The sequence below is a fragment of the Sprattus sprattus genome (assembly GCF_963457725.1).
Source record: "Sprattus sprattus genome assembly, chromosome: 18".
NCBI classification, from domain to species: domain Eukaryota; kingdom Metazoa; phylum Chordata; class Actinopteri; order Clupeiformes; family Clupeidae; genus Sprattus; species Sprattus sprattus.
This window is the reverse complement of record NC_137916.1, coordinates 18,136,395-18,203,894: the sequence shown is the minus strand read 5'-3', so window position 1 is coordinate 18,203,894 and position 67,500 is coordinate 18,136,395. Positions and strand designations below refer to the sequence as shown.

The window sequence follows — 67,500 nt, the reverse complement described above, 5'->3', positions numbered from 1 at the left end:
CCTAACACTGTTCAGTTGATAAAGCCAGTTTACTCTATTCAAAGGCAATTCAAAAGTAACAATACAAAAACAATATGGCATTAGCTCGCAGTAGCCAATGGCTGGGAAAAACCTGTCCGTAGGGTAAAAAAGTAAAATGTGGAAAAATCCAGTGGACTCCAAGCTTTGTCTCTTTCGATGTTGGATCCAAGTCAGATGTAAGATGAGCTAGCTAGTTACACAAAAATCCTAAGATAACATTACCTTACCATAGCTTAAAAGACAATCTATGCTTAGCAGCACATCAGCAGTTTTGCGAGAAGGGAAAAGGATTCCGTTTGTACCATTTGAGTCAGATGTTGTTCTACCTTCACATTTAATCGGCACAAAGAATGTGAGGATGCAAGGATCCTGTCGACCTCATTAATGTTTGCTGAAATCTATCATTTATCGTTTTTATTTAAATGCACGGAATAACCTAGCATAAATGTTGCACTTTCAGGAACCGACAGAATATTGTGATAGTAATCTAACACTGTAATTTGTCAGACCTTTTGTCAATCATCTTTACATGAATGGGCGAGAACCCTGGGGCAAAAAGTCAGTTTACACTTACTGAGCTCTATCTGTGTGCTTCATGATAACGACTTGCAATTTAAGTCTTTTTAAATTTGCCCAGTGAGGACCACTGTTTGAACAACTTCCTTTGTCAGTTTGGCAAGTAATCATTCATTAAATGTACCAGATACAGGCAATCTGAATCCATGCGTGTCTTTTTATGCTTTCCTGAATTTGAAGCAATGCTTCATCTGCTTAAATGTTCTAAAATGTATATGTACTGTATTTACACAAACATGCAGTCACATCCCTTGATAAAGGCCAAAAATGGATCAAGATCAACACATGCCAAGTGTCATGCTGGCATTTAGGCCTTCAGCTAAAATCGTCGCATTCCCCTTTTCTGGTCTCTATTGACTACAGTATTTAGATGCATTCCTCTGTTCTGGTCTCTATTGACTACAGTATATAGATGCAGAGCACTATCTACTCCATTATCTAAATAACCTTTCAACTCAGTACCCACACCAATTACAACTCCTGCCGAAGCTGACAAAAAGATTGGCTGCAGCGTACCTGTCAGTTTTCTGCCATTTTTTCCATAAAATGATTTTGTGGAGTATGAATAACATACGTATATAACATAACATAACTGTTGTGTGTTCGCACAGTATTCTTGATTATTTAAAATGATCCCACAAACATGGAACTGTAAAAGATAATTACATTCGTGATGATGCCAGTAAAGGAGGATTCTAGGACTAGTTGTTAAAAGATCCCTAAATAAATCAGCACGATGATTGACAGATGTCCTCTTGGGTGGGGTAGAGTAAGGCAGTGATCATGTGGTGTTCATGTTGTTGTTTCACAATGACTAATAAAAATGAGAAAACATTTGCAGTTACAATATTTGAATGAAGTTGGAATTGACTGTGGTGCAAGACCTGCAGAAGACCTGATGTTGGGTGGTGCTTGTGTCTGATGATACACTGTGACCCAAAACATTTGGAGGTGTGTTTTGAAGTAGGTGAGGTAAAACTATTGTTTTGAATGAAGGTGGCAAGAACAAACCAGAGCAGAAACCTCACAGCAGCGCTCGTAATAGCGCCCCATAAATCATCTTTCTTTCGGGAGGATTTTCGCCTCTAAATGTTTTTTTTCTGTGCCTTCATGGATTTGACAGGAAGAACAAGACAAATGGAAAGTTAACATGGCACATGGGGGCGCGTGGCTGAGGCATGATGGGTAGCAAGGCACCCCATCCTGCCTGGTATTGTGAGACTCATCTTCCGCCGCACTCTCCACATAGATGACATATTACATTTTCGGCAGGGGGTGGATGTGTGTACAGGAGGGGGTGTGAGTTCAATAAACGTTCCATAAACGTTCAATTTCTGCTTTCCTCCCTGCTGTTTTTGACCTGGTTGTGAAAGAGCCTGGGGGGGGGGGCTTGACGGGGGGTGATGGGGTTGCAGAGTCTTTTCCGTCCCAGCCCAGCGAGAAAAATGTGAAAGACCTTGCAGGACTGCGTAAGCTGATGCTCTCCACACTTCACTTCACACCTTCAGCTTCCATTTACAGTCATCAGATCGTATCTCACGTACAACAACCTCTTTAGATGTAAAGCATGTTTGAAAACATGCTCAGAGCAATGTCGGAGTGACTGCAAACTCAAAAAGTGGTGGTGCTTCAGTGATATACAGTAACTACAATATATATTATGTATCTAAATGTATCTGAAAGTATACAACATTTTAAGTGAAGCCAAAAGCATAGACAACAGTTCACCCAGGACCTTCTGAATTAAAACAATAAAGCAGAGACGGACTTAAGATTGACCTGTATCTAAATGTCAATAAATGTCAACTTAGGTAATGTTAACAAATAGCTTAAATGAAAGGTATGTATGCATTTCATGCAATGTATGGTGCTGTGAAATTAATATACACAGTATATATTGGCTTATTTGAAAAAAAAGGAGGAGGAGTGGGAGTAAATTAGCAGAAAACAGCAAAGCAGTGAAAGGGGATTCTGAGTATCGTCCTACATCCTTTACAAGGAATGGGATCACATTACAGCAAGGACGGATATCCTTAAAAGAACAAAAACGAAACTGATTTCCTGCAGGCGGATCTCGTGTCAGAAAATGCAGGGTGGACGCCTGGTTTGGCTGGATCAACTGAGATACTGTCTCGACAGCTACAAAAAAAAAAAAAAACAGCCCTGGATCCATGCATGTTGTCCAGTCTCTTTATCTGTTTCATCATTGACACTTAAATGGATTGGGTTCATGTATCGCAGATAATGGCTGAGTTTTTTGCTCTTATGTCTGCGATGCCGTGTGTTCATGTGATAAGGCCTATTGATTATGTACCATATGCGGTTCCCACGCGGTCCTTTGTTTCGCACTCATCCTCTGTTGTGGCTGAGGGGGGGGTGGGGTGGAGGGGTTGTTGTCGCCACAGCTGCTGAGTGGGGCTTCAGAGCCCCCAGTAGACACAGCAAAAAAAGCTGCTTGCGTCCTTGGGGCTTCTAAGATTTATGTGCCAAACACTTTTGTGTGTTTTTTTATGACCTTTTACGTTATAATCAGTGCAGCCAGGACTCAGAGGTCACCAAATTAAACTGCTACAGCTTTAATTTGTGGTTTGCATATCATTAATCTTAACTTTTTATGTGAAACAATAGGTATAGTTCATATAAAGCAAATGAAATAAAAAACATTAGAACTGAAAATGTATTAAATATTTTCCACAGATATAAATGTTTCTGTTAACCTGGTGAAGCAAACAATGTGTGCTATTTAGTCTGTGCAAAAATAATAATTTGTGATATATTGGGCCGTGTTCATGCACGTATTGATCAAGTTTAGTTAACCCTACTTTTAATAATCTACTGTTACTTCAAACACAACATGAACAACAAGTGATAAATATCAAAGAATACAAAATATGTTTTATTGACCATGGTCAAATTCATAAAGACACTAAGGCAGGTACATTTACAAATGTATCATTCTAAATTCACAAAGGAAATGCTTGAAACTACATTGGCTGCTTCAAGCTACTTTGTAACATTGAAAAAGAACCTCCATTTTTTTAACTTCCATTTCAGAGCTTGAAAATGTGTTTTGTTTATTTTTTCAAAAGAAATGGTTAGCTGTTTCACCAATCACTTACTTCATTCAATCATAACACCAAATACTTAATAAAGCCTTTGCTTTTAGAAACTGCAATACACAACTCCAATTTTGGATACACATGACAGGTGGCTACTCCTCCACAGACTTTCTCTAATTACTTGGTCCACTTTACTAAGGTACTTTAGGCATCACCTCTGAGTCTCAGGTGGTCCTCAAGAATCTAAGACAAAATACCAAGAATCCTCTGAGCCCGTCTCTCTGTGCTATTCTATAACTATAACTCGTAGCTCTTAGCTATTACTCTTAGCTATAACTCTTAGCTCTTAACTATAACTCGTAGCTCTTAGCTATTACTCTTAACTATAATTCTTAGCTCTCAGCTATAACTATAACTCTTAGCCCTTAGCTATAACTCTTAGCTCTTAGCTATAACTCTTTTAACTCCGTCTGAGGAGGCCCTAAGAGCCACTATGCCATAGCGCAAGGCATCTTTCTATGCGTTGGAAGTCTCTGATCCTGTTCCTCCATCGGATGCTGCATGACCCGCGGTTGCTGGATGACCTGCGTGTGCTGGGTGATGTTTCTTCCGTAGTTGCTTGGCCTCATTCTGCAGCTTCTGCCGGATGTATCCCTTGATTTCTGAGTCGGTTTTCCCAGGGAAAAAGTGCTGTACTGCCCCTGAGGAGTGATTTGAGAGCTGGTTTAGACGTGTCAAGTGTTGTCACAGTGCAGCACGCATGGTCCCCACAACACAGAAAATAACAGCAGAGGGCAAATCAAGAGGTTTTTTATAGGAGACCTGACTTTCCGGTAACAGAAAGCCTTGTTTACGTTGTCCCCAAAGAAGAACCCTGAAAGGAAAAGGATCCTTTTGCTGTAAACTTCAAGATAGTTAAATAGTCGTGAGGATCTAGTGTTAATGATGTTCTATGTTCTATCTGTGAAGTTCTATGTTCTATCTAGAAAGCTAAAGAAACTCATAGAATCTTTTTTTTGGGGGGTATCTGTACATTATTTATACATTGTCTGTATATTGTTTATTAACTGTACATAATCTGTACTTTATCCTGAGAGCTATCAACAACTGGAGCCAGATTCCCTGCATTTGAAAACATACTTAGCCAATAAAACTGTTCTGATTCTCATTGAAATGCATTTTAAGTTCCATATCACACATATAAATATTGTTAGAATAAAGTGACAAATGTGGCAGATGTACTTCTGTTCAGTGTTCACTCTATCCAGCCCACTTACTATACTGTAGCTCTGTTGTCTCTATTCCAGTCACCACATAAAACAATTTCTTCATTTAAACTTTATCAATACCCTCCAGCTCTGTCTTTCTAATGAAGTAAACTGGCGGCTGTTCTCAGTAGATGAGACAAGGTCTTACTCAGTATGGCCTGGACCTCGTGTGCTGGCAGGGCAGGCTTCGGCTGGCCCCGCTTGTTGTTGACGATGCCTGAGATTGAATGTGAAGCCATGCAGTCCCTCTCATACAGCCCGCGCAGAAGATCATTGGTCAGTTTCTGAGCTGTGGTTCCAGTGTTACAGTGCTCAAGGACGTCAGCTGTAATAAACTACAGAGAGATAGGACCAGGATTGAAGACTAGCTGTTGTCAATGAGAAAGCAACACAGATCAGAATCTGTCAAAAACGAGTCATTAACAAGATATGACCACCTGAATGGTGTGACCTAAAACATTAGTATACAAATTCAGGTGGAAATGCTAGAAATTATTTGTTTGTGTTTTGGTTTGTTTGTTCTTTTTTTGATTGTTCATGCTTTGAGTTGTGATTGTGCATACTAAACTGATTATGCATCTGGACAAAGTTTTGTGATCTCTGTGTACCATTTGAGCGTATTCACTGAAGAGTTTTACACCATCTTCATCTAGATCATCTCCATCTACACATCACATATCAAAGTTATCTTCTTGTGTGTCTAATCATACAATTGCCTGTGGAGTGACTATGCGGAAGGAAAAATAACTTACATCTTGGAAAAGAGGAGGAGTGTTTTCCTCTGGGGCCCCATCATTGGCTACTATGAGAACTCCTTGATAATGATTCGCTGTCTCCGTTTTGCTCTGCGTCCCATTTGCCACAATTGAGTTTGTGTACACAGTAGGAACATCACTGCCCTCAAATGTTTTTGGTAGTCTTGGTGACGTCGTTCCTGTGGTGTTACTCAACCAGTAGTCAGTTGTCTGCACCAAGCTTTCAAGGTTTTGTGCCAATTTTCCACAAGCTAATGACAAAATAAAACTTGATTGATGTTGTTTTGTACAAAACACTACAGGACAATCTAAAATCAATAATTTACAGTTAAGAAGGCCACAAAGTAAATTGTCAAGCCCTTTAAACACGTTGTTTGAGCCTTTCTTTAAGTCTTGACCAAAGCATATATCTGTTATATCTGTCAGATCTGATTCTCTGTCACTTCTACCTAAATCAGCTTTTTAAAACAAAGACAGTTGGTACCAATGTCACACGTTAATATAACGTTCAGTGGTTCTGTAAAAGTTATTTTCTCACTGTAAAAAACAGCGTTTTCTTTACAGCATCCACTATCTTCTCCCCCACAGAAAATAATGATGATATGAATTCATCATGCTTATTATTTATTGCTATATGACAGTAATGAAGAGCACTTAGGCTCTCTCCATTCATCAATTTAAAGCTGAACCCAACCTCCAATCAAAAGGCCCCTCCCTGATGGTGAGACACACCCACACACCTGTGAGGCATCGGATTTGTTCTCTGAGGCTGTCCATCTCCCTGTGCATGCTCAGCACCATGGTGATGAGATCTGCTTTGGAGCAAGACTGGAGTCCTCCCAGTATCTGAGGTGACATTGCCATGTGCATGTACTTTACTACAAAGTGATATCTATGAAGAATTAACTGAAACTGGAAACAGGTCTGGCTTCACACACATTTTTTTGTAAAAAATAAATTAACAAATCCCATACCTGTTGCTAGTTGCGTTGTTGGTGTATGGCTATAGAGAAAACTACTATACACAGCCCTCACACACCCAGAGTGTTTTATATATGGTCAACAAATCTGTTATCCTTATACTCACCTCCATCACGTTATCTCCATCACCTGGAAACCCTGCTATGGCGTTGTCCACTTTAAGACTCTGTGGATGGCATCAAGAGTGCTCAAAATATGTAAAAACGATATTAATGCTCTTGCTGATGTTATTGTTATTGTTTTGCTATGTTTCGGGGAGAGGAGACATTTTAATAAATATTGTTGGCGGGAAGGAGAATAATATTGGTGCCAGCTGGCATCTACTCATTACATCACTCATACCAATGTTGTATGCTACTAATTTAGATATAAAATTTAAGTTAAACTTCATGCAATCTAATATACCAGACAGTAAAGAAAACGCACATCACCAAACTTGATGCTTGCCACTGCTACCTGCCTCTCACTTTTGCACCCTCAATACTCAGGTAAGGTTGCCCGTTGGTTAAACGCCCCCTTAAATTGGCGCCATTGCCCAGTATACAAGTATTGTGTGTCTACTGTGTATTTCCCTACAATCCAACCCTGACAAGTCAGTAACCACGACTGGATATATCGACTGCAGCAATATACAATATGTTAGTCCAATTACGCACTGCCCAGATAGGGAACGTATACTAAGCTACACCTTTGTCTGAGCTATAGCCAACACACCTTCTGTCTTCATATTAAATAGCTTTGTGTTTAAAATATGATAGCAAGACCACCCAATCCCTCGTTATCGACTTATCTGGTCCGGCATTGACCTGTGAATTTTCTTCTCCGCTCTCTTTGGATACCGACATTTGTTTTCTTCTCTTTCGCTGCCTCTGCTGTAAGACAGTGTAATTAGCCACATAAATCGTGAGCGACATTTCATGGGCTGTCAAAATCCAACACCAAACCAGCAACCAACCAAACAAACAACAAATAGAAAGATGCGACGTACACATGGAACGGTGATCCGCGAAAGCTCGGTGGCACTTTCATCATAAATCCGATGCTGCTCTTCATATTTGCAGTCGATTATTCGTTTTGCTATTGTTTTCCTTCTCATCGTCCTTCCATTTACCCTTTACCGCGCAGAAATCCCCACTGATGTTTTGTCTTGCCGGTCATAGCAGTGTTCAGCCCGGTGACAGTCCAGTGACTTTTTGCACATCGCAGGCTTTGTTTGATAGGGAGCTAAGTACTATGATACTGTTCTATTAATTTCATACCTCCAAGTCTCAAGTACACCATTATTAGTCTTGTGGGACATTTTATATGGGAATTCAGCAGTAGATTGGCATGCATTACCAATGTGTCATGTAAAACAGGCTGGGATGATGAAAAACCTTCCAGAAAATGCCTCCAAGATTAAGGGTTATGGTAATTAACATCAGAATGTTTTCTTGTGCTGTGATGTTGAACAGTGCCATGACTTCTGAGGGGCATATTTGTTAAAGTGGTCTTTCTCATGCTGGCTTTATGTCACAATGGTCAAATGTAAAAATAAGCCCAAGCAGGGTGGTACAAAGTGAGGTTATTAAACAAAGTAATTGGAACCAGATTCAGAAACTCACAACTTTATTATTTATATACTGTGGTTTCCAATACCTACATACAATACATTTTTAAAGAACACCATAAGGTCAGAAAATGCTTTCAGTCATTTTATGTTATGCTATTTTATGTTTCAGGCTAATGCTTACAATGGATATGCATGGGGTCGTATTGTAAATGCCAGTATTGATGCCAAAACTAAATTAAATACACCGAATGAAGAATTGTCAGTGTCTGCCATAACATGCTTGAAAAGAAACTTAGAATTCTGGGAGTTCTGGTCAGCATCTGGTAGCTGGCCAGCGTCTGGTTGCTGGCCAAAGGGCAGGGGAGAGTTGACCCCATCCTGTCCCAGACTCCTAGCTGGGTAAAGACAAAGTGGATCCGGATACACCTGAGGTTCTGGGGCTGGAAAGCCTTAAGTGCATATAAGGCCTAAGGCTGACAGGATCAGTGTGTGTGTGTGTGTGTGTGTGTGTGTGTGTGTGTGTGTGTGTGTGTGTGTGTGTTCAGTGGAGGGGGAGTAGGTGTAGGTGGTGAGGGTCTGTTGTAGGTTTGACCTTAAGGGTGAGGGAAGACAGGGCTGAGAGGTAATTAAGGTGCCATGAGGGGTGGGGGCACAAGGTGAAAAATTAGGGTGTTGTGGGATCAATTTGTCTCATCGGAAACAGGTCAGCAGTAGGGAGAAGGCTGGTTACTCTCTGGACTTGATACACCTAACTGATTCTCAATCAGAATGCTCTCATGTGAACATTCTTGAATGCTTGGAGCCAACTGGCCAATCAAGATCCTAGGTCAGTGGGCATGACAACATTGTGGGCAAAGATACTAATGACAAAGACTGGCCAGCAGTATATAAGCTACCTTAAAATACCCTATTGGTAGATGCCAATGAGTGAATGTAATTTGGGTCACTTTTTTAGCATATACACAAGCAGAGCTACCTGTCAGAGTTATTCAAGGCCACACTGTCCATAAACTATTTGTGCTTTGTTGTATTTAAATGAGTAGCCCTTTGTTTGGAGCAAATATAATAATAATAATAATAATTATAAACTTTATTTGTATAGCACCTTTTAAACAAAACAATGCAGCTCAAAGTGCTCAACAGCAAAGAAATTAAGTTTATAAGTAAAATAATTGTATTGATGTGTTTTCAATGTGTTACTACTGAAAATATTTCCTGCTCAGATGTTGTAAAAAGCTCTCACTGAATTCTGCTGTGTTGGCGACAAAGACTAGGTTGCAACACAAGACTTCCAATTACTGAAGGGTCCTGTAATCTCACTGTAATGCCCCTGCTCCTCCTGGCTTTCTCTCTCTCTCACTTTCAATACACGATCAATCAATCAAAGAAAACATTGAGGGACAAAAAGAAAACATAAACCCGACTCTAGAAAATTAACAATGACTTTATCCATTGTGGTAATATTGGTGTAGTCATTAGAGCATAGTTGCTGCAGTAACTTTGAGTAGCATCTGGCTAACTCATATGGGAGATGCACAGCCCCTGTAGACCTGGCTAGGACTATCCTTCACACTGACAGCAGTGTATCCCTTTGGGCTTGCCCCATTGATCCATTTACTGCATATATTTCACACTAAAGTGGCTCTGACACTGCATAAAGAGCCATATTGATAACCCATCGACATGCATTGTTTGCTCTACGGAAAATTTGCGTGTGGGGTCCGGTGCACCAATTGACCTTTTTCTGGGCCCCCTGTTCTTGGGGATAAACTCACGCCACACCTCACTGGGCCAGCTCATCACGGAGCAGACAGCACTGTCAGACACACACACACACACACATCGACACACACACATATCTAGACAGATCTGAAGGCCAGACCCCCAGCCCAAATGGAAAGGGTGCGCTCTGGTTCCCCTGACAGTGAAGTGGCCGTGCATACTGATGGTGCTGGTGTTACAGGAGAGAGGGTGGGGGTGCGAGGGGGCGGGCGTTGTCATGCTGGAGAATAAAGTAAGGAGAAGAGAGGAGAAAAGTCATGTCTATCTTGGCAGTGATAAGGTTACATGCAGCCTTTCCCCTGTGAAGCGAAATTGAAACCTTGCCCTGGTTGCCCTCGGAGATAATTGAAAAACGAGGGATTCGGACGACAACAGCCACTCTCTCTCTTTCTCTCGCTGTCTTTCTCCCTCTCCCTCTCTTTCTGGCTCTCTCTCTTTCTCTCTCTCTCTCTCTCTCTCTTTTTTCCCTCTCTTTCCCTCTCATGCACACCAACACAGCAGAGTGATAGAATAAATTGGGTCATAAAGAGGGGGGCTGGCTCCGTGGCAGTGAGTGGGTTTTGATTGACCAGACGGGGGCGTTGGAGGTGACCTCTGACCTCCTCTCTAGCAGAACCCCTGGGAGAGCTGTAAATATTTTGTGAGTGTGTGTATGTATGTGTGTGTGTGTGTGTGTGTGTGTGTGTGTGTGTGTCTGTGTCTGTGTGTGCATGTGTCTGAGGAATAGAAAGGGTCTCCCATTGAAACAGTTGCTCCTGGGATCAATGTCCATGTGCACAAACTCAGACAAACAAACACACACACACACACACACACACACACACACACACACACACACACACACACACACACACACACACACACACACACACACACACACACACACACACACACACACACACACAGATGTCCATGGCTTTCCAAGTTGTGCTCACATGGCCATTCAGTCCCTATTTTGTTTTTTCCATTGCGTTTCCAAAACCATAATTGTACTGTGACATAACAGTTCTAGAACATTCCTCCCACAATTCTAGAATGTTCTTATTTGTTTGCCTGAGGGGTTAGCAATGTGGAAATGGTGTGTCGGATCATCAGTGGTGTGTGGATACATGTGATTTAGACCATCCCCACAGTGCAAAAAGCACAAACCCTTTGCACAGTGTGAGGCAGTGTAGGCTGCCAAAAGTATGATTAGTGCGTGTTATTACTGCAGTTGGACTGGTAAAAGAAAGAGAAAAAATATTAAGATGTCCCAACAACTGGTGGCATGGGATTAATACTGCGAGGGGATTTTTCCACATTAGTATGTTATTCATTTCTGAGAAACATTAATCACAAGTGTGTGTTGGAACCATAGTTTTTAGTAAGTAAAAGGGACATTGGAGATTTTCTAATGTTATGGTTTCCTCCCTGTAAAGCCATAATGGAGCCACTTGTGTTTAGCTGTTTTAAGTTTGTCTGCAGATGCAAAGCAGAGATGCTGAGCTGGCAGGAGTCTTTGTATGAGGATGTGCATTCATTTGCACCTTTGTTTGGTGTGGTGTGTGTGTGTGTGTGTGTGTTTCTGTGTGTGTGTGTTTGTGTGTGTGTGTGTGTATGTGTGTGTGTGTGTGTGAGTATATTTGTGAATGTGTGTGTGTGTGTGTGTGTCGGGGGGGGGGGGGGGCGGGGGCGGGGGGGGGTTGTCTGTGTTGTGTAGTATATATGGAATGTGTGGTCATGCATACAAGAGCGTTTTTTCTACCTGCTGCGCCACACACAGATTGAAGGCTCATGTTTTCATGTGTTCCACGATCTGTCTTTTGGATTGCCCTCCTGTTGTGTCTCTCAACCTTCCTCTCTCTTTCTCTCTCTCTATTTCTTTCTATCCTCTCCACGGTGGTGCACTTTTTTCTTCGGTGCCCTCATGAATATGCAGGGGATGCCTGTCAAAAGGAACAGCAGTAATTTCTGTGGATTCACGTCTCTCAGCTTGAAGGCAAACTGACAGTGAAGCGTGACACAATGTGCCACACTCGGCGTCACAGGCAGCAGCAGCAGCAGCAGCAGCGGCGGTGGCAGCAGCTGTAGAAGCCTCTCTGGGAGACAGCCAGGGGAAAGACTCTTTAGACACATGGAGACATGGCCACAAGTAGACATGGACACTAACAGACAAACAGCAGACAACTTAGCCACAGAGGGCAATATACTGTATATATTATAGTATAATAATCCTAAATGATTTTACTTCCTAGCTCATAAAGGTTCTACCGAATGCCATAGCCATCCTAGTCTTCATTTTCCTTCATTGAAATGCCTTTAATTTATTTTATAGATGCCTGGCAAGCAGTGTTAGTTTGCTATGGTGAACACACCCTATTCCAAAAGAGGCCTTGCAATTGGCCTGCCTTGGATTTTATACTCGCCTATATATTTATGTCATACTGCAAAATATTCCACATCTTTACATCCTACCGCCTACCTGATAATACAGATAATCATATTACCAACCTGACACTGGGGACTGTTTTTTGCTTTTTGTGCTTCAGTTTCATCCAGGATCAAGTCCTTATACCGGAGTCATCAGTCACATTCATCGTCTAGTTGCATCATTATATCATCCACTGGACCACTGTTGATATTTAAAACTGGCCCGTCCTCTGTCACAACCTTTGCCATTAGGAATCTGATTAAAACCATCTACGGAGATACCATGGCGATGGAATGTTCAAAAAGCCTCTCCCATGACCGCAGCGGCCTCCTAGGCTGTGTCTGCCATCTTCTCCTTTAAGGGCTAGCGGTGATGTCATCAGCAAGGTCTTGGACCTTATTCCCTGTCATTTGGCACAGGTCACCATTAAATCGGTGCAGTGCAGCTTTTTTGCATGCGCTATAATTCACGTCCTGACTTTGATGATAATAGCACTAATAATGGTGTGACAGTGACGGATGGGTCCAGGGGGTTTAGGGGCCTTACAAAGTGACCCTGAGCCCAATCAGACCACTTCCAGGTTAAATGTGACCTGGGGCATCCAGCAAAAGGGCCTTCCACAGTCCTGCTGAATGGATGAGCGAGCGAGAGAAAGAGAAAGAGAAAGAGAGAGAGAGAGAGAGAGAGAGAAAGAGAGAGTGGGAAAGAGAGATCGGTAAAAAGGAGTTTTCCTGAGTCAGGACTTTGCAAAGAGAAATGTGAAAAGCCAATATCGCCCACACACACACATTATGGGCACAAAGGCCCACACACATGATGCAAACACACACACACACACACACACACACACACACACACACACACACACACACACACTTTTCAACTCAACTCCATCAAACAAAATTCCTTTCAATTTGTTATTTTTCTCCCTCATTTTCACAACAGAGGTACACAAGACACATCAAGAGAAAAACAAACATCCAATTCACACAGAAACTGAAAATCCATCCTGCACTCAGTTTTTGATTTGCCAGAACACTCTCTTACCACAGTGCCTCTTTTTTCCATTTCATTTCTCTCTCCCTCTCTCTTTCTCTCTCAGTGTTTTACTCTCTCTCACATTCTCTCCCTCTCTTTTTGTCCCTTCCTCTCATGATCAGGCCTGGCGCCTGCCGCCCGTTGGTGGGAAAATCCTGCCAACCCATGTGTTTGACATTAAAGGCAATCAGTGGCAGCCGTGTTTCTGGAGCAGTCCGGCGAGCGAGTGTGAGAGAGATTGAGAGGCCCGACAGGTCTGGCTTGATGAATGACAGGGCTGCTCTCATGCCCACATCCCGAGCCGAGACTGTCGGCTCAAAACTTGGAATCCCGAGGCCTGGTTCTTTTATTTACGCAGACATGTCAGAGTTGGAGATTTATGGTAATCACGTGGCAAGACCCTGATTAGCTTCAGTGCAACACAGCCTGACATCAAGAAAAGGAGGATATAGGAAAAGAAAGACAGAGAAACTTCAATTAAGACTGCAGATTTCGGTTGTATTTTTTCAAGTTGTTGTGATCAGCCTAAATGATGCACAGAATATTGTCTTCTTTCACAGTCAGAACCAAACAAAGGGCTGATTGGTTAACTGGCAATGTAAACAGCTTAGTCACTGTCAGGCAGTTCGAGCTAAAGGAGAATCTGTATCAGCCTCAGAGCTGGCCGATCTCAACATCCACAAGATTGAATAAATACTTTAGATTGATCACCAAAGCAGTTAGACAAGAATGCTCTCACAACAGTGTTGGTAGTGCATACTGTTTTAAGATTTCCTCAACACTCCACGTTAGAATAAAATGAAAACACGGTTAAGCAATGAAACCACCAAAACCATTCACAATCAAGCAGATACAGTTTCTATTTCCCCCCGTAATGGCACTGTACGATAATACAATGCGATAAAAGGCAGTGTGATCAAAGCTGCCTCACAGACAAGTAGCCATTAAGCTGCAGCCAGTCCCTTTCCATCCCAACACACATCTCATTGATCGCTCTCCATCTTCCCTCTCCTCCCGTTTAATCACCCACTCTCCTCCATCCCTGCGACCATAAAGAATCGTGGCATAACAAGCCTTGTCGAACCCGTCGGGCGGAAGACAGGCGGGAAGGGGAGGGGAATTTAATCCAAGAGGATAAAGTTTAGGCAAGGAGGAGAAGGCGAAGGGCCTGAGAGCAGGACCCAGGGGCGCGCCCTGGCAGCCATAACTCAGGCTACCGGAGCTAGCCGCCTCAGGAGGGAGTGCCGGGGTCGGATTGATTTAATGTCATCGCAGGTCTCACCCCCACTGTATGATTATGTGCCTTATTAAGTGATCTGCAGTGCGTGACCGCAGCAGCCTATTAAGTGCTCCTCCTCCAGCCTTTTTATTCTTTTTTTTTTTAACCCAGGTATTGGCAGCTTGTCATGTTTTGCCTTGGTTGCCCTCTTTTCCTGCTCTACCCTGAGATCTGTAGATCTTGAACGTTTATCATCCTCTCAACCCTTTAGGCTGTAGTCATGGACCCAGCTTTGAGTAGCAATATATAGAGTATTTAGAAGATGAGCTTTAGCAAAAAGCAGGGCAGGTTGGTGGTATTATCTGTTGGCCTAACACACATGATATGAAGAAAGTTCACTATAGGTTAATCCAATGGTGGGCTATGCCCTTTGATAAAGAATGCTGAGTAGCTGAATTTTCCATCAGCTGTGTCTTTCCCCTAGGCTTCTCCAGAGTGTTACATTCACTCTACAGGGTTACCTTCCGTCTTTAACCATCTCAGCACAATTTCACCTATAGTCCATTTAAATATGATATCAATTGTTAAAATATGACTATATGGGTATTAGTCTGTACACAATAGTCAGATATAAAGCAAATCAGGTAAGGTCCCATGACTTATATCAAAGTGTATAGGCAATGTCTCTGGGCAGCTATTTTTGCCGTTTCCAAAACTGTGATTTGCTTTTTATAATACAGGGCAGGACATCCAGTTATAAATCCGCCATGTTTAGTGTTATGGATTCCCTTCTACTTCCACTCCTGCTTATACTAGTTGTAGTAGTGAACTGTTGGAATATTAGCGAGGAATTGTTTGATGATGTTATATACGGTGGGGAAGGGGGTATGGTACAGTCTCCCAGCTAAAGCTGATGCTAGTGGTGCCTCTGGCATTTACTCCTTGGACCCCTTTTTGAGCTGGCCACCATTGCCTACATGCTTGCTCTGGGAGGTCCAGGCCTGTTAAGGGTCTGTTAAGCATAGTATGGCCATACGTTCGGCTTTTAGATGGACAGTACGACTTTCTAGCCCTTCTTCTTCCGTCGTCCAATTAATTTATATATATCAAAGAAGGAAAAAACAGATCATCAAATGTCCAACAGATGTTTGTGTGTGGTTGTGCATACATACACACACAAACACACACACACACACACACACACACACACACACACACAGTGAACCAACAGCTCTATTGTATAGGTCATGGTAGTCAGGATGTAGAAGTTTGTCATGTATCCTCCTTGTTGCCCTTTTGTCATCCTTTGTTGAGAGCCAAGGCAGTGGTCACCCTAGTAAAGCCCAGTAAGTCAAAGCCAACTGTCAACAGTGCTATATAATGAATAAAACTAAACTGAAATTGATTACATTTGCCGGCTGTTTTGCCCTATCATTTTTGGCATAGAGGTGTACTGTGACACGAGGCAGAAGACAGCGCTGTAGAATAGGGAGATATGGCTGATGTATAGTTGGATAGTAAGTATTGCGAGCTGGCCTCAGATGAAACAACATACAGTATATGTGACGTACAGACCTTTGTGAAGAGAAGAACCTGAAGTGTAACTTCAGAGAATGAAATGCCATCCTGAATTGCACAAGTCAGTTTGAAAGTGAGTTCATCTAATGGCAAAGTCCAAACGCAATCATCAATTTCACACTTTGTGTATGTGTGTGTGTGTGTGTGTGTGTGTGCGTGTGTGTGTGTGTGTTGTTTTTCCTGAGGCAAGAGAAGTTTGATGGAAACTGTTTGTGATATAGTATAGTCTTCCACCAATGCTGACAGATAATATGACATTTCCAGTGAATTAATATGGCTTAAATGTCACAGAAGGCACATTTCAATAAAAAAAAAAATGGGATATAAGTAAAGAGTGAAACCAAGCCGCCATCATGCGTTGCAGTTGTGTTGCTCTGCAACATAATAATGAAGTGTTTGTAACATGATATGTGTGTGAATGTGTGGCCTCATCTACATCTCTGTCCCACATCTGTCAGGGATGACATGACAACTCAATCAGGTCCAAAACACAAACACAGGATCTAAATCACATTCACTGATTACTGGCTCACTGAAAGACAGGGACAGCCCCATAAGCGTTCCTTTACGAGCACATGGTAACCGGGGTTCGGTGTCTGCTGAATAGACCTGTCTGTCAAGTGTCACATGTCTCAGTATTGTTTTCCATGACCTAATCTAATCTGACCTCGGGAAATGTCGGACTCCGCCCTTTATGATGCGTCACACCAATGGATAGAAAGAATATGTGAGTTGACGCCCACTTTTGCATTAATGGGAAGGACTATAACTTGGTGTCAATCAGCCCATCTGATGAAAATACGCTGTGGCTCCACCTAGTGTTTAGGAACATGAAGTCCAAACATCTTTGCTCTCAATAAAGGCCTGACACAAACCAGACATTTTTAAAATCACATGTTAACGTTTTTAAAATCCCCTAATAACCCATTCACGCTTACAGTAAAATTCCTTGCCTTGTAAATGTCCAATCAATTAAAAGTAATCGTTAGATTGTTTAACTTTAAAAAGCAGAACCATTGAACAATTTTGTATCATTATAGTGGCAAGGAGTCCAACTTTCAGGAGTCCATCTGACTTCAGGCAATTAAGATTGCTTTGTTTCTTTTGTTTTCTTGCTTTTTCTCAAGAATTCAACCAGAGGTTTCCATATTGATCCTTTTTCTTTTGTTGATCATACTTCTGTCAGCGCTTGTCTTCACTTAGCTTTTACCCACGCATCACTTTCACTTTCTCTTCTTATTCTCCCCACATTATACTCTACTGCCACCTATAGGCACAGGAGCAGACCATGTGCTACTCTGTTGTGTACAATAATGGTAAATAGGTTACAGTGCAATATGCAGTGACATTTTCAAAAAGGTTACGTCAGTTCTTCATTTAGTTCCAGAGAAAAATAAATGAATTGACCGATTGTATGGTTGTCTTTCATAAGTAAGAAGTTTTCTATCAGTGATAACATTCTGTGTTTATTTCACTATTCAGTACATCAGGCAGCCGAAATTATATCGTTTACTTGCGTATCCCTTTTAGACGTTCACTGACATTACTGAATGTTTTGAAAGGACAGCCTAGATTAATGTAAATCAATATAAATTAATCTAAGATTCATAAATGTATTCTACTCTAAAACGCCAGCGCTGGGAGTCAACGTATTTCTCCATTGTCATAATTGTTGATAATTGCTCAACCAACGCTACTGTCCTGTGTTAATACCTACGCCTAGGCCACAACATAAATGTATGTTGTTTCCCAAACAAATGCAATCCAAACACTTGCATCTGCTTGATTAGTTTCCTGTTGACACTCCGTTTTAGCGAAACATCTCCCCATGCCACTGACTCTTGTCTTTCCTTGAGACACGTCGCAATGTTTATATTTTTCCGAGGATAAATCGATGTTGTTCCTCCCTACTCTTCATTTAGGAGAGGATTGCGTGTATAGTGCGCTAACATTGCATTGCAAGCGTTTATTTGTTTAGGCAAAGGGCATCATTTATTTCGCACAGTTTCTGTTTGGGCAGATGGTGGACCCCGGAGCGCCAAACGGGGTGGCGTGTTTATTTGAAATGGGGCGTGTGGCACGCAAGGGGGTTTGAAAAGCCCCGAGGACCATGTGTTTCTCTCGGTGCTGATTGAGAGACGCGAGTTTGGCAGGCGGCCTCAGGTCTTGACGAGAAGCAGGAGACAGCGGTGGTGTTCTGCTGCGAAGGCCTGCTCTCTGGCTCGGCCCCCGCGTTTCAGCTGACGCACAGACAGGCCTCGGGAGCCCCTGGACTGTGCGTCTGGTTTCATGGAATAATTTAAAACACAGAGGTCAATCATACACTTAATTTAATGGGATATATGGCCCAGATGATATGAGAGTGTCAGGCCTGTATATACGCGATTTATTAAAGTCTGACTAAAAATACGTGTAATTAAAACGAATATTCATTAATCAACCTCTGTATTTGGCTATCCTTTTGCCATTCAGAATAAACCATATTTTCTGTCAGAAAATATATCAGTCAAAAGTTATTCCTATACGGTTTTGAACAAAAACAAAATCATAAAAAATATAACCCGTTTGATCAGAATTAGTGCCGAATACTATGTTATGTTCTATTCACTATTTTATGTACCATGTATGCACTCAATGAATAACAGTGACATTTGGAAAATATAGAATTTATACTTAGTATTCTAAATAAAAATACTGTTGAAGTTACCAAATGTTGCTCTTTGTCCAATAGCTTCGGAAGATTGACAGCTTCATTAACCCCACCCGCCCCGACTATTCTTGGCCCGGCCCAGTTCAGCGTGACGTCACAATATTATCCGCCAATCAGGAAACAACCTATCAATCAATGTCTGGACATCCACCAATCAGTGTGACCTTGGGGAAAAGGCTATAGCCAATGAAAGGTAAGCGGTGTGCTGTAGGTCTTATAAAAGCACAGGACATGCTCTGACCGAAGTACGATTGGAATTAAGTCGAGGAGGTAAAATTTAAGAGCTGGGATATATGTTTCTGTTTGAGATAGGGAACATGCAGTCACTCTTTAAAAGAGCAACTGATATGTCAGCAAGAAGGTCCATCTGGAAGAATTTGTATCTAACCTTTTACTTATTGTCAGGTAGCCTATACAGACTGCTAAATATACTAGATTAAAATCTAAAGTAAGATCCTTCAGGCCACTGCTAAAATGAAGATGCACGCAAGCACATAGAGGTCTGCGCGGGATATAGGCCCTAGTCTATGTTTCAGTCCCGCTAGATCCTATCCCGCACCTGCAAAACCATGTAATATTTCGTCCCCCTCCAGCCCACATCTTTCACGTTGTCATGCTCCTGCCTGCAAAATTCCGCATGTGAACATTTACATGTAATGTATTTTTTTATACTTTCCCGCTTGTGCCCCTGAAAATGTGCCATAGCCTATACATTACCAATCTTGGGCCAGTTAAAACATGGGTTAATTCTTGCTGCTATTCTGCATCACGAATAATATTCTGTAATTTAAGAACAGTTTATATCAACATATACATACATTTTTATTTTGCAGAACTCTCGCGACTCATGTCTTTTCTTCCCCTTCCACACACATTATTTCTTCCCGCCCGCAATCCAAATAAGTCCCGCGCCGAACTCTTTGGCGCTGCAACGCGGGAGTTTAGTCCTCCACAGACACATACCCACAATAGCTGAATTTCAGAAAGGCCTTTTTCTCCTTTCTTTAAAGGCAGAATCACGCCAATGGCCATGTAGGCCCACTCTTACCCTGACAGCACTGGCACGGATTAGCGCCTCATCAGGGCTGGAGCTGCTTCGGGGTTTTCTGCTGCTGCTGCTGCTGCTTACTTGGACTTTAATGTGAGTCAGTGTCACACCCATGGCGTATGCTACCATCAGTCCACTCCACTACATTTAGTAGTAGACTACCAAATAACTGTAGTAGCAGGTCCAAACGACCACCACAGTGCGCATAAGCGCAACTCATTCATTTTCCCCGAATGTGTGCCTGTTAAGAAACAAAAAAAAAAAACAGTAATGTTAGTCACCATTTATTTCATATGGAGATTGCACCGCAACACACGACCTAGGTAACGGCATACTCTAAATTCCAATCTGATATAGCGGGGACGCATCAGAAAAGGGCCGATGGTCGGCCAAGAGTCATCATGGAGCTGACACGAAGAGGCGCAATATTAGGAAAGAGAAGCAATATTAGGAAACTTTTGCCACAAAATTCTGATCCTGATATCTCTGCCTGTGAAATAGCCTAATAACAAGTAGATACAATACTTTTCGTGTTGACTTTTATAACAACAACAAAAAAAGCCTACAGCATCGTTTACCCAAACTAAGACAGGTCTTTTTTCGCTTTTACCCCTCTTCAAGCCTTCAAGACACGAGGCAACCACCAGGCGAACAGCTTGTCACAGCGCGTGCGTGCGTGCGCTGACCTACGTCACCGCTTCTGGATCACGTCCTCACGAGAAACCAAGGGGCGACCAAGGGGATACCCTGCTGTGCGAACGCAGCACCAGAGCAGGAGGCGGAAATTTGAATGCGATTTTGATGCGATTGCGCACATGTGTGACAGATGAGCGTCTGTCATCTGTGTGTGTGTGTGATCCGAGGTCTCCTAACACTTGCGTGTTTCTTTGAACGCCCCCAGCGAGTGTTGTGCACGCGCTTCCTGAGGATGCAGATACATGTGTGTCGCATGCGTCCGATGTTCTCCTGATGATGGAAGCCTTTTAGGGGAGATCAAGCAGAGGAAAGCCGATCCCGGTTTAACATCCCCAGATGCGGAAGTGTTGCCGTCGCACGAACACAAACTGGCACACAAGAGTGCTCTGTTGGAGACTGTTTCATTAGGCGCAGGGATGGATTTAATGGGTTCCGTCATCTCTCCGTGTGGGTTGTGCTGGAGGCTACACTAGAATTAATCATTTAAGAATTTGAAAATAACCTTGAAATGTGGGCTTGTTCAGCGTTATATTACACTATGTTTGTACGTTTATCGCGCATGTTTTGGCTAAAAACGCAGTATAAGAGTCCCTGGCCTTTTCAGCGAATGAGTTCTTTGAGTTGAATGCTGCAAACATGGCTGCACCACTAACGGCCACAAGATGGCAGTACAGGTACAAAGCTAATTAAAGTGATGTTGACAGTCCACTAAATGTGTATTTTCTAAACTTGCTTCCATACTACATAGCCTTTAACAATTAATCGTGCATTGCCTTTGTGCAGAATCAAAAAAGAAGAAAACGGTAAGCCTAGGCTACTACAGATGGCTATTACCAACGCCCTTCTCTGAACACATAGCTAGGCCTTTAGACCATAGGCATAAAGTATTATCTCCGAGATCATGTTAGCAATACTGGCCTTCCCATCATATGATAGCCTACGTTCTTTTATTCTTTATTTTGTCCATGAATTTCCCGTGAATGTCTTTTCCGAATTTAGGTACAGTTCAAATTGTTCGTCTCAGTGGTGTAGTGGTCCCTGGAGAAGTGGGTATATCCTACTCTTAATTTTTTAAAGCAGCCCATACAGCACAGGATAAACGCCCTGTTTTGAGAAGTTGGTATAATCAATGCTGACTGAAAAATAAGTGGGTATACTCCGTGTACCTGCGTATACCCTGGACTACACTACTGGGTCTATGGCCTACTTAACTTTGGACCCTGAGCTGCTGCGTTGGTCATAGTATTGTATCAGTATGTTTAGATTTTTTTAATACATTCCTTTTACTTTCATGTTATTTGCTGAGGTCTTCTAGAATAGAATCATACTTGCCACTTTTGCCTCATTGCTTTTAGTTAGGTGAAATATACAAAAAATATCGCGGCATGGCAGACAAACAGGCCTTGGGGTCTGAAGTGGTAGGCTATACGAAGTATATCGGATTCAGCTAAACTCAACAATCTACTTGAATAAATACAATGAAAATATACAATTTATACAACTAGCATAATTTGTACTGTTTATATATATATATATATATATATATATATATATATATATATATATATATATATATATATATATATATGACTGTTATACAATGGCACATGGTGGAGTTCTGTCTTTGTGTACGTCGTTGACCATCAGCTGACTTCATATCGATTACAAGCCATAAAGTTTACGATTTTATGTAACGTTAATCAAGCTCTCTTAACAAGTAACATTTGCGTTTTAGAGTCCTGTCAGAATCCTGTGTCCCACTCCCAACATAACAATTAGTGGCATTTATTATTTTCCATACAAATCGCATTGCTTCACTGTCTCCCGCTTGACAGAGTTTTGCAGATTCTCGTTTTGCATGAAGCAGATTTTCAGTATTTCATCATAAATAAACACGTTATGGTAGCATATTAATCGAAATAATTCGATTTTAACCACAAAGCCTTTACAAACAATACAATTAATGTCAATGCTTACATGCCTATGCATATTAGCCTACTTTTCAAATTAGTCTAATACATTGAATTGGCTGATTTAAAGAAGAAAATATGTCTTCGATTTCTATTCATGTATTCTAAAAGTTCTGAATAAAAAAATCCATGTAGATTTGTCTAAAAATGGCAGAATATTGTGAATAATATGAGAGATTTTAGGAACGGGTTTGGCAGGACTTGTAGATCTCCTCCACAAACTCCACCTACATAAAGACCGCCCAATCAGGGTAACATGTTGAGAACTGAGAGTTTTAATTGGATATGAGGGCAGGCGGGGCATATCAGCTTGAATGAATGACGGAGAATATGTGGCTCCAATGAGAAACGGTTCCGCCTCCCCGCGCCCTATTATTATGTAGAATAGTCCATCGTACACAATCCAGAGAAATCATTTAAAAAGCACCAAAGAATATACACTCACTGTTTTTTATTATTTAAAACCAACTGATGTACAAAATATCAGTAACATGAACAATAGTATTTTTACCAGTAGACTAGGATGAAGTTATTTAGCTGTCAAGATATTAAACACAAAAGTACTCAGACTGTCGAGAAAACGGTCGCTGGCAGATACATTAAATAGTCTACGTTAAAATAAACAAACAAAAAAGGATCATAAATATTGTGATATCACTGAAGATTAAAAAAAAAAATCAGATAGTTCTTTTTCTCTTTGGAGTATGATAAAATGAAAGCTGTCGTTATACCTGTGGGGAAGAACAATTCTCGAGATACTGAAGCAACTCAATTGCAAATATGCCTAATCTAACACAATAGGCTACGATACCAGCGCCAGCATTCTGTCTTTAAGAACACACTAGGGATTTGCCAGAGAATGTAATGAGATTACGGTCATCTCTCACGAACATACACATATTACACCAGAAGGCAGAACAGTAAGAGTAATAAACTATTAGTCTCCGTTTCATCTAAAGTTTTCCCTAAAAATGGCAAAGAACATAAGGACCCATAGCCATAGGCTGTCTGACGCAGTCTTCATATTTTACCCTTAAGACCGATTTGGTAGATTGTAATTGTAACATGCTGAATTTTAAAAGTACTCCTAACGAATAACGTCCATGACTTTTGGAAATATGACCTAGACTCGGACCACATAGGCCTACCCTTTTTCGTAGCAAATTGATAAGAAACAGATTAGGCTAATAAATATATTATATATTATGTACAAAGTTTTACTTTCATGGCCACAATCAAAGTATTTACACAACGCAACCGTTCGAAAAACATAGATATATTAGCTGCATAGCACGATTTCTGTATGTTCTTTGTGCGAAGGTGAATCCCCTTCTTTGCGTATACACTGCTCATTTCAGAATCGACCACTTGATCTGGTCCTTTGCTGACTGTAATACCTGAAAGGCAAACAAACAAATGCATATACATGGATGGGGCAAAGGCTAATTCAAATATCTATAACTGTATATCCTACTCGTTGCACTTTCAAGTCGTTGCACTTTCAAGTGCATTGCAGTCAGCTGCTAAACCTTAACCTTGTCTGTCGACTGGTCCAACCCTTAGACATATTGTAAGCCATACTAATTTAAATCATCCTTAGGTCATCATAACTGCCTATCGTTGCCAAGGAACATAGCGCCACTGTATTCTCCTCTTAAAGAAATGAAGACTGATGGAGACTCCCCGGGGCTCGATTTTCTTTATGGACCTCGTGTACACTGAGTCTCTCTACAGACAGGCGTTAATTTGAAAGTTAAATCTTTGTAATAATTTTGAGGACTTCTCAAGTTCAAACGGAGTTAAGACCGAGTACAATAGTGGAGCTGTATCTAAGGGGTTATGTGAAAGAAAATGCATAGCCTAGGCCCTAGATCACATAGTTTGAGATTATTATGTACATGTAGGCTATAGGCCTTGAGACCATTTCATTCTGGAATGCAAATTATTTAATAACTGTAGGCCAAAAAGACATATGAAGTGTGGACTGATGTTGTTTTGGTTTTGTAAAATATGGACAAGAACAATTACTTCGAAATTTAGATCCTGATGGGTAATTTCTGACCTTAAGGCCACATGCGGTAAATTGATCAATGCCGTTTCATAGTCAATTTGTGTACAGATAAGCAACAAGTCGCAGAAATTACGAATCACATGGGGCGGGAAAAAATAGAATCCTCTGTATTCAAGGGCTGGGTTTCTTGGCAGTATATCCACCACCAGGTGGCGCATGGAACCCATACAAATAAGATTCTCCACGTTATTGAGGGGGCTATACCTCTACTTGCTTTTGTTCTTTATTGTATACAATTTCTTCACAAGCAATATAGGGCTGTTTGCCTTTTCACAGCAATGGCAGTATCACCTGCCTCACCTTTCTAGTGAGCCTCCCAATGTAAACGCAAACATAAAAGGAACAGGAAAGAAAAAAGCAGTTTTACTGGCCAAGGTTTTGCTGTTTTACTGTGCCACAAAACTGTGATGTAACGTCTGATTCTGTGACTCAGAAAACAGGCAAAACCACCTGTGGATGCTCAGTTAATATGACAGAAACACAGTGAGCCAGAGAGGGAGAGATGAATTGACAGAAACATGGAGACAGAGCAAGAGAGTCAGAGGCAAAGAGAGAGAGAATAAGAGAGGCCAGTGAAAAAGAGGGTGAAAGACGGGGGATAGAGAGAGAGAGACTTGAGAGAATGAGGCAGTGAGTATAAGCAGACTTACAGTGGTAGTGAGAGCCAGCTTTTCTGTTAGGTGCTGCACAGGAGGGTAAGACAGGTCAGTCAGCGGGATGAGATGTTAGACAAGCAAATCAAAACCATTACACACAGACAGACAGCAGTCAAGTCTGGAGCGGATCTGGCCCAGATCAGGCCCAGGTCTGGCTAGGTTTCGGCACTGGATAGAGCCAGAGCCGCTCCAGGGGCTGCAGCAATGTGGTAGAACAGCGAGGTTAAAAGGTACCACAGCGGGAAGGCAGGCCAGGAGGCAGGTATTCAGATGCAATGCGACATTTAGGCATTCTATCTGCTCCATGTGTCCAATGCGACATTAAGGAATTCTATCGGATGCATGTGTCCAATGCGACATTAAGGCATTCTACCGGCTGCATGTGTCCAATGACGACATTAAGGCATTCTATTGGATTCTATCAGCTGCATGTGTCCAATGTGACATTAAGGCATTCGATCGGATTCTTTCCGCTGCATGTGTCCAATGCGCCATTAAGGCATTCTATTGGATTCTATCGGCTGCATGTGTCCAATGCAAGTGTGCCATGCAATTGTCCTTTCAGAAATGTCTGACAGCAACTCTAAAATCTCCTGTATGATGGCCAACAGTGACTTGAACTGAGCAGACAAATTAATTCTGAATGATTGTGCACTGCTGCCTACAGGGCTGTAAAACAACAACATGTAGGCCAGTGCCCATCCGTGAAAATTATGTAGAATGATTCAACGTATGATAATTTCTGAGCAGTTTGATACTACAGAATATAAGATAATGTGTGCGTGTGTATAATATGTATATCCATGTGTTTAAACAAATGTTTGCATGTGTCTGTGTGTACGTGCTTGTCTGTCTTCGGCTGAGCATCAGTTTGTCTGTCTTACCTGCGCCACACTTTGCTCTGTCAGAGGGTTGTCATCCGCCTGTCAAAAAGAGAAAGAGAAAAACCTAAGCGAAGACTTTAAGACCAGATTATGAAAGACTGCGATTACTTTTCCAGAACACCTACATGCTATTCAGACATAACTAGTAGATGCTAAAACCTTGAGCACACAAAAACGCCCTAATTTTTCAGAAGCATTGAAGTCCTCCCACAGGATACTAAGAAAACATTGAGACTTCAGCGGTGACTGTACTGCTGGGCTGTAGCAAGTGCCAATTTAGAGAAAGACTTGCTTTTCTCAGTCATTACTTTGTGCAGTGCAAGTTTTGCTTGTGCCTTCACTATGTTTAGAAGCAACTATCAAGACTGTGAAACCAAAAAAATTGTGCCACTATTCAAGAAGCCACCAATCTTGAGAAAGATTACAAAATGTTCTCTCCTGGTAATATCACAAAAAGAGTGGTGCCATATACTATATTAAAATTGAATTATTTTACAGAGACCATTTAAATTCATGACCTTTTATAGTAACATTATGCAACAATTTGTCACATTTTGAGGTTTGGTTTTATAGGCAACTAGTTTTGGTACTATCCTCCAATTCATTTTGATAGCATATGGTCATGTGAAGGACAGATAAACACCTGTGTCTTTTCCACTAGCCATCCAGGATATGCCCTATGTAGTTCTGTGTACTGGGCTGGAATACCCTTAAAAATGGAAGAAGAGCTTTCACAGCATGACATTGCGAGCTATACTGCCAAAAGACACCAGTGTCAGTGCCAGTGCCAGTGTCAACTGGGCTGTTGGTGGTGTTTGCAAGGTTTTTGCATACCTTTTAGGTAGTTGCTTGCTAGTTTTGTAACAAAAGTCTATTTAAATATTTGTATATATACTGTATATATAGATGTATATATACTGTATATAAATATTTCAAAGAATGGTTTGACTTCTGATTGTGTTAGATATTCTGGCAACAAGGTAATTAACAGGTTGACAGATTGCAGGAGCACATCCGAGACTGGAAATGATATCAAACTGGTGACCACACAAAATGGCTGCCACATGTGACATCACACATGCAGTGGAACAATGCCAGCTCAAATAAGCCAGTTCAAATCACTGATGAAAATGTCTATCTGTACAAATGTTAAAAGCTAAATGGAATTGGAGGGGAGGTGTAGAAGGTGCTGTAACATCCCCTTAAGTACTGTGCTTGTAGCTGGCTTTGTAACAGTGCCATCTGTCAGTACTATGCAGCTCGAGTATTCCCAGGACTTCACTAGACAACATAACAGCTGGTGGACCTAACTGTTGGTAATTGAAATAACACAAAAGGATAACATATCAATGGACATGGCAATTAAGTTGGTGCAATATTTGTTCTGCACATCCTACCAAAATAATTGTTATCTCAACTTAGTTATAAATGTTTGGATGTGTTTATTCTATAACTCTTTTGCTGGTATGACCTTAAAGCACCTAAAGACACTTTGACACTACTTTAAAAACATTAACATTCCATTACCATTGCAATATGCTTTCCTACACTTCTATACCTAAATCACAATCAGTCCAAAAATGAATCTGAAATCTCACTTGGGGTATATTAAAAATCCACATGCTCCACCAACCCACTATGTGTAAACAACTATTAATGTGTCCTCTTGTTATCTAGGGTGGGTTTCCCAGCACATTTTTATTAATGTCCAGCTCTTAATTAGTTTGTTGTCTTTAAACATCCAAACCGGTGAGTCACACAGCCAGAGATGGCAACTGGGAGAAGTTAGTGCTGAACCATGTAAATTTCGCTGAAAGACAAACTTAGTCATCTGTCTCTCTTGATGTGACCAGTGTTGGTTATGTGGAAACCCACGCCTGGAATTGTGCACTTCACTGCAAAGCCATGCCCTCGCTCACTCGCTCACACGCACGCACGTACTTCACTGCAAGGCCATGCGCTCACTCCATGCAGGTACCTTCTCTGGGCGTCATACCCCCTTTTCTTTTAGAAACCCGTTTGCCCTGTCCCCCTCACCCTTTCTGTCTCTTCTGGCTTGCCGTCCCCTCCCTCCCTGCAGGGGTAGCTGAGGAACTAAGCATACTGGTTTCTGGAGGTCTCCGCCTCTGCGCTACCGGTGATGTAGTCAAACAGGACAAAGCCAAACGCCTGTTCAGAGCCAGCCTATCAGGGCAAGGCAAATGTGAGGACGAGTTTTTTGTTTTGTTTTTGTCTTTTTTGTCGTTTTTTTGTGAGTCATGAATTCACGTAGAAAAATTAGAGAGGTGTCACCAGTGTTGAGAGCTCTGGCCATGGGTCTTACCCTGTAATTGACTTTCTCGACCACCTGCTGTGGGTCACTCTCCAAAATCACCCTAGCAACAAGACAAACAAAAGAAACATCACACACAGCGGATCAGGCTGTGGACAATGTTTAAAATAACAAGTCCAAATATGTCAAGATCATTTGTTAGGAAAATACTGTACAACAACAGTTCAACTACAGATGTCTGTTTCCAATGATTTATGTGTCAGTGACTTAGATGCTGGCTGGTACACCTAAAGACTATCCACGATGCTCATTTTCAATGTTCATAACTGTATTTTCGGGTTCTAACAGAATAGATTTACATGCTTCAGTATTCCGTATTTTTCATACGATACATATCTATTCACCCTCTGTCTGAAACGCTCTGTTAGAGCTCCTGTGTCTTTAAGCCCACTTCACGATAAGCCCAGTACTGTGATTGGTCAGCTAGGCTGACAGTAAGGATTGTGTTATGAGATTGCGTCATCTTGTAACAAAGGGAAAGGGCTGGAAATCCAACCAGGCATTTAAGGCAGCTGAGAAAAAGTAGTTTTTTTTTTCTGTGGAGTCACTCCCTCTGGCATGAACTTTGTAACTTGGCAGACCATTTGCATTCATAAAAAGCTATATAAAACACGAAGGAAAAGAGAAAAAGCATAACACGTCACTGGGCGTCTTCGAGTTAATTTATTGCCTTCACTCAAAAGGCCCTCCCTCTAGAATGAGGAGTCTCCCTAATTGTTGCGAAGACATTAACAACGATACACCTGTTGGGAAACTGAAAACTCTCCGGTCTACTCAGCCCATATTACATTTCCTCTACATATCCTATAGTAACGCCCTGGCTTATTTTGCCTCACACCATCCTACTATCAATTTCCAACTTTCCAATCTTCTCTGAGGTGAAATTCGACAACCACTCTCACCCGCCATCAATGATCTCATCCACCACCAGGAAGACGCCATCCATGTTGTCCAGCAGACACCTCCTCTCCACATTCTTTCTGTGAAGAGTGGTTAACAGGAGAGGTTTACATTACATGTATTTGCATGTGTTCATTTGGCAGACCCTCCAATCCCACTTACCAAGAGAGGTCCAAAACAAACCAAGCCACAATAGGTTAAGGAGGCGTTCCCAGATTAAGCGTAACCATGCACCAAGTAGGGGGGTGTTTCATTTTGTTTTGTTTAATGGGTACTTTGTGCCATACATACAGGTGCCATCTGATTGACCATACTTTATCAACTAGACTAGGCTGGACACTGTTGCCATATACCGGCCAAGGTAAGTGCTCTCAGGCATGCCCACTCATGGGCTCTATACTCATTGTGTGCGTCAGTGTTGATGGTGTGACTCTCCCAACCTCCATGTTCTCACTGGAGAAAGAATGGCAATCGGTAACTCACAGCCTATATCTGTTTACCTCTCAGTGTGTCACTAACTCCTCCATCCCTCTCTTCCTCGTTCTTCTCTTCCTCACCATTCCTCCCTTTTCCAATTCCCCCCCACAGGGAGACTTTTTATAGCAGCGTTATTGTAGTTATTAGTTAAGATTAACATTACATATACATTAATTGTGTGGCTTTCATTGCTTATGGTGTGTGCACCAACTTAGTTACTGCAGTCAGTTTATTTTAGTCTGTTTGTTATTATCTTCTCCTGTTCTTACATAAGGTATTCATCAGCTAAAGTTAAATGTACAGACACACACACACACACACACACACACACACACACACAATCCCTGATCAGTACATGGCATGGAAAGGCAAACAATGTGGCAATCAACAGGCCATTACTATTTTGGTAAGAGCCCTGCCCATGCAAACATGACTAATGTCTTTCCCCACTCTAGGGTGTGTCAGACTTAGAGCTGCTCAGTGATTTTTCAAAGCTTAATGGAAGTGTGGTGTTAAGTTCTCTCTCACTCTCACTCTCACTCACTCACAGACACACACACACACAGACACTCACACAGACACTCACTCACAGACACAGACACAGACACAGACAGACAGACAGACAGACAGACAGACAGACAGACAGACAGACAGACAGACAGACAGACAGACACACAGACACACAGACACACACACACACACACACACACACACAGTAATATTGAGACAGAAGGGAGGGGGGATTGTGCTGGTACTGCATTGGTTTCTATGGTTACCGTACCAGCCTTAGCCAAGCAGCTGTAGTTTGGTGATTATGTATCCAAAATTGAAGAAGGAAACATACATCATACATCAACAGGTATTAACAGAGAAAGCACTACAGGTGGGGGATGGATTTTGAAATGGGATTAACCACTGACATGCCACAGGCACGTATGCCCTTTCCAGTTTACAATAGCTCTGAAGACAATACTGTCTCCACAACCTATTGTAGCTATTATAATCATCATTAGTAATTATAAGTATTTCAGGGACAGACTGCCATCCCGTAGTACTAGCCCATGATACCCGTTTTAGGGGAGTGGCAACATGTTGGTGTACCCTGTAAGAATGTGTGCAGAACTTACCTTAAGATTTGGCTGAGTGATTCAAACAGGCAATTAAGGACAGCCATCAGCATAAGCTACAGAAGTAAAGGTAAAGGTAGGGATTTTAAAAAGCAATACGTGAGTAGCAGGACAAATACTTTGAAAGATATACTGTATATAAGGAGGGGGGGGGGGAGAGACAGAGGCTATATTAACAAAAAGGAATTAGACAGATAGCAGGATTGAAAACTGAGCCGGGGGAGAGGAAGAGGTGTGGCCATATTATTCTCATGGATCTGGCACTCCTCAAATAAAACGGGATGTCATTGTAGCGAATACCACTGATGTGGACAAAGAGCCCCGCCACAGTGGCCTAGTAACAGTGGGTTCTGCCACGCACTGCATACCTCATTCTCCTGGGCACTGCCAACCACATAGAGGAACAGATCAATGCTGCTCTTGTAGACGATGGTCATCCCTTCCAAGAAGGCAATCTCATCTGCTCAGAGAGAGAGAAAGAGAGAGAGAAAGAGAGAGAATGGGGGGAGAGAAAGAAAGAAAGAAAGAGAAGAGAAGAGAAGAGAAGAGAAGAGAAGAGAAGAGAAGAGAAGAGAAGAGAAGAGAAGAGAAGAGAAGAGAATGAGACCATGGAGATGAGAGAAAGAGAGATGGAAGGAGAGAATGAGAAAAGGGGTCTGGGGGAGGGGGGATGAAACAATGAGGACAAAGAATGTCCATCCGAGAGTGGCATTTGTAATAACTGATACTCTGGCTTGCCATTGAAGAGTAATGCTGAGTTAAGTTTGTAGGTTAGTGACGTATAAATGGGAGGGGGGGGGTGAAAGGTGATCATACTGCCACACCTGAAGGCCAGGTGGAACCTTGGATTTCTTGTGGCCAGTCAGGGAACAGGTTCTCTACTCTATTGTCAGCCGTAATCCAAGCTCCTAACCCCTCGAGGATCGAGACATGGCTTGCAGTCGCACAAAAAAGTAGAACTGGCAAATCAGCACACAGGAGAAGATTCACATACACAAAGTTGACCAATAGGATGACAATTGACACTAACACATCCATTCATTAGAATAGCCTGTGGGCCACTGTCTGGGACTGAAAACAGCCCCCTCGAATAAAACCAGGTCATTTTGAATGGTAGGCCTATATCCCCACAAAATTTAAGTTCCCACAGATCGTGTCCAATATTGAAAGAAGAGATGGCTGACTTGTCTTATGAGTTGTAGCAAGGAAATCCGGACCCAATGAAAGAATATTTATCTGCAATCCACCATTACTCCGTTTGTCCTCTGTTGAAAAATGTGAGGGTTTTCTGCAACTGTAAGTCCCTCAAATCATTTTAGCAAAAACTGAGACACCTACTGTCAGCTTTGTGGGTCTTGTTGAAGACATTCTTCTCAAAACTCCTCTGTTCTTTCATGGATGGGTAGAGCTCAGGATCGTAGTACTGGAAAGAGGTGTATCAGATTGGAAATACAGAAAGAACATCTAGGTGTGAGTTTTTCTTTAAGGAAAATATGACAGTGTTACACAATATGAAAGGAGACAAAGGTATCAGAGGTTCAGTTATTTAACAGAGTCAAGAGCTCTCTAGTGCAAAGAGAATGTTTGATGATGATGATACTTGTGATGAATAAAACAAATGCAATGACATTCTACCTTAGACAGAAGTCTGTTCCCATCATTGTCCAAAATGAAAACGGCCTTCACTGTAAAAAGTGATGGTTCCTGAAAACAGACAAAAATAATATCAAGGCACGATAACATTTCAACATCACAACATGGATGCTACCAATGGCATCAGAACATCAAAAAATAGGGGAATCTGTCTGCATTCAAGAAATCAGAGACATATGGCGTAGTGATTTGTCTTCCTCCATCGCTGCTGAGATTGTTCCGAGCCAAAGTTCTGTTATGCACTGACTGCAACTGACTTAGAGTCTTAGTGTATCACAGAACTTCGGCCAAGAGAACAGAGAGGGGCTGGTAAAAATTAACCTCAGGGATGTTAGCATAATGGTGACTCCATTCTGCCTGGTTCAATGTAATGCCATATGGAAAGGAACTTAGAAAGAGAACTACACTGCAGAACTTCAAAACGTGTCATTCCCTGCAAATTGACTCCACCTTCTGTTACAGAGCACTTTGATATCACAGGAGGCCTTGGCAGAAGGCTTTTACAGAATTAAATTAACACTTCAGGGGGCCTAGTCCACAAGATGGACTGGAGGTCTAGGCTAGACAACCTTTAATGTCAAAATAAAGGCTACGGAATGATGTACCATATTGGAAAATAGAAATATGTAGTCAATGAATTCAAAATCTCAGACACATTAAACTGGATTATTTAAACTACTTCATTTTGTAAAGGCATACGACATTCAAATAGAAGAAAAATACAAATTAAAGTCTCACGTCCATGGATGACACGACATGAGACACCTGTGGATTAAAAGAATCTGCAGCAGAAGAGAAAGCGAGAGCCGCGGCGGCACACGTTTTGCAAACTGAGTGAAACGACCTACCGAAGACGTGGCATCCACGTCCCACTCGGTACAGCCTCGGATTGGTCTGCTGCATTCGGTTTAATAAGTTTGCGCTGTTATCGGAAAAAGTATTGCAAGTGTTCTAAGAAATAATTGATCCAACATTAAAGGGCTCTTAATCACGTTCTACATATCTAACAAGAGTTAATTTAATTATGCTTTGTACGATGTTTTACTTTGCACCATAGCCTATTCGGTGATCTGGCTGGCAATTGTTCGAGAGTTAGGCTATATGCTACACTAGATTAAGCTATTCCTTGTCGATAAACGAAAAGCGCATAACACGCAGGCTGCAACATGAGTAACAACTCACAATGGCAAGTATCGCAATATTGACGTTCCTTTCAAATGGTCAAGAATTGTAAATAAAGTGTAAGATATCTGGCGCCTAGCCTTCTAGCTTAACTCTACGGGATGCAAGATTCCACATAACGTTCGAGAGAGCATTTTACATTTTTACTTTGAACGCCATGTTTATTAAAGGCTATGATGTAATCAAGTAAGAAAACATAATGGATAACATGAAACATTTGGAAATTACTGACCAGAGCCTCGCAGTCCATGGTGCTGTTCCTGTGTTGACGTGGACAGGTTTGAGCTGTCATTACAGCAGACCTGATAGAATCCTCTGACTCACGAGTGGGCGGATCTAACTGTGGGTATGAGATTTACTGAAACTGAACCACTGAGAGAATACCATTTGGGCTCTGCGGAAATACCTACCAGCACGGTTGTCATACGGTACAAGAACCAAAATGGCGTTTTCTGTCAAACCAGTGTTAGGTCAGACGTGCGATATTTAATCCATGCAACAGGGTTTTCCCCCTTTATAGTTTTCAATGGTTTGTTAAAACCTCTACAGCACTGAGATGAAAATAAGCCTAGCCTATGTAGACTGCCACTGGCTGACAGCATTGTCATTATAAACCATGTAGCCTGCTACTTTAAACTATGCTATTTAAAGACCCGATTCGGATTTATTAATCTCGAATGCTATTTGACTTTGCAGCATAACGTCTGTCTTCGGTCTGGTCAATGACTGATCCTTTAATGGAAGGAGCCAAATGACCAACATGCTTCAAAACCTACCAGAGCGTGTTTCTCTAGGCGCTTTAGGCCTGTGCTTACGAAAAGAAACATATTAAAACTAACTGAGTAAGCATGTCATCTTGTTCCAGAAATCAATTCTTGCTGTGAAACTATTTACATTTTAAAATATAGTCTTGGAATATTGCTTCCCGGGGCAGAAAACTAAATCGTACGGGTTATAGGCCTAGTTTACAGTCACCCAAGAGACCCCATCGCACAGAACCATAAATCGGATCAGTCTCTCTCAGATGGTCCGGGCATCCTATAGCCTACAACCTGCGCAATCCTATGTGCGCATTGTCATATTGCATCAGAGGTACACTCCATGGTCTTCGTGCACTTTGATGTTTACAGTTTAGTGTACGTTTCTTTGAAAAGGTACAGTGTACATTGATAAACATTTCCCAGAAAATGTAAATGCACCGGAATTAGCTTGGTTAGCTATAGATTTCATCCGTGCGGATAACCAAAGATACAAAATGAGTTACACTTTGAATAGATTATAAAATGGCCAGTAGCCTACTGACCCTGCATTGGACTAGTCAAACTTTTGCAAATCATATAGGCCTACTTGAGGTTTCCCTTCACAGTGCACCAGGCTATAAAACAACATTTGGCCACTGGGGGTGCTTGACTGACAGCACGTTTCCAGTGAGGACAAAGAGTAGCCTACTATGCTATGCTAAAGCCTTTTGTGTGTCAATATGGGCAAAGCCATAACAGACAGGCCAAGATTACTGACGTTAAGACAACTTTTTTTTATCACTTCAGTTTTTGACCTTAATACGCTCTAGACAACTCCCAAATGTCCATTTTGGAAATCAAAATAGAGACCTAGGGGGTACTTGAACTTCTAAACAGTTCATCCGCACACACTTCCATAGTGCATTGTCTACCACCTGTTGAACAGTTGCGGGGCTAAGCCACGCTGACCAATAGCACAGCGGAGCCGGCAGGAACAGTTCCGCATGGCAGTACGCGCAGCGAACAATAAGCGAATGCACCCGAAAGAGGTTAGGTTTAGTATTGAGCAACATATTACACGTTGGCTGCTGTGAAGGCTGTGTTGTTGCCGGTGGAAAAAAGTCAAACTCGTCGAGGCATATTGGGAGGAGACTGTGATGATTCGCCGGCAGCTTGGGAGTTTATAAATGCAATTACCCAACAGGGTGCAGTCAGTGCAGTTCATACAGTTGTCGTTAACCCACACAAAGACGAGTGATGGGTAAGTCTGTATTATCTAACTTACTTGCTCTAAGCTTGTTTGTTTTGTATTCAGATATAGACGTTACAGCTTGAAGTAATATTTGTATTATATTATGTTTTTGGTTTAGCAGAGTTAGCCACTGTGTGTGTCCATAGACACACAATAGCCTACTCTCAGGACGAACTCGTGAAAGGGGTTAAGAACAGTTAGATACAGCGTTTTTGGTGTGGTCTGTTGGTCATATCAGTTGCCTGAATCGTGAATGATATGAAAGAGAAAGTATCAATAAAGGCTATGTAGCCGATCAATTGCTATCTAAAAGTTAGGAAAAACGTTTTGAGCCTTTTTTAATGCGGGTTGAACCCGATGATATTCCCCAATGCAGGATATACATGACGGTTAAACTTCAGCACCTGCTGCAGGCGTTTCTTTGTGTCTTTTTCCTAATACCCAATTTCACAAGTCAAGGCTCGCCATGTCAGAATAGCCTACCGGCAACAGTAACTGAACTTTGTAACAGTAACGTATGATAACTGTATGTTAGTCAGTGGAGTGTGTTAAAGGTATATTAACATTTATTTTAAAATGAAACGTAGTTGCACCCGTTGCTTCCAACGTTCTTGTGCCCCTGTAAAAACATATAGCGAAACGTATTTCCCGGGACATGTTCAGATTACATCATGAGGCAACCGTTGCAGTGTGACTATAGCCGCCCTGATAATTCACAAACACGTTTGCGAAGTAGGTTAGGTGACTGCCTCAACTGTGAAGACAAAGAAGTCGTCCAAACCAAAAGAGAACTCGGACTTTTATTGAATAAAACGATAAACTTGAGTCATTGTAATGGGAATATAGGCATGTCATAGGAATCGTTGTGATATAAACATGTCGGTGTCTGTTGGTAATGTCTGAAAGTTATAAACTTTTGTAGGTTTACCGGTTTCCAATTACACAGTATGTAGGCGTTTAGCATTGTGAGCTAAAACGTGCTTGTTTTGTTTTCAGGATGTCCGCTGAGGCACAGTGGAGAGACATGAGAAGAATCACGTGTTGACAGGAAGAGTTTTTTCTCTTTTCTTATCCTTAATCATTTGCCCTTACAAAACAATCAATATTTTTGTCATCACATCTGTATCTTACTCATAAAAACCTTGTGCAAAGACACAGGCAATATTGAGGTATAAGACCTATTTTACACACTAGTCTTCAAAAACAAAACCAAATCTGCAAATTCGTAGTCGGGGTGTTGGGGTCTTTCCCCTGCTGACAACAGCATGTACTTAAAGAAGTACCTGACCGAGGGTCTTATTCAGGTGGCCATCCTGCTTAGCTTAAGCGGCATGAGGGTGGATGTGGATCCACACCTGCCCCCTCTGCGGGAGATCATCCTGGGCCAGAGCTCTGCCCTGACGCAGACACAGTTCCACAACCTTCGCAACTCCCTGGAGGGTCAGGACCACCACCCTAAGAGTGTGGACCTGGATGGCTTCTTCACCGCCCGCAGGCTCCTAGACTGGGTGCGTTCCCTGGATCGCCTGCAGCTGCCCACCACAGAGTTGGAGGCCTGGCTGGTTCACCAGGAGCCTGAGCCCCTGAAGCCTGTGTCCGTGCAGGGTGGGCAGATGGAGGGGGACAGTGGGCTGGACGACACTGGCGATCTCCTCTCGGGCCTGGGCCTCAGAATGGAAGGAGGTGAAGAAGGTGGTGGTGGGATTGGAGAGCTGGGCAACGGACAAGTTGCTATTGACAACAACATCGTCCGGGGTGCTGTAGCTCCACTCCCCAGAGGTGAACAGCAGGACAACAGTGACAACATCAGCAAAGAGGTATGCACTAGCATGATTAACCATGTAAGCATGCATGTCCCAGAACTGTAGTCAAACTCAAACAACACAGACCAGTCCAAGGGAGAACCTGGTGAACCTTGTGAAAAACAAATCCCCTCTAGTGTGATGTATGTCTACTGTCTACCGGTAAAGCTGTGAAATGCTGTCAAACTGGATAACAGACTTATATATAGCCAGCTGTACAAAGGACTTGGAAACATCCAGGAAGTAGATCCTCCTAAAGATTAAAAGCGTTGGTTTACACCTAAGCAGAGTGATATAGACGTGGTCATTGAAAAAGTTACAGGCTAGAACGCTTTTACTGGACATTTATCCTGTAAAAAAAATCTGGCCAGTTGTTCTACTAACCTTGCCAATAATCTGGAGATTGATGGAAAGTATGCCCTTTTTAAATTAAGCAACAACACCTTTAAATAGTCTCCATGTCTTTGACATGTCTCCAAATGTGTGGGTTATATTTGTTTGCATATGTGTTGATAGAAACATTGGGTACTTTTCCCCTGTCACGGTACTTTCTGTTGGGTACAGGGTATGAGTTGATGGCTGGCAGGCATCGAGTGTCAGTATGTGGGAGCATGGCCCAACAGGACACTTGTTACTAAACAGCTGCACGCCGTATGTTGTGGTGTCCTAGTGACCGAGAGAGACTGGGGTAATTTTGACTGCATGTGACCAACAGAATCCTGTGTTGTCTGACATGTCTGCCCCTACTGGTAGGTTTAGCAAAATTCTCACAAAACTACTCTACCACTTTGAATTGTCCCAACTTCTCAACATATTAATGTACTTTCATTTTGTGTGTTTGTATATATTACAGGAATATCTATTGACATTTTTCTGTCACAGTTGTTTTATGAACAACATATCATAAAAGCTTGCTAAGATGGCAAGTCCAAGGTTGGCTGGCCTGTGCTTACTGTTACCATCTGAGTATGTGAACAGCCTTGGCATTGTGCCCAGCTACCAGAGCTGTTGTGGTGGTTTCCACTTGGGGACTCTCCCACTTCTTTCTCTCTGTCTAACTTTGTCTGTCTCATTTTCTTTCTTTCTTTCTTTCTCGCTCACTCCCTCTCTCTGCATCTGTTCAGGACAGTACAGGGAGTTTTGTCTCCCTTTTCACTAGTCAACACTATCCCTTAGCATGCATGCTCTCAGCTGGATTGGGGAACTTGATGTCTTCAACTTGTTTCCCCATCTGAGGCAAGGGAATTATCTTTCCCTGACCTGACCCAACCCCATACAGTTTGGTCCAGTGCTGTCAAGTGGTGACCACACGTGTTCATCTGCACAGTGAGGGCAGATCAGATTGGTTTGCCTGTGCGTGCCCACTAGTCTATTTCTGGGCCCCGGGCATGTGCCCTTCACCTTTGGACTTGTACTCATTATCATTTGTCTAGAAAAGTCTGGACGTGGAGGTCAGGTGTGGATATATATAGATATAGATGCTGATGCTCCTGATGCTGAAGTTTTATATACAAGTTATATATTCATTTGACTAAAGAAGTTTTCATCATGTAGTTTTAATTAGCAAACTGATACTGGAAAGTACTTTCTGATTCCAGGACTTTGGGGTCAATAGCTGTACATTTTACAGTGGGACTACTGATGGTATAGGCCTATAGCACAGTAATTTGTTTTTGGTTAAAACTTTCTCTGCACTGAACACACTCACAGAACATGTGAGGTAAATGTAATGCTAGAGCTTCAGATTAACAAGTGTCAGGGAAATTGGATCAAAGCGTCGTTGCTGCTGCCTGCGAAGTGTGACCAGTCCGGAGCTTGCTGGTGTTTTCCATGGCAGCTTCCGATTGATTTACCGCTCCTGGACTTGAGCACTTTCGTCAGTTCAGTCAATGGGATCGATAGAAGCAGACTAGGGTTGGTGAAAGATTAGGGAAGGTGTCTTGTATTAAACTTTCCAGGGTAAAGCAGAACTCTTTGGGTAAATATGTGGGCCACTGTATTCATGGACACAGGATTCTCAGTTACAGTGTCCAGCACAACCCATGCCCCCTGTAAGGACTAGCCAGCACTAACCCACACCCCCATCCCATAAGGGGAGCAGCACTAGCCAGCACTAACCCATGCCCCCAACCCATACGGGGAGCAGCACTGTCCAGCACAAACCCATGCCCCCAACCCATAAGGGGAGTAGCACTAGCCTGGGCAGGTTTGTGGTCTCTGGAGTTTGGTGCCATAAAACGCCTGAGCTGAGATTTCTTGGCTTGGCTTCTGTGACTCCCAGCATCTCTGAGTGGTTGTTTTGAAATGTGAGGAGAGGAGCTTCAGACACGCTTTCTCTTTCGCAAGGCTTGTTTACTTGCTAGGTGACTAAAAGGCATGGTGTCCATCCCCTCTTACTCCTCTGTTTGACTGGACACATTAAAATAGCACCTGAGTTAAACACCTACCCTAAGCATTAAATGACCCGTGACTAGATACAGTTGACATGTCCTGTTTTTTATGGTCATGTTGTCACAACATGTTTATTACCCATGTGAGGGAGGAGAAACAGGGATGGTAAACAGTATTGGGCTGCACTGCAAATTATCTCAGAAACCTGCCAGTGTTTATCATTTTGCAAAGAAAATATGTTGTGTTTATCATTCAATAGATAAAATTGAAAGGGTCACATGAAACCAGGGCAACATGAGAAGTAAACAGAACCAAAGCACACAATAACAGCACTAAGGAAACTCCCTGAGACATAAACCCTAAGCAGCCCAAATCAGGGTGTCACCCAGTTTCTTCTGTGTGTCCTTGGAACGTTCAGTGGAAAGATCAATACGGCAGAGGAGAGTAGATAACAAATAACACGCATAGTAAGCCTACAAAAGAGAATAGAGAAGAAATACAGTGGAATACAGTGATTTTATTTGGGATGAATTATACAGCATACGGATAAATATAATCAGTGATCAGTAACTTTTGATTTTCACTAAAGTCAAGTCAAAGTCCATAATCTCATTTCATTCACAGCTAGTGCTTGGGGTTGGAGACATGATTTGGGTCCATCTCCATTTACAGTCAGGTCACTGATTTGGGGTCAGCAACGCCATCTGTTGATGATTTAATAGTTCTGTCAGTCCCTCAGCTCTGATGTATATTTTCACACAAGCATAGATCAAGCCAGTCATGAATGATGCTCCATCACCAAACCACTTCAAGTTTTAAGGCGATTTTTTTCTCAACGGCTGAGGTGACGCTTCATTAAATTTGGGATCAATCGGCAGGCTAGGAGGCCACTCTAAATTTAGTGCATGCTGGGACGCAGGGACAACCAAAGCAGTGGGCTTAACTGAGCAGTAGTTTGGGTGCGTGCAAAGGTTAAATCTATTTCTAGCTGTCTGCCATTTGTTTTGAGTCTGTGTGGCAGATATGTAGACTGATTTGTATAGAACAATGAAAAGCTCAGTAAAAGACACATTTGTATCAAACCTGCAAACTATCCAGTTTTACGGGAAGACATGCCAGATGAATCGGAGTATTTAAGGACAGATACTGGGTAGACTATGGTTGGCATGAAGCACTGGAAATTCACAGCTCAACATGCCAGTCTACATACCAGGCACATCATTCAAAATATATCTAGTGTACCAATAAATGGGCATCATGAAAAACCACAGAAAATGAATAAGCAGTTTTTTTGAGCCAACCCTTGAACTGAGACACTTGATATGTTGAACCGTTTGACATTGTGAAGTCTGTTTAGTCTACATTAAAAGTACTTTAAAAAATAATCTAATAACTTTTACGGCCTTTTTATTTTTGCAGGATGGTGATGTTTTAAACTTCCTGTGGCAACAGGAAGCAGATCCGGGTCCGCAATCAGAAGGCCCGGGTTACGGAAACCACCGGCAACCACTGGAGCCTCTTCTGAGTTCTTTTGATGATGATGATGATGATCGGTTCCGTGCTGACATTTGGACAGCTGGAAGGCATTATCACTCCCATGGGGAACCTCCGTTTGGTGCCGACGTGCAGCAGGTAAGACGCTGCACGTGACTTGTACACTTCATAGCCATACTACAAACTATATTGGATTAAATACTGGTACAAACCATTCTTGTTCAAAGCAAACATCACCCACTCTAAAGCCATTTGATGGAACAATACTGCCTTCTGTTTTGGCAACTAAGATTACATAGATAAGACTAACCAATTGGGATATTTCACTCCTGTTCATATTTTCGTGTCTGGTGTCGTGTAATGAATTTTCTGGACAGCATGAGGCAAATATAACAAAGATGCAGTTGTCTCACTCTCCTGTATAACTCACAGAACCTGCTAGATGACAAAAAGTGATGTGTCCTGGGAAATATTCATTAAGATCAGTTTAATATCAACTGGATATGGATGCATTAGGCACTTGAGAGGCTGCTGAACATACAGGAGACTGTAAGGCATGTAAGATTACAGTACCTGTATTTAACCAGCTGGCCAGAGGGTGTGTGCCAGACTCAAATGAGAACCGTTTGTCTTTAACCCACTGCTTGATTTATGACATTTAAGGCAGTTGAGCCTGATATTTGTAACAACACGAAAGGTTCATTCTATTATAGGGTCAGATGTATTTAGGGAAATGGTGGGAAAATTAATGCTGATTTTAAACAGGTTTTTTTTTTTTTTTTTACTGCACTGGTTACCACAATGCAGACACATGAGTCATGTTTCTGTTTTGTTAAAGTGGTTTTGCATAGAACACTCTCAAGGAAGAAAACAAGCACACACACACACGCCTGAATCGTTGGCCTAGATTCCAAGTCTTCCAAACCATAGACCTGTACCTGCCAGGTTGGTTTTATCTCACGGGGTAATGCAATAGTGGGAAAAGCCTTCCCTGCACATGCATATCTATCCCTCTGGAGAATATAAATATAAATAAATGAAATATAGTTAAGTGGGAAAAAAATACTTTTTATTAAATTCCTCTTCTCTGATCATGCCTGCATGTATTTGTGCTAAGGAGGCAAAATACTAATGCTAATCTTTATAATATGTGCAGAATGGTTTCTATGGGCAAGTCACAGCATGTTTCAGTAGAAATTAGTATGAATGCACAGCTTTCATTTTGAGAATATTTTGGCATCGATCTCATAAGGCTCAACATAAATCTTTGTTTTTTCATGTCTGCGTTTTTTTGTGGTGGCATTTCACATCTTCTGTGTACCAGCTCGATACCGTGAAGTTCACATTTGCCACTTGTACTGTACACATAGGTCCAAAACCTGACCTTGTCTTACCAAGCCTGGCCTGGCTAGAGATGGTAAATTGTCTCATTGCACATGCCTGAAAAGGGAGGTTGGTTTTTAAGCCCTACCTCCTCTCTTCCTTTAGTTGGTGGGCCCAGAAGGGGAAACTTCATTGTCCCGACATGAGCACTTACAAGTACAGGAGGACACCTTCTCTTTTGGGCAGGAGGCAGAGGTAAAGGGTCAGAAGCAGCAATATGGAGTTTGATTCAGATTTCTTTTTTTGTGATGGAATATCGTTATGCATTCTCAAAAACCCTACATTCACTTAAACGTATCCATGTTCTTATATGCAGTTTGTCAGTATTTTTTACTTCGCATAGAAGTAAAGAAATAGAATGGTCATGCCTTACTAGAATGGTCATGCCACAATTAAGTGTAGTTCTGTTCACGTACTGTGTGGAGATCCATAGTTAAAGCATAGCCTCAGCTCTTCAGCGGAATTGCATTCAGTTAACAACGTACACTGAACTCAAAACTGCTGTTCCCATCGCGCAACTGTAAACATTTGGAAATTACTGTATGGTATAAGAAAAATGCAACTCCATATGCTTTACCCATATTACTCACTGGTAATGTACACCCTTGTCTTCAATAATCATTGATGCATTTAATCATGAATGACATATGTGTCTCAAATGCCGACATGTGTTTTGTCTTTTGCCAGCATCCTGACCCAGAGCTGTTGGGACTGGATGAAGAGGTCTCATTTACCACCGGGAGGCCCCTCCTGTCCCCCCTCATCTCCTCAGGGGATCCTTCAATGGACCTGGAGCAGCAGTGGCAGGATCTTCTTGCCATCATGGAGCCCCAGGTAAGTCCTTGACTCTGCCGTTTCTCTCAACCTTTAGCCCAATCCATGCCCATAAATACAAACCTGTTCTGAAAAACCAAGTTTGTAACATAACATCTTATCATTAGTACGGCTTTGGTACACAGGCCAATTCACAAGACGCCTTAAAAACGTATTTTTCTTTGTCATCTTTTTGTAGGATATGGATTTGGTTTCGACAGCGCTGCGTTTACCTGTCAGCAATGTCGAACATGCAGTGCCCATTGGGTCAATTAATGGCTTGCTTCATCAAGATGTCAGCCTACACCAAGCCTCTGTGCCCAGAGTACTCGAGGATGCCATGGAGGGACTCTCCCGTTTGGATGCTGCACAGACACCTTCAACACAACACCACTCTTCCAGCATTCCTTCCGACGGCACCTTTAGTTTTGGTTCTCCTGATATAGCAGACCTCTTTTTGCCACCTGAGGTGAATGGCTGTGCCAACGGTGATTCAGACTTGGTTGATTCTGCTCTGCTCATCAACCTTCTAGAGGAGCCGGCCTTGGCGAGTCCTCTTAGACCCCTGCTGGAGGAATCCATGTTGGATGAGATTAGTTTAATGGACCTGGCACTGGAGGAAGGCATCAATCCCTCTGAGATGTGCCAGCTCGAGGAACACCTTGAGGACTCTGACTCGGGACTTTCCTTGAACTTCAGCCACAGCCCGGCCTCACCGAGTGGCTCTGAGGCTTCCTGCTCTTCCTCCTCTTCCTCCTCTTCATCCTCCTCCCTGTCATCCACAGGGTCCTTTTCGGAAGAAGAAGGGGCTGTTGGGTATGATCCTGAGTACGAAGACATGGAAGACTCTGCGGAGGGTGCTTTTGGAGGCTATGCTGCAGAGACCAGCAAAGTGTGCGGGGCGAGCTACGTGGAGCCCAGCCGCTTTCAACACCTCCCCTGGCTAGACAGCGTCAGCCATGATCACACCTACAACCAGCCGCTGTTCAGAAATCCAGAGAAACCCGGAAAAGGCTGTTTTGAGGAATCACCGGAGGTTGTGGTCAAGGATACATTTATGGGTCGTGACGACCGCAGAGCACGTGCAATGAGGGTCCCCTTCTCGACTGATCACATCATCAACCTCCCCGTGGAGGAGTTCAACATGCTCCTCACCAGGCACAAGCTGAGTGAAGCCCAGCTCACCCTCGTCCGGGACATCCGTCGGCGGGGGAAAAACAAGATGGCAGCACAGAACTGCCGCAGGAGAAAGCTGGACGTCGTCGTTGGACTGGAGCACAGCGTCGACGGGCTTCGGCTCCGACGGGCCCGCTTGCTCCGGGAAAAAGCCGAGATGTACCGTTCAGTCCGGGAGATGAAGCAGCGCCTAAACAGTCTCTACGAGGATGTTTTCTCCAGGCTGAGGGACCACGAGGGCAGGCCGTACTCTGATCAGGACTACTCACTTCAGTTTAACGCAGACGGCCGTGTGGTGCTGACCTCCAACCACACAAGCACGGAGTCCAGATGCAAGTCCAGCAAGAAACAGAAGGACAAGAGGAAGTGAGCGGCTGGAAGTGAAATCCATAAAGATTTTTTTCTCTGACTCAGATACTGGAGCGAGAAGCTTCTCTTACATCTCCGTGGAGGTGGTTCTTCCCAGTGTCAACTGTCCTTGGTGAAAGGTGAAAAATCAGATAAAAAACAAATGTATTGTAACTATGAGGCTGCATTCATTTGAACAGGATGGGAACAATAAAGGATCAATTAGAGAGTACAACTCGCTGGCAATCAACATCATGGGTGCAAAACTGTTGTCAAGACCCACTGAAAACACTGTCCAGCAAGGGTATAACCAGGAACACTGTAGCAATAGGACAGCAGCACACACTCATGTGCTTTCAACACAAAACACAGACCTCTGAGTAAAAGACACATTTGTTTGTCTTTGCTGACCGGACACCAAAGAACCTTGAAATGAAGACTGCAAGGAAAAAAATCACCAGAGATCATCACCGTGGGTATTCAAGGAGTGGTGGAATGCACAATGAGATACTTGACATGTTTTTTTTTACATGTTTGTTGACTTGTATAACAAACGTGTTGTAGTGAAAGTAGGGAGGGTATTTCAAAACCTTCAAGAGGGATATTTAAAATGCAGTATCAATGAGTAATGGCCTATTTGTTTTGTAGCTATGTGAATGTGCCTTATTCAGAAAGACTTTTCCAATGAGTGTGACAACCCCAAACTATACACTTGGTTATTTTTGTCTATGCCTTTATGCTTTGTTGTGCAGTTCCCCTCTGTGTATTAACTGAAGCTGATTTAGAGTTATGTCAGCTTTAATGGTTTGGGCAAGTCATGTGACCAGGAAAAAACACAAAACAAAAAGTGATAACAAAATGCCAAGCGATAAAGAGATACAGTATATGGGGAATTTGTAAAGCTTCAGTACCTTGTTTTTGCTGGCAGGCTTGTGCTTTAAGACCTACAATACTTATACAATTCTGAAGGTATGATAAAAAGACAGTTTTGCATAGCATTCATGTGCATTGCATGCCTCTTGTATGCATATCCGTCTTACAGACCTTTCAGTGTTTTCGGTTACATTTGTCCTGGCATTATCCCGAAAAAACATACACAAACAGAACACATCACACTAAAAACAAACAGGAGGCATACAATGCGCAGGAATATATGATCTTTTCTTTGTTTCTGTATCATTTAAGATGATTAAAAGAGATTTTTTCACAGGGTGATGCAAGGTGTGAGAAACGGATCATTGGTCATTCAGCTTTTCACCAGCAAAGCATTTTTGCCTGGAAAACTGATCTACATACTTATTAAAAATAATGGTTCTGAGCATATATATGCTGCCTTAAAATTCAAAGTTCAGAGACGAGTAGTACCATAAGGAAGCTTTGCACAGGCCCTCAAAGCTCCTAAAGATCATTTTGACTTGTATATCAAAACAAGACAATATTTTGATCATGCAGAAATCAAGGTAGGACAAATACACTGAAAATGCTAATATTATGTAGTATTTCTGAATCAAGTATAAAAATGTTTTGTAACAGCCTAAATGTCTAATTGACTTTCTGTACTGTTAGTATTCGCCTTGTCTGTACACATGGCAGCTCTCAGGAAAAACTACCCTCATCAGCCATGTTTTTTTTTTTTTTCAACATGGTACCAGCATTTGTTTTCAAATGGTGAATTACATATGCGTTTTGTAAATATGTTTTGGTATTTTTTTCTGGCATAATAAATTATTTGTTTGTATCTGTGTTACTTTCCTTGAGATTATGTCTGATCACAACAAATTGTCACGGTGTACATTTAAAGGCTTTATAGGCAGAACAGAGTTTCACACAAAGCAATTAAAATGGTTGACCACTCCTTTTAGCATTTCCCTTCACGGCCAGTAGAAAGTAAAGGTCCTTATTCCATCTCGAAGGTCTTATCTTGTACTTTACATCCATTGGGAAATTTGACCTAATGATAAACTGCAACTTGCAACTTCCTGCTTTAGGAATTATTTTCCTTGGGATGGCCTAATGAAACCCAACTACAGTGCAGTGTAAAAGGGACTTCACAAGCAGCCATTTCTTAAAAATTGGGGTTTATTTTGCAAAAACTAAAATGAAACAAAAAAAATACAGTAACCCCTAAAAACAGTGACAGTGAAGTAACATGCATGAAGGTTTTTTTTATTATAAGAAAACAAAAAGGATTTACAATAAAGCAGCACTAAAGCACTGTAAGAAAGCTTGTTGCAAAACAGAAATAGACTTCACAAGAGCATCTCTGTGGCTTGCTGGTATGGGTATTCACAACGTCCTCAACGTAGATTCCCCCACCCACGTGTCCAATGGGTTTGCATTTGCCATCATTCGGAGTGCCACTGATAACCAACCAGGGTGAACGTCTGTGCCGTTTACTGATCGTTTCAATTTGAGGCACATTAAACTGTACAATAAAACTATGACAATGACCATTGCAACTCCAGCTGTGCTGCTGGGACCAAACCTCTTAACCCGGACAACGTTGGTAACCAGGGTAACTGGGTTACTTGATGTCTTGTTCATTTTTTTTCCGTTTGTTTGCATTTTTGTATCCTGCAGTTTACATCACAACACTTTACATTCAACGTTTTAACATTGGCTAACTGAAACATAATGACAACCAGAATGAGAGGCAGAGGCAGTACCCTCTCCAATCTGATTGGCCTTGACGGCAAAGCACACCTTCCGGACACTGATACAATGATGTGTATTAGATAACACTAAACTATGGCAAAGTCCTTCTCTTGTTGATTTAGAATATATACTTTAACTTTGCCACCCCTCCAACCCAACCCATGATCTCTTGATGAATGTCTTCACACATTATCGCTACAAACGTGTACTTCACCATTCCTGACCCACCCCAAACCACTTTAAAAAAATATGTTACAATAAACATAAACACTGACTGTTGTGGAATATCTAGGGAACTATCGGAAATGTAGTAATCTCCTCCATAGGTTGACCATGAGACTAGCCAGTAGTTAGATACAAGAAAATTAAAAGATCACTGGGTTTCACTTGTGCTCAGTGGGTCCTTGGATACAATGCACTGCTTTTAGGGGGATTTTAACACTGAAAGGAGAGGGGTAAATCTCGTTTATCTTGTTCATAACACTCAAAAAAGAGGATACTTTAGACCAGGTAAAAACACATGCATTTACACATTATATGATAATGATATGAAGAGAGATAGCCACATTGATAGAAAAAAGAAAGACAAGTGTGATTAAAGCGATAAAATTACCAACCGACCAGCATTGAGACTATTAAAAATGACTGCAACGATCTTGCCGTTAACCTCCATGGACTAAACAGAAGATCTGTCTGAAACTGAGAATATGCAACTTTATAAACAATCACTTTTTCATGAACCAGTCTGTTGATTTCATCATCCACTCATCCAAGGGAGACCGAGCAGCACCTGTGAGTGAAGACTATATTTCCCATAATCCAAAGCAGAGAAATGAAAAAATTGCTGAGAAGCCTCTTGGTCACACCCTCCCTCTTCTTTCACCAATCTATTCTCCAAACCGCTCACCCAAGATCAGTCTGCTCACACAACCACATCGGCTTCAAAAAAGTCCAGGATTTTTCAGCAGCAAAATAAGGGAAATGGAAAGAAAACTGAGCTAAAAACAGCCAATCCTCAGACCTCATCTGTCGTAAACCCTTCCCCAACTCTCCCCACCCACCCTCTCTTCCACTACCCTTCGGTTAGTTTTTGTCGTCCTTCTTCTCCTCCTCTTCGGTGGGGTAGGAGTGCCATGTCAGACGCTCCTCGTAGAAGGAGATGACGACCTGCGGACACTTCACATTTGCCTCCTTTGCTGGCACCAGATCTGCCTCATCAGAGTTTTTCCTGAGTGGAAAAAAATTAAATGTGCCTAACTTTCCTAGTTAAACATGAACAGTGAGGACATTACTTCTACACAGGGGGGCTAAGGCCGAATCTTGATTCTTCCCCTTGCCCCTTTTGCTTTGTCTTTGTCTTAACCCTAGCACTTGCAAGTGTAAGGGCCAAGGGCTGAAAACGTTCCACTATGAAATGAGACGCCACTCAGTTTCGGGTACGTCATGCGTGACTGTATGAGCTATGAAACTAGCGATTTAAAAAAAGTTTCAATGAAGACCATGGTTGCAAATATATATGTATACAACTGTGTAGAGCACGAAACAAGACTGTCCTAATTTTTAAATTAATTATAAGCCAAAAATACTTACATGTAGTGTATGTAGCATCTAGGCAAGCTACCATATAAGCCAATGGAGTGGTGGTATACGCGCTAATTGTAACCTAAAACTACCGTTTGAAAGCTTCAGTTAAGACCTACAATACTATGCATCGTTCGTGTAGCACATTTCAGATCAAACCGAGTCATTATAAACATATAAAAAGTTGTGTAGATAGCTTTATTCATGTAAAATATTCCTCGCTTCAAGCAGCCATGCTTTTTTGAAAATTGCCGAGCTGGTTTCGCTGTGTGCTCTGGGATAGCCCTTGGAGGAGCAAGGTAGCTCTCCGATCATCTTAATTTTAAGGGGTATAAAGCCCTCAATCTTATCCCTTAATCTTGATCAAATTGGGTATTGAGACACCACTAGCTCTCACATGAACGCGCAATTTCAAGGGTAAGGGGGAAGATAAGGGGTAAGGGGAAGTATTGAGATTGGGCCTTAGTCCACTGAACCTTTCGCGGCTAAAATCAAACCACAGTGAAGCGTTTAAAGCAACTGTTTTTAATATACTGTGTAGAGGGATATGAACAGTGCATCCAGGCTACCCACCATTTCATGAGGAACATGAGCTCTCCGCTGGAGTCTGTGGCACCAATGATGCGCTCTGGGTCCAGTCCTCTGGCAAAACCTCTCGGCTTCTCTGCCTAAAACAGTACAATAGAGAGGTTTGGAAAATGCACACAAATGAAGAGGTTTTCATGATGCACTCATGTCTGTTAAAACAAGTTTATAGTGTTCTTCCATATGAATGTGGTGGTTCATTTTGACAAGACAAAATTATTAAGCAGTCTTACAAATCTAGACAACTGACTCCCAGACAATCAGGAGTCGTTTATTAACTGGAAGGTTGCTAGTTCGATTCCCCACTACTCCTTACCAAGTGTGTAAGTGTCCTTGAACCCCTAAACTGCTCCTGATGTATAAATGCAATTTCCCTGTAAGTCGCTTTGGATAAAAACGTCTGTTAAATGAGTAAATGTAAATTTAGAAAACATAAGGATGTTTGTGGCTTCCAAGTTATGTGCAAATGTATATGAATGAAGTATAGTCATGTCCTTGTGATGTGGGCGGCAGTCAGATCATGGTTTAATTGCAATCTGAAGTATCTGCCATAGTTTTGTTATTTGAATAGAGTTTTGATATTAGTTCTGCGTATTAATCAGCTTCCAGGGGGCGTCTGCACTATTCAGCTGCAAACAGCCAACTAAAGACTTGCTTGTGCCAAAGGTCATGGCCTTAAGACACAGAACAATAACATTGGATTGGTTGGTGGAAATGGAGTTAATGGCATTTCACCAACCATTGAGAGATATTTGGTACTCTAAGACTTGCTTGCTCTTCCTCTTGCTATACTCTCTTTCGCTTCTTCTCTCTTTATTTCACCTTTATATCTCCCCATCCCATCTCTTCATCTTCTCCACTCATTCTGGTTGGGGTTCCTTTCTCTACAGTTGATGCCTTTGTGGTTTATCAAGTTTAGCTGCATTTCGTCTATCTTGTCACAAAACATTTAGCACGACACATTCGGGCGCAGTTTTGAGCACAGCACAGTTTAGGTTCAAATGGCAATGCAAATAAGCGTGGTGCAGTCAACAGTGGTAATGTAAAAAAGCCATTATTAATACACTTAATAGACTATGAAGGCTTAGCCATTCACACGCTTAAAGGTCATTTGGTTTGGAAGATGTTCTTTTATGAGCCAAGTGAGCCTACAAACACCATCTTGGACAAGGGCACAATAATGAGAGTTCACTGTGCAGTCTGGCAAGGGGTGGTTGATGTTCTAGCTCAACAGCCAATCAAATTACACCCCTCCCAACTGTAACTGAATGGAGAAACTGAAATATAGACCTGAAATATAGATCTGTCCTGGCATCTGCTTCCCGAAAGCATTGTTGGATAACTACAAGCAAAGAGACCAGAGCAGGTAGTTTTGAAAATGCACTCTCTACATTGCCACAGTGGTTGCTAAACAACTGTTTCAGGAAGGGAACCCCTAGGTGGAAGCTGGGATTCTCACCTCGTCTTTCCTCTTCTTGGGCTTGCTCTCTTCTCCGGCTACGTCGCTGTCGGACTCGCCTGTTTTCCTCTTGCCACCCTCCTTCTTCTCCTCGTGCGCAGACTTCTGGGACTGCAGGAACTCGGCAATGAGGTCTGGACAGTCCAGGTTGTCCTCAGGTTCCCACGTGTTGTCTTCACTAAGGGGACATTGAAATGCTCAGGACAGGACACGACACCCCGACATACAGCAGCACATCACACATTCCGACCCGAAATACCACTGGATAAAATGTAATGTTTAAAAATAAAAAACGATTCTCATGTGTGCTTTTAATATCGATACATTCATGACTCGCACCCCTCATTTAAAAAAAAAAATGATCAGCCATTGACCGCTTCATCTTCTGAACACCGTCCGTAACTACTAAAGGGATTTTTTGCATTGCAACACTGCATGTGTACGTAACTGATGATGAAAACACAGGTAGGGAGAGACTGATAGACAGTGAATATGAGGACGTTTTAATTCCAACTGGGGATGAGCATTTCATTCATTTGATAATCGCTGGAAACTTTTCAATATTTGTCTACTCCACCTCCCCCAATGCACCATACCTGTCAAGTCTCACGTTTCATTGTCAACATTTTCCATGCGTTACACTCAATAGCACAGAGTCCAAAAGACCGCAGCACAGAAGAGACTACCATCTCTGTGATGCAACGATGTAATATTCAGCAGGTTGCACCTTCATCCCTCAACAACTTCTTATCTCTATGGAGCAAACATAGACCTGTTCATAAAATGCTGTGCAATTTTAACAATGTGGTCTTGAGTGTGTGTATGTGTGTGTGTAGGGAGGGGGGGGGGGGGGGTCAAGGATTTCAATCACTTCACTGCAGTCAATCACAATCAATCACACAAGGATACACGTTTTGTTGTAAATCCTGACCCATCCTTAACTTCCACCACACTGACTAACACAGTACTCATGCAGGAGGGGCACCAAAACAGCCTAATGACCATCACACACTTACACGAATCTGACCACATGAAATTTCAACTTGCACTCACCAAAACTGGCTGCATATAAGACCATTTTGGTTGCATTCTGGAGCCCTGCTCCAATACCAGAAGATTGTTTAAAGTTGCATGTTTATATATATGCTAGTTGCATGTTCATATACTGTATATGCTAGTAAGAAGTGCTGTAATGGCAGGATGGGACCTTAGAGTAAGAAGCAGCGGATGAGATGCCAGGAAGAGTCCTATTGTTTACTTCAGGAGCACATAGCACCTGGGCAATTGGTTAGACCACCTGTAACGGTTTGACTAAGTTGCCAACCGAATAAAGAATCAGTCTCAAGAAAAACTAACCTTCCAGTGAACTTTGATTACATCGATCTCATTCAAGGGTTCCTCAACGACACAGGTACATTTTTGATGCAAACAGCACTTTGCAAATTCAGAAGGTGTTTTGACTGGATACACAAGGCTCGTGTTCCCCTACTGCTAGTACGGAGAGGGTTTGTGAATATGTCTCTACTAAATGCATCACGTACAAGACTGCACAGATTTGGTTTTGCATACAACTTACTCTGAGAAGCCCTTCCACTTGAGCAGATACTCCACGCGCCCCTTCACCACCCGCCGGTCCAGAACCTTCTCCACCACATATTCCTCCTCCTCCTCCTCTACCACCTCCTCGACCTTCTTCTTGTTCTGCTTCTTTCCCGTGGTGGGCGCCAGCTTGGCTGCCACTGCGGGTGCTGCCACTGCAGGTGCTGCTGCTGCTGCTGCTGCTGCTGCTGCTGCAGGTGGAGGTGCTGCAGGTGCTGGTTCTGTAGGGGGGGGTTGAGGATGGGGGTGAATGGTTTTGGGGTTGTCACTTAAGTGCATGGCTTATTTTTTATTTTTTTTTAAGAGGGAGGGCGATAACTGCTGTAGACTGAGCTCTGAAAGACACAGGCGTGGATGAGGCTACTCTGCCTGCCGGAGGACGCTCGGAGGTCATTACTTTCTGTCTTCTCACAAAGCCAGCTTGATGCTTATTTAGACGAGTGGTTGGACCACAGTAGTGAAAGCCCGCCAAAACCCTTCAGAAACTGGTGTAATTTGCACAATCATTTGTACTGCCTTTGTCAAAGGACTCCAGGGACTTTGAACAGGTGTGTAGGTTAGCAACCGTTAAAACTGAGAAAACAAGCCACTTTCTTTTATTCTGAGAGTAAAATTCAATCTGATATTTTTATTTTTCAAAGGTTACGTTTCACGCCACTGTCAAAGCTGATTGGGCTATGCCGTCACAGGATCATGTGACAATGTTACGTTGATACCAAACAAAGACAAAAGAAAGGGGTAGATTAGTGCCTCACAAAGTTTATTCCACTGATAAGTGGATGAAAAGAAGGGTTTGATACAACGTACTGCACTGGTTACACTGATACACCCCAGCTACCCAAACAAGAGAGACAACACATGTTACAGTTGACTCGCAAAAAATATTTACATTTTACATAGCAGCTGCTCTCCAGTTGGAACTAATCAAGAAGCACTGAAGCAGGTGTGTTAACAGTTAACTTCAACTTCCACCTTGAAGCGGAACCAAAAAGGTTTTTGACACATTCCTGAGACTTCCCCCTTCCAAATATGACAACATTCTAGAACTCTCAGGTGAACAAGGTGGTAGACAAATGAGAAAAAAAGAAAAGCAAAATTCCACTCCACAGATATCCTTTCCAGCACGACTGTTCCTACTTCCCCCCAATGGAAGGGCAAAAACACCCCAAATCCTGACACTGGAACAACGGAGTACACTCTGTCCATGCCCTGTTCACTGAAAAGACTAAGAGACAATAACAGACAAACAAACAAACAGAAAACGTGGTTTCAAGCAAAAATAACAGATTAGCATAGAAGAAAGTAGTGAGACACCTGCACTGGGAGCATCATTAGGTGTGTCTGCAGGCTGGCTCATGCTCGGCTTGAAGGATCACTGGAACCTTCCGGTTCCTTCTCAACGTCAACAGAGCTAAACGACAAAGCGAGAAAGGGATTAGGATGGAGGTTGAAGTAGGGAGGGATAGGGGGATGGGTCTCATAAATCAAGTAGAATTTGGGGGGAGAGGCAGTAAAGAGTGGCATTGATAAGAACAAAAATGGTCTGGACAGGTCAAAAGAAACACCTACACAGGAAGCTCTACAGGCTAATTAACACAGGACATCAAGGCTGATACCAATGCAGCCATTTCAAAACATTTTTCCATCACCAGAGTAAATAAGTAAGGAAACAGTTGTATATTCACAATAAAGCACATGAGCAGAGAGCCTATGATAAAAGTGGCATCATCATTTTGACAAAGATTAACATAATTTCCTTTTACACTCTGGACATACATAGAGTGATTCCTTTCTTTCAATACTATGCAGGGAGAAACAGGCATGCATTAATATATTGTGTACACAAACACTTAAATACATGTAGATTCACACAGATTCATCATTAAAAATACACAGTTCTGCTACATAGAATGGGAGAAGAATCACTTCCCTGGGTCAGGACCACCTTTAACAATCCTCTCCTCTATTAACAGAAGTGACATACATGCTACTGTAATCAGGGTTCTACAGCTGGGACAAAAACAGTGTGCTTTCATATGCAGGAGCCTGGGGCTGGTCTCAGTTTATAGGCAATATAAGGGGGCTGTTCATAAGATTTTGGATGTGCACAGGTGTATAGCCTTTGGGCCACACCGGCAGTCCAAAAAGCCTGTCATGATATAATAACACAATTTCAGTCAAATTGAATAGTTGAGGAATGAATTTAGAGGGCCTGAAAAAAAAAAGATTTAAAAAAAAAAGAACTCTTCATGGTAAAAGACAACAAGGGTCACGCAAAAACATGAACTGCAGTGGAACATGGAAACCTAGCTTTCCTTTGTCATCTCTTCCACACATCACAAGTGAGAGACACTGATTCCATGTGAAACAATTGTTGCCTTCCCCAGGTCTGCTAGCACAAGGCTCTGTCAGAGAAAAGCTCAGGAGTGGGGTGAGGATGGTGAGGTGGGAGAATGCTGCTGTGAGGGATTACTGGAGCATAGAAGATGCCACATGCTGACAATGTTGAACCAATACATTGCAGTTCATTGGTTTAAAAGCACAGAGCAAGAGAGAAAGAGAGAGAAGAAGTGAGAGAGCACATCCAGGTGAAAGATAAAGGAAGGTGGTTGGGAGGGGGGCTGTGAGCTATGTCCTTCAACTGTGAACCTCCTTTTCACTTATGGGGGCAGGGATTTTTACTGAAGCATCTTCTCTTTACCCTGTAGAGGACAGAAAACCAGAAAGATACACCCCCACCAACGCCATCACCACCAACTTCGTGTGATCGCGTGATTACACAAATGGCCTTTTCCTCACTCACCACACAATCAACAAGTAATCACATCGGGAACCATGTGAGGTGAGCGAATTGGTTTTTTTTTTAAAAAGAAAGAAATCACTGTCCGAGGAGGGCGTGACCAAAACAAACCCTTTGAATGAAATACAGCTAGGAAACTAACTGTATTGGGAATGTGACACATAGTTGAAGAGTCAGGATGCAAGAAAAGCAAAACAAAAATATTTTTCACACTAGTTGAATTCTTAAATTCTCTTCATTTTTTTGCTTGTCAGGTCAGTGCACTTGGTTCTAAACTGCAGTCTACATATCAACTAAGTTAATGTGCAAACGAACACAAAAACACAGGGGTAGCTCATAGCTTTCCTTTCACCAAATATATAAGCCTTGTTTTAACTCAACACTATTAATATTTTAGCCGTCTCTGCCAGTGAATTGTAGTTTGTAAATCAAAGCCTTTAAAGTTGCTTGCTACCTAGGATATAGGAATATGCCGACTGCTTGAACGTTCGATATTGACACATACCTACACCTGCCCAACTGTCTTAAACGTTACGGTTAAAGGTAACAAGAAAAAGTTCATAAAAGTCTAATGGCACAAATAACTTCTACACACAAAATTGGCTACAGAAGACAAAATGGTAAGGCCCACCCCCTGTTACAAAACAGCGGTGGAGACTGAGCATATTATTTCTAGCTTGCTAGACATCTGTTGTGAATCTAACATAGGTCTCCATCACCTATTCTCCAGCTATAATCAATATCTCAGTCACGTTTTCAGCGAGGTTTTCACGCTGCATATAATCAGTAAATGACATAAATTTCGGCACCGGTAACGCTGAATCAAATTATGTGGCAAACAGTGCCCGACACAACGTCTCTATTTGCAAGCATTGGTCGTCTCAGTCATGGCTTCCCGCCTCCTCCTCCTCCTCCTCCATGTTGACCTGAATCAGCGCAGCAAACGGTACTCATAGAGCTAGGAAATGCTGCACGAGGAGGCTTGGTCAACATGCTGATAAAGGCAACTGATCTCAGATAGCGAAGTTAAGACCACTAAAATGCATGCACACCTATTTATATCACGTGGTTCGATGATTCGATGTCTACAGCTGCAACCCAAACAAACCTCAACGTTGACTCATTTTGCAAAGCTACCGGGCTGGAATAAAATTGAACTTACCTTTACACAGAAATGACAACAGACACACAGATGCGAAAAGCCTTTTGATCTGACTTTGGGATAGCGTAACTGCTACTTAGTTTGCACTAGCTTTAAGTTGTTATGTGGGAAAAATATAGTAGAACGTTGTGTTACTTTATTACCACGTCCCCTCTTCTTGCAGACAAAAGAGTACCACTACCCTAGCCATCCGCCAACTTGAGCATGCGTCAAATTACGACCACGACAAAGGCATCATGGGAGATCGAGTGAAAGCCAAGATTTGTGTGTTTTGCAGATTCTGCAAGCTGTGAGATGTATTAAACTTATTAAGCCAGTTAACATAAGAAGGCTTGCACTCCTTCGTACTTGCAATTTTGAACAAATATGTTGCTGTTTTGAATTTGAGAGCGATAGACTACTATTTGGCTGTATAGCACTGTTCAGGTTTAGTCAGGCAGACTGTGCTAATCAGAACATTAATGTATATTTTTTCTCTCTGTAATATTGTTGTGCCTGGGTTAGGCCAAGTACAGTTAGTACACTTTTAGCTTTTTACATTACCAAACAAAAACTTAAAACGTTATATTTCACATGATGTTTATTTTGCCTGTCTACTAAAATGTGTTATCTACTACAAGTAGGCCTAGTTTATCATTTCCACAACTGGCTCATAAGGACAAGGAGTAGCCTACTTTTGTTGCAACTGTACAGTTTGAACAGCACCATGGAACAGCTTAAACACTCATCCGTAATGCGGAAAAGCTGCCTACCGATTAATTGCAAAAGTCAGCTGCCGCAACAGATGATTGGCACACTTTAACAAACAAAAAACACCTTACATATTTTTAATAATGCCTGGAATCTTTGTATTCTTCATGCTATTCTTAATTGGCAGAGAGCTACATTTTCACAAATATACAATTTTTTCACATTATCTGAATGTAACTGTTTTGTGTGGTTGGATAGACTGTTATAATGTCAAATACAATTAATGTAATAGCCATTGTACTTGCACTAGATTTAATGGTAGATCACACCCCCTTTTATTGCAGCTAACCAACCAAAGCAAAGCTGTCATATCAGGAAGTGCTATAATTCAAGTAAAGTTTGAGTGAATAGTTGGTTATTGTGTCATATCATCAAGTTTTGCTGTCTCCATAAGCCTCTACCTGATATCCCGAATGACCTAGACTGAGTGAAAACACACTGAACACCAAATCATGGACTGCAGATATCTGACATTAATTCAACAGTAGATTTTATATCTTGCTCCAGGATACTGTACATCAAATCTGTATTTTCTTTTCGCAAATCTGTATGTTCTGTTCCTATTTTCTGTGAAAAATGAACACAAATTACCTATTGAGGTCTAGAAACCTAAAGCAAACATTAAGTAGGGTTATTGTCTGAACTGTCAAAAATTGTTTAAGCGCTAGTTAAAGCAGAAACAAGGAGTTTTGGTCTACTGTGGAGCTAGCTCAAAGAAATGCAAAAATCTTGCATGAAAATTAGAGAAAAACTCGGTATCACGTGGCTCTGGGCCACGCCAAGGGGTCTTGATGGCTGACTGCACTGCGTGAGTGGCTTTTCTTGATTGGCATGCACAGAGACAACCACAGGGGAGAGAGTGAGGGACCCCAGTGCTTAGCAGGGCAAGGGCTGGGCCGAGGGCACCCTTGTATTCTATCAAGAGTAGCTATCCTTGGAAGACCCTTGGCCTGGATTACCTGTCCCTGCGGCGCCCTGGGGATAGCCACCAATACATACTTGTTATGGTTGACCTGTTCTCTAGATTTGCCTTTGCAGTGCCAACAAGTGATCAGACAGAGTGGGTCTTGACAGACCAGTTGCTTACAACAACACGGCACACAGTGTGCCCGGTTTGCGAACCACATAATGCACCAGACTGACATGTGACACAAATACTGTTTCAACGACAGCACAGTTGCCACAGCTTTTCCCTCATGTTTGTGGGGTAATGCCGGACCACAGGATTACATAGGTAGGTGCATAGCCTGTGGCTAGTGTGATTATCTTTACCTCACATGATCATCAAAAATGAATTTGAAGATGATACCAAAACTATTTACTTAATAAATATTAAAGTGGTACATTCCTGCATAATTCTGCTTTCTTTATCCTGTTATAAGATTAAGGTCTATATCTGTTGGACATTGTTGGAAGTGTATTTACTTCAGTACACACCCATATGAGTGCGTAAAATTGACATATCTTCATTTTTAGATAGTGTGTACGATAACAGAGTTATAACACGCATGACTAGCCCCTTTCACTTGCAGTAATATATATATAAAAAAACTTGTATATGACCTACCTTGCATGTTGAAGGGCATTATGCTATTTTAAATTTGAAATGTGCAAGCAATTTCCCTCAGATGTATCATGCAAGTACTGTGCATGACAAGTGTGATTCCTCTGTTTTTTTACAGACCTCTTTCATATGGGCTCACTTCCACACCCACATCCACACCCACATTCTCTCTCTCCGTCCTCCCCCTCGCTCTATCTCTCTCCTCTTTTTCTCATCATCACACAAACACACACACTCACACACAGGGTTGACGCTTCACATAGATGTTGCCTGCAGAATGAATTTGAGTGAGCTGGCATGTGGCCCAGAGCCCGTTTCTGAATTGAGTTTGCAGATGAGGTAAGGCAGTGGGCAGGGAGGGGTAGAGAAGGGGCTCAATGAGGGTGAGGGTAGGGCACAAACAACACGTTCAGCTTCATTAGCAACCTGTCGCCCCTGTGAACAGCAAACCCATTTTTCACCGTCAATTAGAAGTGGGAAGAGAGGTGACTTTGGTAAGGACTTTCTAGAAAGATGCTTTCATTCTGCAGAGTTGACGGCAGGTTAAGAAGTATTCAGTTGTTATCACATTGAGACATGAATTAGCCACATTTTAAGACATCAATTAGGCAATCTGTTTACTTTTTATTTCTAAAGCTCAGTGGCTGCAAAAAAAAAAAAAAAACGATGTACATTCTTCTATCTCTTCAATTGTCAGCTAATTAACTTTAAAAAAAGTTTTATTTACAATTTACCGTCTTTACTGGAGTTTATTCTTTTCTCTTTTCAGTGGACTGCATGTAATATGTCTTCGAAAAAGAGCTGCAATAGGTAAACACTGTAAAACACATTTGCTCCTTACGAGAGCCAGTACAATGGCTCTCGCAATGTTTCATGCTATATTTGATGCAGTCAGTACACTGTTTTATAATTGGACATTGTCTATCATGATGACGAATGATTGGATATGGCACTTTACGAAGGCCTTTAATTGAAACATTACCTAGCTCTATATAAAATTCCCAAAATGTCTAATGTCAACGTGAACACTCATCAATATCTAACCCAACAACTGTGATTCATGGGAAACAATACTATGCTAGCTGCTGATCTTTGGTCAAATTGTATAACAAGGCATCGACAATGCCCAATCATTTCTTTAAAATTAAGGGAATATGAAAATGCTTCTAGAATACAAAGTGAGAAAAACAGAAAGATGGAGACAAAAAGACATGAGATACTGCCAAGAGAAGTGTGTTAGTGTGTGTCCAAGAAGTATAGAAAAAAAAAGATAAATAGATAGAAAGTGAAAAAGGATAAATAGTTGGAAAGTGAAAATAGATGAGGGGGCTAACAGAGAAAGGGATAGAAAGAGAGATGGAGGACAGACGGAGAAAACTGGGGTAATGTAGAGGAAAGAAGCATGATCGGAAAACTCTGGAAGAACAATGGAGGTGTGCTAACAATATTTATCTTCTGTCTCTGCAGCATGATTGAGCAAATTACCCCATTACTCATACAAAACCACCAGCACTGTCTGTCTGCAGAGAGAGAAGAAGGGAGAGAGACATACAAAACCACCAGCACTGTCTGTCTGCAGAGAGAGAAAAAGGGAGAGAGACATACAAAATCACCAGTACTGTCTGTCTGCAGAGAGAGAAGAAGGGAGAGAGACATACAAAACCACCAGCACTGTCTGTCTGCAGAGAGAGAAGAAGGGAGAGAGACATACAAAACCACCAGCACTGTCTGTCTGCAGAGAGAGAAGAAGGGAGAGAGACATACAAAACCACCAGCACTGTCTGTCTGCAGAGAGAGAAGAAGGGAGAGAGAGAGGGGGAAGGTGAGAGAGGGAGGATGACTGAGAGAGAGAGCATGGGTGAAGGAGACACAATAAGAAATAGAGATAGAATGAGGGAGAGAGAGAGAAGATGGAGAAAGAGAGCATAGTGTGTGTGTGTTTGTGTGTGTGTGTGTGTGTGTGTGTGCTTGTGTGTGTGTGTGTGTGTGTGTGTGAGAGAGAGAGAGTGTGAAAGAGATACAGAGAGACAGAGAGAAAAGGGTGGAGGGCAAGAAGGAGGAAGGGACAGTAACTGAGTTGACTTTCCAGTTCAGAGTCCCTGGGCAGAGGGAGCCTATCCAGTGTGTTTAAAAAGTCACGTATCTCACATCTCACTCCAACATGGGGGCTCTCCAGTTCACACAAGGAAAACATGGACCCAAAACATGCATTATGGCAAACTACATCCAGCAGAAAAATCTGTGTATGAAAAAGGTTCTTTCAGGTGATGCCTCATAGCCCATCTAGCCAGTACTATGTGAAGAATTGTGCATAAAGACAGATACACACATGCTGGCCTCTTGTGGTGGCCTGAAAGGATCATATGTGCCACCTTGTCTTATAATGTTTGTCTTAACCCTTTCGTGCATGGTGTCCACATGCATGGACAGTTCATTAAACTTCAACATTTTGTTTCGCATTATCATAGTAATATTCTCCAAACCACATAGGGGCAGTGACAGTAGACTCAGAGCAATATAATAACAATATGTATAATCTTGTATTTGGAATGTTAACTGTGTAATGACATCATTAAGTCAAGATGGCTGACGGTGCTGAACATGTGCTGAATACTCCAGGCATGTCTGTTAAAAACTTCTACCCAAGAAGGCCAAATCAGTCCCAAAAAAACATTAGCATGTAGAGGAAAGTGTGTTGAACAAATCTGTGTTAAAAAAAATGAAATTTGATGTAAAATATAGTTTGTACACCCTAAAAACCAACTGTCCACGTATGTGGACGTCATGCATCAGAGGTATCGGATGGTATTAAATCCCATTATAAAATTATTATAATTTTTTTTTTAATTGTTTTTTTTTTATTTGAATTTCAAGTTTAGGTTCATTTTGAGTAAGAAAATCAATCCCAAAAAAATCTAGACCACTTTTTTCATAATTCATGCATGAAAGGGTGGACTCTCTTATTAAGGTGCACTCTCTTAAGTAATACATAATCTTGTCTCCCATAAGTACACATTCATAAAGGTTACTGATCGTGATCTGAAATAACTCCAGCCACAATTTAAAGCTTGACATGTACTGATTTTAAAAACACATTCTAAGTACAATGTATCTAAGGGACAGAGTTGGGCTGAATGTGGCTCTTTGAAGGGGTTGTGAAATAGCCTAATGTTGCTTTCTCATGAATGTCCCTGTGATATGTATCCTCTTAACTTGATTTTCTTTGGGTTAGTCTTATCGGAAAACGGGATATAGTGGTGCAGAATCTGAAGCGATTGGATCAGACTTGAACCGGTTGGCATCAACACTACTCACCTCTACCACCCTTCCGATTATCAACATTCAATACTTCTGATATTATATCAAAATCAAATCCTTTAATAAGCAGACTGATGAGCCACGAGATCTGGGCCCCCACCCTCTTGCCCATAGTGGGCAACCTGACTTTACAAAAACTGAGATTGAGATAATATATGAACACCTGCATCCTATTACAGGGGTAAGCTTGCTTAAGGTGTGTGAAGATGAATAACAAATATACTTCATTCCTCATTTTGTAGGTCATTTACAAGCATATAAAGAGTAGGGAAGAGCATTTTTCTGGAATTACTGTAAATCCCGATATGCATTGATGATACATATATGATATATTTTGGTGCCTTCTTTCTGGAGCTTTACTGCATTTTTTACATTCTTTGGAATCTAAAATGTAAATAAATGCATCAGGTCTTGAACACAGAAAGAAAAGATGGTTCTAATAACCATGCCTTTGGTATAACATCATCAATAAGCCTGTACTTTTAGTGTTTTTAGTCAAGATAAGCCAACTATGCCTATACTATGATACTACTACTACTAAACATAGTATTGATTTATTCACATTTGGAGGACATTTCATTTGAGGAACAGTTAGCAGCAACCTTAAGCTGGAGTGTTTTAGGTGTTTCAACCGTGACGCTGATATTGAGGGCAGACATTTCCACTGAGGAAGGGAGCTGGGAAAGCTGTGGCAAAGTGAGATGAACCAGGTAAAGCAAGCTAAATCAAAGCAAATACGTACAGTACTGTGCAAAAGTTTTAGGCAGGTGTGAAAAAATGCTATGAACTAAGAATGCTTTGAAAAATGTAAACAATAAATGTTTATTTTTTATCCATTTACATGGTAAGACTGAGCACAGCAACAAGACACAACGTAGTTATACTGCATCAGCAGGGTCTCTCCCAGACAAAGATTTCAAAGCAGACAGGGGTTTCAAAATTTGCAGTTCCAGCTCTTTTGAAGAAGACGTTGAGGATCATAGACGCAGTGTTCAGCCAAGGAAACTTAATGCAGCTGATGAAAAACACATCAAGCTTATTTACCTTCGAAATCGGAAGATTTCAAGCAGTGGCATCAGCTCAGAACTGGCAGAAACCAGTGGTACCCAGGTACAGACATTTACTGTCCAGGGAAGTCTGGCCAGAAGTGGTCTTCATGGAAGAGTTGCAGCCAAAAAGCTCTACCCCGACAAGGAAACAAGGCCAAGTGACTGAACTAAGCACGTAAACATAGAAACTAGGGTGCAGAAACATGGCAGAAGGTGCTCTGGACTGATGAGTCAAAATTAGAAATATTTGGCTGTAGAAGAAGGCAGTTTGTTCGCTGGAGGCTGGAGAGAGGTACAATAATGAGAGTCTGCAGGCAACAGTGAAGCATGGTAGAGGTTCCTTTCCAGTTTGGGGCTGCATTTCTGCAAGTGGAGTTGGAGATTTGGTCAGGATGAATGGTGTCCTCAATGCTGAGAAATACAGGCAGATACTAATCCATCATGCAATACCATCAGGGAGGCGTATGATTGGCACCAAATGTATTCTGCAGCAGGAACATAACCCCAAACATACAGCCAATGTCATTAACAACTATCTTCAGCTTAAAGAAGAACAGAAAGTCCTGCAAGTGATGGTATGACCCCCACAGAGCCCTAATCTCTACATCATCGAGTCTGTCTGGGTTTACATGAAGAGACAGAAGAATTTTAGGAAGCCTACATCCACAGAAGATCTGTGGTTAGTTCTCTAAGATGTTTGGAACAATTTACCAGCCGTGTTCCTTCAAAAACTGCGCAAGTGTATCTGGAAGAATTGATGCTATTTTGAAGGAAAAGGGTTGTCACACCAAATATTGATTTAATTTAGAATTTTCTTCTGTTCCTTCACTGCATTTTGTTAATTTATGAAGAATTGATGAAAATAAACTGTTAACACTTCCATTTTTGAAAGCATTCTTAGTTTACAGCATTTTTTCACACCTGCCTAAAACTTTTGCACAGTACTGTACATGTTTAGGGTTATTAGGGGGGACTGAAAGACAATACATTAAAAATATTTCGTTCTTACATCATATAATTTGACCGGTCATTTGGTACTTCAACCTCCTGTAGATTTCCAGAGACGCTTCACCAAATGGTGAAGCCAGTTCACCCCCCTGTGATCCAGTCTCCGGTTCTCTCTGGAATACCTTTAAGCTCATTTAATGCCTTTAAAACATCAATCAATTTTCACACCAGTCTGAAGTACATTTGCAGTATAGGAAGTTGCATTGTCTCAGGCGCTCGGCCGTGTTTGTTTTTTTGCCACTTTATGGCTACATGACCTGTGCTGGGCCATGTTTTCATACGTGCTTTAGTCAGTGCTTATGCATACATAGACATTACAAATCTTTGAAGCTTTCCTTTCGATTTCAGATAATGTGTCCATTTTCTCTGCAGGTTTATTATGCAGCTTAAGCTGGTATTCAGAGGAAACCAGCTGCTATGTTAGTCTCACTTAAGGTTTGCAGCATGACAGAATATTCTGGTATTCAGAAGAAGCCAGCTCCTATGCTAGTCTTAATTAGTTAAGGTTTGCGACATCCTGTCTCAAATCTAATATAGGCCTTCTATACAAAAGACTATTCCACACTAAATGTAAGCAGGTCACACAGATGGACATAACAGTATTATGTCTACACTCTGAAGAGGAAGTAGTAAAGCCAATAGTCAGATGGTAAATGTTGCTAATATGGGTCAGTGTGGATCCTTTCTTCTAAGGGGTCATCTGAATCCTAACAGTAGTGCTGAGAGAAATAGCAACCTTGGATAGATAAAGAATAGGAGAAATTAAGAATTGATGACACTTTCGTTAAACCTTGACCAAAGAGACCCCTGCTGGCAGATATTCGTAGTTGCAACTTTCACCCCACAGCAGGCGAAATGTCTGAAAAGATTATACAATTGTGCCATCTAGTGACTGAAACAAATACACTTCGAAGTGCAGCTCATCTATAATAAATACAAATAAAAATAACAACTTTCTGTAATTTGATGTTAACAAAAGCTAGCATGTGTTATTTTCGTTATTAATTTAAATGTAATTTGACTATTTCCATGAATCTGCAAAAACAGTTTTCAAGTCCATCATCAACTCACTGAAAGCTGATAAATTCACCAACGCTTTTAATGTTGCTGCATTCTTTTTACAATGGTATAACCACACATACACTAAAAATCTAATATTCATCATATTTATCAAAGAGTGGGAGGAAATTCAGATTCTGTTAGACTATTCGTGAGTAGCCAGCCAAGGAAAATAATTTAGTTTGGATGCTTGGTTAATTTAAGACACAGAGTTGTTGTTTTTTTCCAGTGGTCTAGGTTACAGAATTGAATAATGATGGGATTCGCCGGGTGGCTGAAAAAACAACGGATACAAGCAACCGCGGAGGAGGCAGTTATCCCCAACCCCAGCGACCTGTGGACCTCGGGTGATTTCCATCTAATATTTGGTACTTTCCGCTTTGTACTCGGGCAGTCTCCCTGCTGACACCGAGGTCTCGGCTGGAGGGGGGGAAAAATCGATACATCATCAGCACGGAGTCAAGAAATCTAATCCCGGGCGAAGACGGTACTCATGAACGGCTCCATCAGCCGATACGTTAATTCCGAGGAGCAGAATCTATCTCCCGCTGTCTCGGGAGGAATGTTTTATGAGGCGCGCAGGAATTTTTCACAAGTCACCAGTTTTGAAAAGACAGTCTTTTATCCGACAGGTGGCACTTGAGAGTAATGTAGTATTTCTCTATCTTCTATAAAAGCAAACAACTAAAAATTGCATTTAATGTTTCTCAGTGCAAGAAAAGGGTTGATAGCCTAGATTTATTTGATGTTGATGGAAAACATCAAATAATAGGTTATATTGTTCAAGTATGCCACATTTAGTAATTCATAAGCGCACATTAAAATACATCATTCTTACCCAATATGTGTTTGTCAGATAAGAATAACTGTTTTTTTTTGCCATCATGCCTGCCTTGTATAAGACTTTTTTGTATTGGATTTGTATCATATACATCTTGTATGAGACATTTGTTACAGTTCTGGGTCCACAAGGAACCACTGAAGTGCTAATGTCAGTTGTGCTAATGAATTAACAGCAGAGGGCGCACTCTTCCTCAACTAGACAGTGAAAGCCTGGTCTCTGTTTCTCATGCCCAGTGGGTCACGCCATAGCAGTAAAGGAGAGGAGTATACTGCACGACAAACATAATGACACGTCTGTTTGGTGCATGGGTGAACATCCTCGTGCACTCCTATGCGTGTGCACATTAAAACTCTCTCTCTCTCCCTCTCTCTCTCTCTCTCTCTGACACACTTGCACACACACAGTAGCACTTTAAGCTAACCTTTTGTTTATGCTCTATATGTATTTATGCATAGTTCACACAGTTCCTTCTCTATCATGACACTGTTCTTCTATTCCCTTATAGAGTCAATCCTGTACTACTTATGTGCCTATTCTTTTTCCTCTGTCTCTATCTCTGTCTCTGACTCGTGTCTCTCTCCCCCTCCCTTGTTCTGCTGTGCCTCCATCTCTCCCCGCTGTGACAGGAGGTTTTAATATCTCTCTGTTCCATCTGTGCATCGTGGTTTTAACATTCCCCTGCTGGAGAGGCACTTTATGTCTGCCTGTACATACACACACAAT

The 67,500-nt window shown here is 41.8% G+C and overlaps 3 protein-coding genes across 5 annotated transcripts; 1 reads left to right on the top strand and 2 right to left on the bottom strand.

Moving 5' to 3' along the window:
• Positions 1–23,107: 23,107 nt before the first annotated feature.
• Positions 23,108–34,237, bottom strand: copz2 (COPI coat complex subunit zeta 2; the record flags this gene model as incomplete). Of its 2 annotated transcripts, XR_013969001.1 has the most annotated exons (10): positions 23,108–24,060; positions 26,275–26,313; positions 28,312–28,458; positions 28,598–28,649; positions 29,509–29,586; positions 31,111–31,166; positions 31,479–31,570; positions 32,449–32,533; positions 32,746–32,814; positions 34,178–34,237. XR_013969001.1 is itself a non-coding variant. In XM_080857037.1 (9 exons), 9 exons carry the CDS (start codon positions 34,235–34,237, stop codon positions 24,013–24,015), a joined length of 579 nt encoding a protein of 192 aa, XP_080713163.1. In that variant the 3' UTR covers positions 23,108–24,012. The 2 variants fall into 2 exon arrangements, 1 of the variants encoding a protein (XP_080713163.1); XM_080857037.1 differs by lacking the exon at positions 28,312–28,458.
• A 2,965-nt stretch (positions 34,238–37,202) lies between these two features.
• Positions 37,203–45,444, top strand: nfe2l1a (nfe2 like bZIP transcription factor 1a; the record flags this gene model as incomplete). Its single annotated transcript, XM_080856407.1, has 4 exons — positions 37,203–37,754; positions 41,550–41,762; positions 43,695–43,841; positions 44,020–45,444. 4 exons carry the CDS (start codon positions 37,203–37,205, stop codon positions 45,364–45,366), a joined length of 2,259 nt encoding a protein of 752 aa, XP_080712533.1. The 3' UTR covers positions 45,367–45,444.
• Positions 45,445–49,082: 3,638 nt separating this feature from the next.
• cbx1a (chromobox homolog 1a (HP1 beta homolog Drosophila)) lies at positions 49,083–57,339 on the bottom strand (the record flags this gene model as incomplete). 2 transcript variants are annotated; one of them, XM_080855908.1, is made up of 6 exons in its annotated part: positions 57,186–57,339; positions 54,538–54,634; positions 53,201–53,444; positions 51,625–51,802; positions 50,154–50,248; positions 49,083–49,227 (listed from the first exon to the last, which is right to left on the bottom strand). In XM_080855908.1, exons 2-6 carry the CDS (start codon positions 54,578–54,580, stop codon positions 49,083–49,085), a joined length of 705 nt encoding a protein of 234 aa, XP_080712034.1. In that variant the 5' UTR covers positions 54,581–54,634; positions 57,186–57,339. The 2 variants fall into 2 exon arrangements, with proteins under 2 accessions (XP_080712034.1, XP_080712035.1); XM_080855909.1 differs by lacking the exon at positions 57,186–57,339 and having other exon boundaries at positions 54,538–54,694.
• Positions 57,340–67,500: the final 10,161 nt, after the last annotated feature.